Source organism: Giraffa tippelskirchi, chromosome 5, assembly GCF_054371585.1.
Source record: "Giraffa tippelskirchi isolate mGirTip1 chromosome 5, T2T-mGirTip1v1.2.pri, whole genome shotgun sequence".
Taxonomy (NCBI): Eukaryota; Metazoa; Chordata; class Mammalia; order Artiodactyla; family Giraffidae; genus Giraffa; species Giraffa tippelskirchi.
Window position 1 is genome coordinate 187,856,974 of NC_137279.1, and position 71,775 is coordinate 187,928,748.

The 71,775-nt window shown below is 47.8% G+C and overlaps 1 protein-coding gene and 1 long non-coding RNA gene across 2 annotated transcripts; both read right to left on the reverse strand.

Annotated features, from left to right (window-relative positions):
- Window positions 1–9,225: 9,225 nt before the first annotated feature.
- ARL4C (ARF like GTPase 4C) lies at window positions 9,226–13,273 on the reverse strand. Its single transcript, XM_081486192.1, has one exon. It carries the CDS (start codon window positions 12,709–12,711, stop codon window positions 12,133–12,135), a length of 579 nt encoding a protein of 192 aa, XP_081342318.1. The 5' UTR covers window positions 12,712–13,273; the 3' UTR covers window positions 9,226–12,132.
- An 8,221-nt stretch (window positions 13,274–21,494) lies between these two features.
- On the reverse strand, window positions 21,495–41,457 carry LOC145504560 (uncharacterized). Its single transcript, XR_014052299.1, has 4 exons — window positions 41,326–41,457; window positions 29,325–29,576; window positions 26,675–26,757; window positions 21,495–21,957 (listed from the first exon to the last, which is right to left on the reverse strand). It is a non-coding gene; the product is annotated as an uncharacterized LOC145504560 (long non-coding RNA).
- Between the last annotated feature and the right edge of the window lie 30,318 nt (window positions 41,458–71,775).

Below are 71,775 nucleotides of genomic sequence, written 5' to 3' on the forward strand. Positions count from 1 at the left end.
AGTCAGAAATCCACAGGACACGGGTATTTATTGACTGGGACAGTGAACCGGGAAGTCCCTGCCTGACATTCAAATATTAGAAGAGCATCAAATTCAGTCAAGAGCATATGGCTGCCTGCTCCTTCTGTTCTTTTGTAAGCATCACAGTGCCTCAGTGGCATGTCGTAGGTTTACGTAGAATTCCATTAGCAAAACTCACAATGAGACCCTGAGGTCCACTCCTTTCCGGTTTCCATGGGGAACTGAGAGTCAGCATCCCAAGGCACACAGAGTGTGGGTCCCACTTGCCTTCTGCACTTGGGGGTTTAGCTGTGTGTGTGCTCAGTCACTCAGTCGTGTCCAACTCTTTGAGACCCCCTGGACTGTGGCCTGCCAGGCTCCTCTGTCCGTGGAATTTTCCAGGCAAGAATACAGGAACAGGATTGCTGTTTCCTGCTCCAGGGGATCTTCCCAACCCGGGGATTGAACACGCGTCCCTTGCGTCTTCTGCATTGACAGGCAGGTTCTTTACCACTAGTGCCACCTGTTTGGGCAAAAAGCTTCTTAACAAAAGTCCCAGGTGTTTGACAGCTCCGAGGATCAGGGCGGCCGGCCTTCCTTCCCCCCACTTGGGAAATACATTGTCTGCCTTTCCTTCAAACAGTGGCGCTCTGTATCAGGCTCCTTTGGGCTTCCCTGATGGCTCAGCGGTAAAGAATCTGCCTGCAAAGTAGGAGATGTGGGTTTGATCCCTGGGATCCAGGAAAGATCTCCTGGAGGAGGAAATGGAAACCTACTCTAGTATTCTTGCCTGGAGAATCCCATGGACAGAGGAACCTGGCAGGCTACAGTCCACAGGGTCATAAAAGAGTCAGACTGAGAGACTGAATAACAACAGTTAGGGTCCTTTAAACACAAAGAGTCAGACCATCTCAGCCATGTGCTGGGCTGAGCATACCTCAAGACAGGTGAGGCCCTGCCAGAGACTTACAGGAGGGTGACTGAACGGAGTCAGTGTAACTTGAACAGGAGATGCTTATATGAAATGGGCAGGAGTCACCTGAAGTCCCCCCAGTGTAGGGAGCTCTGAAAGTGAAGTTGCTCAGTTGTGTCCGACTCTTTGCAACCCCATGGACTGTAGCATACCAGGCTCCTCCATCCATGAAATTCTCCGGGCAAGGGTACTGGAGTGGGTTGCCATTTCCTTCTCCAGAGGATCTTCCCAACCCAGATCGAACCCAGGTCTCTCACTCTGCAGGCAGACGCTTTACCATCTGAGCCACTAGGGAAGCCAGAGAGCTCCGAGGTCAGTCAATATTTCCCTAATTCCTCTGGGAATATGCTTCTTCTCACTGCCTCCTTTTACAGGGTCCAACGGTGACTCTCTAAAAGAAGTGTCCACCCAGGAGCTGTGACTGGGAACTTATTTCGAAAAAGGGTCTTTTGGATGTAATCACGGATCTTGAGATCATCCTGATTAGGCTAGACCTTAAGGGCAGTGACAAGTGTCCTTATTAGGGAAGCGAAGGGGAGAAGAGCCACGGAGGAGATGGAGGCAGAGCCTAGAGCGATGCACCTACGAGTCCAGGAATGCCGAGGGCGGCTGGCAACCCCAGGAGCTGGAAGAAGGCATGGAACAGATCCTTCCTCAGACCTTCCAGAAGGAACTCATGTTCACAACACCGTGATCTCAGACTTTTGGTCTCCGGAACTGTGGGAGGTAAGTTTCCATCGCTTTCAACTGCCCAGATTATGGCCACTGGCTACAGTAGCCCCAGGATCCTAAAACACCTCCCAAGACAGTTACCGCACACTGACCCCCAGCCCGCCCTTTAATCTGCTTCATTTTGCAGCCGGGGTATAATTATATACACCTTCCAGGGACACTTAAACTTTAAATAAACTTGATGCTTACCTGATGCTGACCTTGCAGAGGCATTGCTCTTGATGCCAAAAGATTAGGGCGACCACAGGCAGATGCACTCTGTGAAACAGAGTCAGAAAGAGAAGGGGCCTGAACAAGACCCCTGAGAACCAAGTCCCAAAATCTAGAGGGAATTGTGCATGTGCAGGCTCATGGTCACCAACTTTCCTGACAACCAGCTGCTTGTCATGCATTGTGGGTTCTTGTGGTGGTGGTCAGGGGGGTATTGGTGGTATTGTTGCTGTTTAGTTGCTATGTCGTGTCCCACTCTTTTGCGACCCCATGGACTGTAGCCTGCCAGGCTCCTCTGTCCATGGAATTTCTCAGGTAAGAATATTGGAATGGGTTGCCATTTCCTTCTCCGGGGGATCTTCCCAACCACGGGATGGAACCTGTGTCTCCTGCAATGGCAGGTGTATTCTTTACCACCGAGGCACCAGGGAAGCTTGAGGGATGGTATACAGGACTCATAATAGCCAGCTTTCAATCAGTAAATCAGCTCTAGAATCTCGGTGGCCCGACACAGCAGAGGTTTCCTTGTAGCTCATGTCACAGCTGGTACCAGCATGACTTTCTTGGAGGAGGTAACTCTACTGTCTCTCCAGCTGTTTGCATCTTGGAATCAGAGGGGAGCAAGGTCATGAAAAAGGGCCAGGCTCTCAGAATGGTCCCCTTTTCTCTCAAGTCACATTGGAGAGGATCTGTGGCAGGGCCCCCCTCAATCCAAGCTTGGGAGCACACAGGGAGCACCGAGGTTCTGCCCCGTGGGGATGCGAGGAAGCAGGAGGGATCACCCAGTAAGGAGTAGGCACGAGCTGTGAGCTGCCTCCTGGGACGCAGCATCACCACTGCCATGCAGGTATCCATGGACCCATCAAGTGTCTTAATATTCTGTGACTTACATGGATCCTCTTGGACATCAGGGAAGTCATGGCTACTGAAAGGTGTCCTGGAAATGTGACAGACTGAACCCCACACTTAGGTCTCAGGTACACTTGGGGTCACACTGCAACCAGCCAGTGTGGCTGTGCCCCTCCCGACACCACGTGCTGGCAGAGTACCAGCGACAGTCACTTCATGGGGCAGATGGCTGCATTTTCTGAAATGTAACAGGTGTCCTAGGTAAGCGGTGTGTGCATTACCTTTGAGAGGCACTGGTTTGGGGAGCTTTCGCCCCATCTTTCTGAGCTGCCATGGTGGGGACCCTCCAGCAATTATGAGTTCTTTGATTTCACAGATATTCTGGAACATCTACCAAGTTTGAGGCCCCAGCTCTGGACTCTGCCGGACTGCCTCGGGGTAGGCACACGGGTTCTGCAGTCAGCCTGCCCACATTCAAGTCTCATTCTTCTTCATGGCTGTTACCCTGGCCAGACACCCAGCATCTCCAGCCAGTTTCCACATCTGTGAAACGAGGATGTTGACACAAATGGTCCCTACCCCATAATATTTGTTGAGAGATGCAAATAGGACATCTGCCTAACGTGTTTAGTTCAGGACTTGGCCCTCCATTGGTGGTCACTGTTACTGTGATTATCCATCTATCCATCTGTCTGTCTGTCTACTGAAGGCAGGCAGTAGTGCTGGCAGGATGAACCTCGTAGTCTTTCAGAGATAATTAAAGGAAATGACTCTGTAAAGTGCTTAATTCATTGTCTAGCATAAAACAAACATTCCATGAATGGTAGCAATTAATATTATGCTAATCATTTCTTTTGAATGAGTGCTGGTAAAGGGCTTAATGTGTGATGATGTTCTCAGCTCTTACTCCAAATTACTTTCAAGGTGTGCCACACTCTCCTGTCTGGAATGTCCTTGGCTCCTTGGTGGTATTTGTTAAACCAGGAGCTGAGCCAAGCTGGTCATCCTTCCACTCCCCTCGCCAGGGCCAATCCAGGCAGGTTTCAATCTGCTTGCAATCTATTAGCATAAAAGTGATGAAGCAGTTTCTCTCACAGAGCAGCTCTTGTGGATAGCCCTAGATATTTTGTGCCATGAAGGGCTGGTTATGGTATCTGATGGAGCTTATCAGTTGAGGATTTGTAGCTGCAGGTAGTTGAAATCTCAAATGAAGGGTGATTTTTTGCTTATAGAACTACAAGTCCTGGGGTTGGGCAGACCCAGAGTTGGTTATCTCAACAGTTCAATGACATCATCTAAGACCCAGATTCCTTGTTTATTTCCCTTCTGCCATCTTCAGTGTATGGGCTGGCTCTCCTCATGGTGTCAAGATGGCTGCAGCCACTCCAGGCATTGCATCTTTATTCACTGATGTTCAGAAGCAGCAAAGCAGAGCTACATGGTACCTGTGTTTAACTTTAAAACATAAGGTGAAATTCCCAAAGCCCATTGATTTACTCCTCTTCAAAAAGACTTTTCTTCTAGTCTCATTGGTCAGAATCATGTCACATGACCCTTTCTAAGCAAATCATGGAGCAGAAGAATGGATAAAATGCATGGTTCAAACCAATCTTCCCTTAAACTGGGTGTAGTGTCACTTTCTCTGAGCACATAGCCATGAGGTGGAGGATGTCTCCTAAGGAAAATTGAGGTCTGCCAGCAAGAAAGAGGACAGAGGCATGAATGTGTGTGGGTAACCCAAAGTGTTGGCTTCAGAAGCCTTTACCTTAAATCAGACTCTTAAACCCTTCACCTCATCATCCTGACTACTCAAACAGATGCAGAAAAAATAGAATGACTTAAAGTGAATTTCAGAAAGAAGTGGTCATTTTCAAAACTTCTGCAGGAAATTCCAATTTTATAGGAGCAACCTGATTCCAAGACAGATCACCCATTTGTTTCTAGGTTCCTGGGGTCCACACTAGGATTCACATTTCCCCAGGATTTCTAGCCAGTTGTGGTGTCTCCTGGGAAGAACTAGAATGGAGGGGACTAGAGGGCTGAGATACCCAAGAGAGGTCAGTGTCAGACAAGGGGGATTCTGAGACTGCCCAGGGCCAGCCACTCAGTCCCCAGGCTCTCCGGTGTCCGAGTCCCTTACATATGGGAGTAGACCCTAAGGAAGCAAGCACTGAAACGTCTGTTGGACACAGAGAATGGGGCGACATGAGTAGGGTCAGCAGTCTTGGGGGCCACCATGCTGATCCTTGATTCTAGAAGGTCTGTGAAACAGACAAGAGATTGGGGCAGGAAAGGAGAAAGTGGAGGAGGCAGTGGTCATTAGCACAGGGCCCACCTTCCCCTCCGTCCCCCAGGAAATCTCAGAAAGAGCTGGAGAAGGATACTATGGAAAACTGGAGGTCTTCAAATTACGTGCATCAGAACACAGAGTAATAGGTTCTTATTTCTAGCTTTACTTCAAGGCTTGTGTAGCATGAAAAATGTGACCATGGTTGGATTGATGACTTCGGTAAGGCTGAAGGATGTTTCACATTGGAGTCAAATACCTCACTTGATAGTTTAGCCCTGATTCACCATCTAGAATATCAGTCCTCTAAGGACAGGACCCATATAACAAGTCTCCCTGGTACCCAAGAGTGGAGTGTCCGCCACACGATGGACATCACAGTTGTTGGTGGATGTTGTTTTTAACAGCATTTTTTACATGATGAGTATGGCATACGGCTCATTTCAAATTACATAGCAATGCAATATTTCATCTATGTAATAATGTATCCACACATATACTTGTGAAGTAAGCTGTTGCAATTGTCAGTACTTATCATGATGACTTTTAAATTATACACTGAAACTACTTTGGCTTTTATGAGACATGGGCATTGAAATTAATTGCACAGGGAGTTAGTGTTTCAGGAAATAAAAATAATCAGGAATGATGAGAATTCTGCCAGTGAGAGCTGTAAGGAGGCTTACGGTTCCTCAGAATCACTTAATGGAAACTTACTACAAGCTCTATGTCCGGAATCTCCCAGGGAGAGATGCTTTCCTTCTTGAAGTCGCCTTTGGTTGACTGTGTGGTGGAAGTTCTCTTATCGGTGGGAATGAAGAGGGAGTCGGTGATATTGGCCTTGTACAGAGCAGCAGGCACAGAACAACCCCTGGGAGCCAGGCTGGAGAGAAGGGGGCCCCATCCAAGCAGAAACGCAATCTTTGCAGGTGTCTCAGCTCACCTTGCCGGTTGGACAGTGCTTTCTATTATCTCATTTTATCTTTAGAATCACCCTGAGGGCTGGGCAGGGCAGATATTCCCAGCCTTGTTTGGTAGTGGAGGCGGGGGTGGAGTGAAGGGGGTGGGGAAATCTAGGTTGAGAGGTTAGCTGACTCAGACCCCAATGCTGGAACACGGACACCCCCCATCCATCCCCTGGTGTAAAGCAGGGAGTCATTGCCCCCAACACAGTTTCTTGAAAGTGATACCAGAAAGAAAGTTCTGCAACAGTTTCCAGTTTCTTGAAATAATACTGAAAAGAAAGTTCTTTAAGGATGGAGAGCCTGGTACAAGAGGGATTGCGTTTTTCTAGACAGTGGGCAGTGAAGTCTAAGATGGGAAGACGAGGCACTGAGCTTGGGGCCAGCCCTGTCACTGTGAGTTCTGGGGACTCTGGGAAGGGGGTGGGATGTGGTGGACCCCCCATGACAGGAGGATGCAGGCTGGTGATGCTGCAGGCGCTGATACAAGCCTCCACTCTCTTCTCCCCGGATGCACGGTCCCAGCTTCCTTCTGCTCCACAAGTGGCAGGCTGGGGAACTTCTGATGGCTCAGCCTCAGGGTCTCAGGGACCCTAGAACTTCAACTTGGGTTAATTTATTTGATGGATGAATTGATCTCTTAGGGCTCTTTAGAGGAAAAAAGATGAAGCTGATAAAACACTCAGCATGGGGATGGTGCCCAGGACATATTAAGTGCTCAATAAAGACTGACAGTGCCTTTTACCATGACTTACTGTTGTTTAGTTGCTCTGTTGTGTCTGGCTCTCTGTGACCCTCTAGACTATAGCCCACCAGGCTCCTCTGTCCATGGGATTTTCCAAGCAAGAATACTGAAGTGGGTTGCCATTTTCTTCTCCAGGGGATCTTCCCAATCCAGGAATCAAACCTGTGTCTCTTGCATCTCCTTCATTGGCGGGTGAATTCCTTACAACTGAGTGACCTCGGAAGCCCCTTTACCACGGTCACACAAGACTAATGGGAATAGAAACAGAGCTGTCCGTAACGTAACTATGTGAGAACAATTTTCATAAAAAATGCAAAAGGGATGCTTGCCTTCTCAAACCCATGCTATCGATGAGCTAAACAATGACTTGTTTTGGTTATTTCGTTCATGCTTTGCTGTCATACAATGAGAAGATCACGGCACAGAAGTTCAGATCATTCAAAGAAATACCACTGCATGTTCTGAAAACTCAGGTGTGGTTAAACCACACAGCTCTTTCATTCTCACTTCTCTTGGGGAAGAAGCAATATGACCGTTTCTCAGATACCCTCAGTTTGCGGTTCCCTTTTAGCAGCTGGAGCTGCTCCATTCTGAAGTTCAGAAATTGTGCAAAACAGAGGTATCAAGGGCTCTAATGTGCAAATTCCATTTAAAAAAGATTTCAACTGAGCCAGGAGAACCTGAAGGAGAAGGCTGTTTTCAAGATAAGACACACATCTGAAAACAGAAACGCCTTCAGGTTGTCTCAGGCCACGGCCAAAGCGTGGACATCAATACGCACGTGGCCGCAGAGGAGGAAAGAGGAGAGGTTAGCTGGATGGGTTGAGAGCTGGCAAATCAAAGGGGATCAAGTTTTGGGGTGTCCTGACTTTTTTGGATCATTTCAGGCCTTTCATCTTCTGCTTTTTGCACACAATTTGTACTTCTTTACTACCATACAAATGTGACAAAATGTGACATCAAAACAGCCTGTGATGTTGGTACAGAATCATTCCAAGAGCACAGGACCTGGAGACAAAAGTAAAGGCAGAAAAACAATAACTCGAGACACCCACTATCTACCCCACATACAAGTGAAGAACTGAAACTCTGGGGAAAAGTCAGATCAAGGAAAACAAGGCGGTTGCTTAGGACTAAAATTAGCCTTCTCAGGTGTTAGGGGTCAGTGTGTGTGCTTACTTTCCTGGAAAACATAAAATGAACAATATCATCTAAGCACCAAGAGTCACCTGGCTCCCCAGAGATTTCTCTTAAATCAAGTTTGCACCCATAAAAAAAAAAAAGGGTTTCAATTTTTGCTTCTTTTGACTCTAATATTTTTACTTCTATAAGTGTTTTTCAAGTTTCAGTGTTTAGAAATGGCACGTGTGCCCTCTTGGTGTAATTTGGCTCCTAAACTTTACCTTTTCTTGCAAAGTGAACAATAAAAGTCAAGCCTTGCTTAGTTACTTTACAACCATGTCACATACACTATTACCTTGTTTCATCCTCCCAACAGTCATTATAAGCCCATTTTACAGATGGGGAAAAATTGAGGCCCCAAGGCTAGGAACTTCGACAAATCATGGGGCCCTGAGCATGGGTCAGAATTTGAAACCGGATCTTTTAGGTTCCAAAACCAATTAGTTTTGTTGCTTATAGCCTGCCAATGGCCTCTATGAGCTACACTTAGAAACTGTCAGAAAGTCTACTGATTCTGGCCCAACCATTTTTTCTTTAGAAAGTGGCCCTTTTCTCGCTGGCATGTACAGAGCATGGTGGTCTCACTACACTGACGATTTAAGAGGACTCACATCTTGGAGTCTCTCTGATGGGTTCAAGGCTGATGGACTCAGCCTAGATACCAAGAGAGCACCCAAGATATTGAGCAGTGTGGTGACTGCTGCTAAGTCGCTTCAGTCGTGTCCGACTCTGTGCGACCCCATAGACGGCAGCCCACCAGGCTCCACCATCCCCGGGATTTTCCAGGCAAGAATACTGGAGTGGGTTGCCATTTCCTTCTCCAGTGCATGAAAGGGAAAAGTGAAAGTGAAGTTGCTCAGTCAAGTATGACTCTTAGCGACCCCATGGACTGTAGCCTACCAGGCTCCTCCTATGACTAATATGCCATTACAGTAGCACATATATAGTTCCAATTTCACATAATCAGAGTGTATCTTTGAAGCAATTAACAATCACAACCTTTTTTAATAACGGAGAGGCTGGGGCTGGCTGGGTGTTGAGGTCATTTTCCGAAAAGGATGTGTGAGGACCACTGACAGGCGTCGTAAGAGGGACAGGCACACAGACTCCTGCACCTAAGCCTCTAAATCCTCTACCCAGGGCAGAGCTAGACATTTAAACCAAAAAGGCAGAGATGATTCATTCAGCCCTGGACCCCGTTAGACAGCAGAGACCATCCTGTGACCATCCCTCCACTCAGGCCTAGAAAGAAACAGAGGCAACTTGAAAAACCATCCACAGACGATTTCCCCAAACATTTGATTGTATAAATAATTTATTTCTGTTCACAGCATCGTATACGCATATAAAAGGAAACGGGAACCCAAAGAGGGGGATGACCAGGACAAAGAATTACAGCAGTAGAAATGGAAACAAACCAGGAGACATAGTCCCAACACCATGACAGAGAATCTGTGAAGAGAACTGTTGTGAAACAAAGCTGGCCTCCCTGTGTCTATCAGAAAACACTTGAAAAGCTCCTGTGGGGAGGCCAAGTTCCTCTATGTGGACCCCATTCATTCTCGAAAGAGCAGGAGGCATAACAAATCACTGACAGCTATGCTGGAGGGATCTCCCAGGTGACCACTCCAAGGTAATTTAGCCTGTGCTTCCTCTCTGCGTTGGTCAGAGACGAAATGGGCTATTATTAGGGCAAACACTACAGATAGTCAACTGAGACTCTTAACTATTGGTTGATACACCACAGAGCTTTACTGCACAATTACTAACAGTTGACCGCACCCTTAAGTATTGATAATGCAAAAAAAAGTCATTTCGCATCATTGGTAAAGCATGACAGGATCTGAACAGTGATCTTGAACCAAAATATTGTCAGCACGAGAAGGTTACAGTATTTGGCATCTGCAATGTCACAAAATAAATATATTATTCTCTCAATAGTGTGGAACTACCAAAATGTCAAAGTGCTTAAGAAATTGTTGCATGTGAAGAAAATAAAGAAAGATGGATTTTTTTTTCTTTTAATAATTCTATACAGGATCTTCAGATGATGGGACCAGCCCATTTAGAAATCAGTGACTATGCTGTCGATATGTAAACTGAAACCTTGCAGGCTTTTCAACACTGCTCAGCTATGTTTTCTCTACTGAGCTTCTACAAAAAGACCAGCGTTGGAGGGGTACCAAATACACCGACAAAAGAGAAAAGGAAGATGGACTGCTAGCTTTCCTCTTTTAAAATATTTCATAGGGGAACTGGATCAAGCAGGAAGCCAGGACCACTACCTCTGGTTCTTAAATTCACTTTGAGTGCAGGGATTTATTTATAGGCATGGATTTATAATTTGACTAACTCACATGCTCACGCATGACCATGCCCAATTTCTAAAGGCCTCCTTCACACAAGAAATTTATCATTGTTCAAGGGGTGGGGGGGACATAATTCTACCTGTAAACATGGATTCAAAGAAGAAATCAAAATCGCACAGTAAGTTTCCCTTTTGATACTGTGTTTGGGGATGAATGACAGCTTCTGCAAACCAAGACTCAGTCCTGATTATAAAGGATTTTTTAAATTACATTATTAAAAATAGGTATTTCTTCTTCTTTCACTTTATTTCCAAAGCCTCTTTCAAGTAAACTGTGAGGAGCCTGAGGACAGGTGACCATTACGTCACACGTTTTCTTTCATCCCAAGCGCTCACCGTGTCTGCCTTTGCTCTGCAACCAGTTTTCACAAGCAGGAATCAGGAAGGACCTCCTTGTGCTTTTCCCTCTCCTTGAAATCCATGCAATGAGGTGGGCTTTTGCAACAAGGTGGGCTTTTGTCTGTTGGTGCGTAACATCAAATACTCTAACGAGACATTTGCAATGAAAATATTTAAACCAGATAGGCCACAACAAACCAAATTAGAAATTTGAACATGTCGCCACTTGCAGCGTAAAGGGATCTAAAAGGGCAAAGTCTTTTTTTCCTAAATTGAGTATTTCTATGGGGAGTATTCATTCGTAGCAGATTTTTTTTAAGGAGAAAAAAAAAAATGTCTGAAAACCATAACCCATCATCAAGCGGTTAGGATTACAAGAGACATCCCTTGCCAAAACCCGCTTGTCATTCAGCACACATCTGCAGCTGGTGTGCTCACACAAACCAATCAGCAGGCTAAAAAAAAAATTGAAGATTCCACACATATGGATCTAGAAATGTATGCTGATTACACAGCACTGTATCTACACACACCCTATCCAGCACTGACGTCAGGAGCCTTACCCTTTAAACACCTTTAACTATTCTGCAAAGAGTAAATGCATCATTTGCCACCACCTCCAACAGTTTCTTGTTTTTATTTTTTTTTTTTTATTGGTCTCTTTGTGTGATAATGACCTACACATGGACAGGGTCCAAACCATCTGGAAGATGTCTGATTCCAGGCTGAAAAGCAGTTCTCAACAAAACTGGTCTTCTGAAGCTACCACAAAGCACCAGGAAAGGGGTGTTCTTCGCGGCCATCCCCCAACCCAGGCCAGCGTAGCGCCCCGCGCCTTCCGGCTGCGGTACTGTTCCACGTAGTCCTCTGATGGCCCAAACCACCACCTCCTTTGGGCCCAGAGCAGGGCAAATGGATTTTCACAGGGGCCTGCCCTGTGACATAAAATTATCCAGCTTTCACAGCCCAAGGAGAGGCTGTCCCCCCAGCACCTCCCACTGCCACCGTGCTCTCAGATGAGAACTCCTGGGGTTCTGGGAACCGCATACCTCAGGTAGCTCACAGGTGCGATTCCCAGTGAGGGCGGGGAAGCCTCAACTTCTGGCCCTGCTGGGGTAGAAGGAAATCGCTTTTGTCTCTGATATCTGAGCCTTCCAACCTGGGCTAGCAGGGCGGAGGGTGGGAGCCGCACGTCCACTCCCCAGCCGGGTCCCCCACCCCCTGAGTAGCTCCGGCGTTCAGACAAAAGGACCCCTGAGCTGGGGGTGGGGAGCAGGTCGAGCGCAGGCTGGCCACCTTGCCTACATACCCAGGTTAAGTCACCAGTCCTGCATGTGGGTGCAGAGACTCCGCTTTAAATTTTCGAAGCGTCGCTTTGGTTCGCTGTCTTTGTTCGCGGGCGCGCGGGCCACCCAGCCTTTCATTCATTCATTCCGGACTCGCTCGCTCCCCGCGCCTAGCTCCGGAACGCCGCCGCCCGGCGCATTACCGCTTCTTCTTCTGCTTGAGGGACTTCCTGCGTTTCAGGATCATCTCGTAGAGCTTGTCCATGCCCTCGGTGAGGCCCTCGCCGATGATGGCGCACGCCGGCTGGACGTGGTAGGTGGTGGCCGGGATGAGCTCGTGCAGCGCCAGCTGCTTCTCGATCTCCGCCACGGGCAGCGACTTGGGCAGGTCCTGCTTGTTGGCGATGACCAGCAGCGGCGTGCCCTGGTTCTCGGCGAACTTGGTCACCTTGTGCAGCTCCGTCTTGGCCTCCTCCAGCCGGTCCACGTCCACCGAGTCCACCACGTAGATGATGCCGTCCGTGCAGCGGCTGTAGGACTTCCACAGCGGCCGAAGCTTCTCCTGGCCGCCCACGTCCCAGAAGTGGCAGCTGATGCCCTTGGCCGTGCCGTTGCTCAGCTTGATCTTCTCCGTGTTGAAGCCGATGGTGGGCACGGTGTTCACGAACTCGTTGAACTTGAGCCGGTATAGCACCGTGGTCTTGCCGGCCGAGTCCAAGCCCAGCATGACGATGTGCAGCGACTGGAAGGCCGAGATGTTGGAGGAGATGTTGCCCATGGCTCCTCGCTGCAGCGCCGGCCACTGCGGCTGCGGCGGGAGGGCGCCGCCCCCCGCCCTCCCGAGCAGTTACTGGCCCGACGCGGGCGGGTGAACCCGGGCCCCGTCTGCCGCCCTCAGCCGCCGGCACCGGCCCGGGCTCGGAGTCCCCGGGGCGCACGGCTCGGCGCGCTCAGACGCCGCGGTCCCCGCGCCCGCGCCGGCCTGGCATCGCGTCTCTCTCGAAGGGCTTTGTCTCCCGCGAAGCCTCCTCCGCTGCGGCGCCGCGGGCTGCTCGAGCCCGGCGCCCTCCCCCGCCGGCCCCGGCTCTCTGCGGCTTCCTCGGGCCGCGCCCCCGCGCTCCAGCCGCTGCCCGGGCTCTCCGCGGCTGCCGGTTCCGCGCTCCGAGCGCCCAGCGCTCGCCTCTGCCTGGGCGGCGTCGCCGCGGGGCCAATCCCACTCCCAGGGCGCACCTTGGAGGCGCAGGCGGGGCGTGGGCTTCCCCGAGCTTCGCTGCCGGCGCGACCGCCTGGCTGTCCCCGCAGTCCCCGCGCCGCCGCCGCCGCCGCCGCCAGCCTGCAGCGGCTGGAGGGCGCCCGACTCCGCCCCTCGGAGGCCCCGCCCATCTCCCCGCCCCCGACGGCCCTGGCCCTATGGTCCCGCCCCTTCGTGGTGCCTCGTCCCGCCTCGTACCGACGGTCTGCCCCTCGCCCCGCCCCGGACGGCCCCGTCCCTATGGACCCGCCCCTTCGTGGGGCCCTGGCCCCGCCCCGTATAGACGACCCCGCCCCACGACCCCGCCCCCCGCGCCCCGCCCCTGGTCGGGCGTGGACCTCCCAGCCCCGCGGGCCGCTTTCGCGCTTTCCGGAGCTTTCGAAATCGCCCTGGGAGTCTCCTCCCGCGCCGCACCCAGATAATGGGCCCCAGAGCTGTCGGCTCTTCCCGCCTTGGCTCTCTGACGCATCTTGTAAAAATAGCTCCCGGAACTCTCCGCCCCGCCACTCCAGGCCGGACCGACTGCCCGGCGGGACTGCAGCGCGGAAGGCGCTGCCAGCCTCGGGGAGCGAGGGCTGGGGGTCCAGAGTCCAGGGCAAGGCGGGCCGGGCCGGGGCAGCTCTGCCCGAGGGACTGGGGACCATCCAAAGTGGGAGTGGGGTAGGAGTGCCCCCTCTGGGGAGAGGGGGCTATGGCTGAGCACCACCCCCCCACCCCTCCACCCAGGAGAGGGAAAAGGAGGGCGTGGGCCGCAGGGAGCCAGCCCGGGCACGTGGTCTTTGCGGTGCCCAGGACCCTGACCCTCCCTGGTACCCTGGCTCGCTTCCCTGCCAGAGCTCCGGCGGGGGCGCTCCACGGGATCACCGCTGCTCTAGGGCCCAGACCTGTGCCCAGATCGCCCCGGAGGCCTGGCTTCATTGAAGGAGACTTGTCTGTCCCCAGATAGCTCCGACGACTCACCAGCCCCAGACAGCTCCTTTGCTACCTTATTTTTGTTTCCAGCGTCTGGGCGGACATCCCAGGTCAAGTGTTAGCATCTCAGGAGAGCACCCTCTACCACTCATGGTACTTAGAACTGAGAACCACCTGCCCACAGATGAACCACTCCTCCTGCAACTGGTGCTCCAGGTGCATTTGGGCCTGAAACAAAAATGTGTCAGCAGCTCAGAGTAGGTTGCACCATAGGTCACAATCACCAGTGCCCAGCCCCTGGCTGGCTTCTCCCATCACTCCAATTCAGTGCTCTCATTCTAGTTTGTAAGCACATAACCAAGGCTCATCCTCTTAGGGTGCAGAGGAAACTGAGCGAACATACGCACCTGGGGCTCTGGAGGAGGAGAAGCAAAGGCAGTATGGATAGGGGCTTCTTTCCAACTGCAGCTTATGAGACAGGAAGAGGGAAATGGGGTCTCAGTCAGTTCAGTTCAGTCGCTCAGTCGTGTCCGACTCTTTGCGACCCCATAAATTGCAGCACGCCAGGCCTCTCTGTCCATCACCAACTCCCGGGGTCTACCCAAACCCATGTCCATCGAGTCGGTGATGCCATCCAACCATCTCATCCTCTGTCATCCCCTTCTCCTCCCGCCCCCAATCCTACCCAGCATTAGGGTCTTTTCCAATGAGTCAACCCTTCGCATGAGGTGGCCAAAGTATTGGAGTTTCAGCTTCAACATGAGACCTTCCAATGAACACCCAGGATTGATCTCTTTTAGGATGGATTGATTGGATCTCCTTGCAGTCCAAGGGACTCTCAAGAGTCTTCTCCAACACCACAGTTTAAAAGCATCAATTCTTCAGCGCTCAGCTTTCTTCACTGTCCAACTCTCACATCCATACATGACCACTGGAAAAAAGGGGGATGGAAATGAGCCTGATAACCATTGATGGGTGAAAACCAAATTATTATAGAAATGCTTTCCTTTACCACCTTCCTTTCACAAGCTGTGATAAAATAGGTAATTTTGTTTGTACTGAACCATGCGAGAAGACTTTGTGTCGATGGCAGGACCAACCATCCTCCTTTGGGGCCTCCCCTGGTGGCAGCAACCACTCAGACTGGGTCCAGAGCTGGAAAAGTCCTAGTGGATCATTCTGTCCAACCTACCGGATGAGGAAACCAAGGCTTGGGCACTTGACTTGGCCAGGGTGGAACCTGCCTGCAGATGGCCTTCTCCCCACCCAGTGGTATTCATGCCAGGAGCTGAGGGCTTGCTGCTCTCTCCCACTCCCCCTTACCCACACACTAAGTTATTGGGGAAAGAAGTTGTAAGCAACCTGAATTCAGTTGTGAAAGACAGAAATTCCAGTCAAATTGCCAACATCCATTGGATCGTAGCAAAAGCAAGAGAATTCCAGAAAAACATATACTTCTGCTTCATTGACTACAAAGCCTTTGACTGTGTGGATCACAACAAACTGTGGAAAACTCTTAAAGGGGTACGAATACCAGACTACCTTACCTGTCTCCTCAGAAACCTGTATGCAGGACAAGAAGCAACAGTTAGAATGAGACGTGGAACAACACACTGGTTCAAAATTGGGAAAGGACTACGTGAAGGTTGTATATTGTCACCCTGCTTATTTAACTTATATGCAGAGTACATCATGTGGAATGCCAGGCTGGATGAATCACAAGCTGGAATCAAGATTGCCGGGAGAAATATCAATAACCTCAGATATGCAGATGGCACCACCCTTATGGCAGAAAGCGAAGAGGAACGAAGTCTCTTGATGAAAGTGAGAGAGGAGAGTGAAAAATCTGGCTTAAAACTCAACATTCAAAAAATGAAGATCATGGCACCTGGTCCCACCACTTCATGGCAAGTGATGGGGAAACAGTGAAAACAGTGGCAGATTTTATTTTCTTGGGCTCCAAAATCACTGCAGCCATGAAATTAAAAGACTCTTGCTCCTTGAAAGAAAATCTATGGCAAATCTAGATGGTGCATTAAAAAGCAGAGATATTGCTTTGCCCACAAAGGTCCGTCTAGTCAAAGCTATGGTTTTTCTAGTAGTCACGGATGGATGTGAGAGTTGGACCATAAAGAAGGCTGAGCACCAAAGAATTTTATGCTTTCAAACTGTGGTGCTGGAGAAGACTCTTGAGAGTCCCTTGGACTGCAAGGAGATCAAACCAGTCAATCTGAAAAGAAATCAACCCTGAATATTCATTGGAAGGACTGATGCTGAAGCTGAAGCTCCAATCTTTGTCCACCTGATGCAAAGAGCTGACTCATTGGAAAACACCCTGATGCTGCAAAAAGATTGAGGGCAGGAGGAAAAGGGACCACAGAGGATGAGATGGTTGGATAGCATCACTGATTCAGTGGACATTAGTTTGAGTAAACTCCGGCAGATGGTGAAGGACAGGGAAGCCTGGTGTGCTGCAGTCCATGAGATCTCAAAGAGTTGGACACGACTGAGCAACTGAACAACAACAAATTCATTGATATAATGGAAAAGTTCGTGATTACGATTCTGTTCAGGCATGTGGAGAAGCCATGGATCTCAGAAGAAGTCCTTAGGTCAGTCTCTCTGTCTCCTATTTTCCTCTGCATTGATCTGTTTCTCCTACTGGCAGGTCTGGGCTCACATCCTTGGTGTAGATCCTAGAAAGAAAAAGATGGGTCTCTTTCCCAGCAACTGAGACTAAAGCCTGGAGGACATATCTCTCTGGCCTGTCTGGCCCAGCCTGTATCAGGTACTACTGTCCAGAGGATGGAGCATGCTGATGGATGGGGCCCAGAGGCTAAACCTGTGGAGGAGTGGTTCCCAAAGAAGAATCAGGCTTCTATCTGCTCCCCAAAGGGCTAATAGGAGTGAGTAAGCAAAAATAACAGATGTCAGTGTGATTTATAATGATTTCATTTCAGTTATTGGGAACCCTGGGAAGACAGGATTTTGTTTTCCGAGTGATTTTCCTGGTTCTCTTTAAAGCCTGATTCCTAGATAGCCACCTTCTCAAGAGACTGTCTTCTCTCCTTCCTCTATGCTACAGACAGGGCCTAGGCTGGGTGCCAGCCCAAGACCAGACTTAGATTAGTAGCCTGGGACCTGGGCCTCTGGATAAAGACAGATCAGACTGGAACCCTCTCTACCTGGCTCTCACAAATGATCTTACTGTAGACTCCTTTCTCTTATTTGCATCTCTCCCTGTCATGTCTAGCATTTATTTTAAGGATAGTAGGAGGGCAGTATTTGAGTAAAACATCCAATGTGTTTTCTTGGTTTTGTGCTAATTACAGCTAGTGTGGTTTTGACTGCAGCCCCCACACTTTGCACCCCCCATTGTGGGGTTTAGTAATAAAGGGCTGTCTGTTGTCCAGTAGAAAAAGTAGATTAATAGACATTAATAGAGCCTTCCAGAACAGGGCTATTAAACAACAACAACTCACCGTAATTGAATAGCAACCGTACTACAGTCTAATTTTACTCACCAGGTGATAAGTTGAATTTATGGTGGATAATTTAACTTCTAACACATAAAAATGCCATTTAGTTGAGTCAACTTTCCTTCTGATACAAATTTCAGTGGAAAAACCTTGGAATTATGAGATGGAAAGTAATGTTTACCACAATGTCAGAAATGCAAGGCCCACTTTGAACATAGTGACATGACTATGGTCTGGGCTGTGTGGACAGATTGAGTGGGTGCTATACATGTCCCACCATGTTCCAGCCACATGGTAACACGTAGGTTACCATTTTTTGAGCTCCCCATCTCTAAAATCTACCTAACACATGTGGTGGTTGTAAAGGTGAAATGAAATAATACATGTCAAGTGTTTGGCATGGTACTTGGCACACCATGTGGGTTTCCCTTGTGACTCGGTGGTAAAGAGTCCACCTGCAATGCAGGAGACCTATGTTCAATTCCTGGATCAGGAAGATCTCCTGGAGAAGAAAATGGTAGTAGTAGTAGTGTTAGTCGCTTAGTAGTAGTGTTATGCCGATGGATGGGGCCCAGAGGCTAAACCTGTAGTAGCGTTAAGCATTAAGTAGTAGTGTTGGTCCGACTGTTTGTGACCCCAAGGACTACAGCCCTCCAGGCTTCCCTGTCCATGGAATTCTCCAGGCAAGAATCCTGAAATGGAAAGCCATTCCCTTCTCCAGGGGATCTTCCCAACCCAGGGACTGAACCTGGGTCTCCCACATCACAGACAGATTCTTTACTATCTGAGTCACCAGGGAAGTCCAAAGGAAATGGCAACCACTCCAGTATTTTTGCCTGGGAACATTCCATGGACAGAGGAGCCTGGCAGGCTATAGTCCATGGGGTTGCAAAAGAGTCGGACACGACTTAGTGACTAAGCACGCACGCGCTGGCACAGTAAGTAAGCTCTAAAAAGTTTACCTGTGGTACCTGCAAGAAAAAGAAGAAAGAAAGAAAACCAGTTTTATAACAGGCATAGCTGTTTGAATCTCAGTGGTTGCCAAAATACTGGCTGCAGTGTGCTACTTTCTTCATTTTAATTAATCACAGTAAGACGTTTCTCAAAGAATGACGTGCACTTGTGATCTTGCCTGAGATGAGTTTCACATCCAGCAGCAGCAACATTTCCTTTTCCTTTTCATCTGCATCAGAATGCTTCTACATCCAGAAAAGGACTCAGTTCCAGTAAACAGAATGTAATCACTTCACAGTGATTCTGAAATTATAAACTATTCTCTGTTTTTTTCCTTCAGGGGCTTAGAAATCAAGTGTGCCACCAATTAAAACAATTTTTGAGTGTATCCAGTGAAGAGAGCAATATATTTCATCGTTATTATTTTTGGCTTAGGAAAGTTCATGACATAAGATGCAAAGGTGAGCATCCCATCCACAGTTGAGTGTGGCTACTGTGGCTCAGGTGGTAAAAGAATCCGCCTGCAATGCAGGAGTCCCGAGTTGGATCCCTGGGTCAGGAAGATCCCCTGGAGAAGTGAATGGCAATCCACTCCAGTACTCTTGCCTGGAGAATTCCTTGGACAGAGGAGCCTGACGATCTACAGTCCATGGTATTGCAAAGAGTCGGATATGACTGAGTGATTCACACTTCCACACTTTCACAAGGATAAATATCAGAACAGGGTGTGTATGTCCACAAGCTTAGAGTGTGTGTGATTATTTGCCTTTTCTGATTGGATCCCTGGGTTCAGGTTCATGGCCTCCTATGCTTAACTATCATAATACAGGAGTGCCCTCTACTGAGCTTCTTGTATAAGAGATGAACGCCTCCAGAGGCCGATTTGCCTCTTGCCTAATAAATGTTCCATCCGTGTGTGTTGAATGAATGAATGGATACTTGAACCGGTTCTCTGGGGCTGTGGGACTAGATCTCTTAGAGCCCCATGTGTTAGACTGAGAAAGAGCTTCTCTCTGGGGCTCAGATCTTGGAGGTGTCGATTCTCAGATGCACATTCGGGTCTTGTCTCCAGGGCAGTCTAGGAGGGGTTATTATTGACCAAGACTGGGGACCAGGAGCCTGGCAGAGTCTGCAGGGATGTCACCAGGAAAGCTGTTCAAAGAATCACAAATTAATGGAAGAGAGATGAGATCAGCATGCAGGAAACCCAGCTGAGATAAGAGATTGGAAGAAATCAACTTTTGCATTTCATTCAGAGGGCAGGCAGCCATAAAGGGAGAGGGGACAAGAAGTTGAAAATAAAGGAGGCCAGTTGGGCAGAGAAAGAACAAGGCTTGAAGCAGCCAAAGCCACGTGGTCCAGGATGGAAGTTCTTTGGTGGGAGTGCTTCCTTAGCAGAGATCCCCGCTAAGGGATCACCAGCCTCAGAGTCGTGGGGTGGATTGGACCCAGAAAGGCTCATCTTTGGAGGAGTGCCTGCATCAGGGGACACATGGAAGGGACTAAGATACACTGGTTCCCAGGGGAGTTTTGAGGGAAGGGCAGTAGATTTTGGTGGAGTTAAATATGAGTCTGTGATGCTTGCAGACTTTTGTTTCATGCAAGAGGTCAGACGCCTGGAAATAAAACGGATCTACTCTTAATTTAGGGCTTCCCAGATGGCTCAGTGGTAAAGAATCTACCTGCCAATGTAGGAGACACAGGAGACTTGGGTTAAAACCCTAGGTCGGGAAGATCCTCTGGAGGAGTAAATGGCAACCCACTCCAATACTCTTGCCTGGAGAATCCCATGGCCTGAGAAGCCTGGAGGGCTACAGTCCAGTGGGTCGCAAAGAGTGGGACATGACTGAGCATGCATCTTAATATATCCCCACCCTCCTACTTTCCCCTTCGGCAACCATAAGTTTGTTTTCTACGTCTGTAACTCTGTTTCTGTTTCATAAGCAAATTCGTTGTATTATTTTTTAGATTCTACATATAAGTGATATCATATTTTTCTTTGTCTGACTTCCTTCAGACAAAGGAAGTACATATATATGTACACATATACATACACATGTGTGTACATATGTACATATATTCTATGTATGTACATATATATGTACATATATTTTAAACTGAATCACTTTGCTGTACACCTGAAACTAATGCAGCATTGTAAATTAATTATATTTCAGTTAAAAAAAAAGGATCTCTCCATTCAAGTTCATGGTTTTCATGCTGCTGCTGCTGCTAAGTCGCTTCAGTCGTGTCCAACTCTGTGTGACCCCATAGACAGCAGCCCACCAGGCTGCCCCGTCCCTGGGGTTCTCCAGGCAAGAACACTGGAGTGGGCTGCCATTTCCTTCTCCAATGCATGAAAGTGAAAAGTGAAAGTGAAGTCGTTCAGTCGTGTCCAACTCTTCACGACCCCATGGACTGCAGCCTACCAGGCTCCTCCGTCCATGGGATTTTCCAGGCAACAGTACTGGAGTGGGGTGCCGTTGCCTTCTCCGATGGTTTCATGAGAAACAAACAAACCAAAATTCCAGTTCAGGTTGCCTCATTTCTGATTTCTGTGAAGCAACAAGGCTGAAATAATTCAGGTTCTCATTTTCCCAACAGTCACTACTATGAACATTTAGTGGTTGTTTCTGTTTGGGGCAAAAAAAATAGCTAAAAGTTGTTTGTTTTTTCCTATTCCTGTCTTCATTATCAATAGTCAGTCTCTATTATATGACTGAAATAGGTATGAAAATTTAGAAGTCATTATCTTTCCTGTCAATATTATTTTCAGATAAGATTCTTATATAAAATCATTTTCAATCTCTCCTTAAATTTCATCTCTCAAGTGAACTTTTATCAAGGACATCAAGACCAGACACATTGCAACTCAGCACTTAAGGCTACTAAAATGACAGAAAATCCTCACATTAGCGCCAGTCTCTTCAGCTGAAGGGGAGGAAAAAGCTTGGTATGCAAAAGTTATTTCTGAGTCCTTTAATAATTCAATCACCATAATTAAATTTTGACTCTCATAGCCACAATGATGAAAGAGGAGGGGGAAAAAACCAGGTAACAATAACTCCCAGTGATTTGAGTTCTGCCCCATGAACTGAACAGTGTTTGATGGAAACTTGGATTCCTTCGCGTTGCCTCCCTCCTCCTCCCCAGGTGAACGGAGATGCCTATTATTTTCATTTAATTAAAACCTAGTTGGCTGGACCCAAGAGAGATGGGAACAATTGTGCTTTTGTGCCTCCATCAAGCCCTGGCGGCTCTTAGCCGCGTGGAGGAGGGCGGGGTGATGCCCGCTCTTGCTTTCTCTGCGGTGCGGTCACTCAGGAGGTCTCTTCCCTTCCAGCACGACAGCTGGCTCCGTGTGGCTCTGTCCTCTCTATGAAAATAGCTCAAGCATCGGAATGGAGTTCTTTGGCTCCTGCTGCGTCTGTTAGAGACATAACCATCAGGATGATTATTCGTCTTTATGAACTACACTGAGTTTATGCAACCTGAAGCTCTGCTCCATCAATCATAGAAAATCCCTTTCTCTTTCTTGCTCCTGCCCCCTCCAAAGTCCTAAATCCGCTCTCCTAAGGGCACTGGTGACCAAAGGAAATGCCCAAGGGCTTTGGGCTCCCTGCTTACCCGGCCTTCCACTGGATCCTGCTGATTGCTCCATCCTTCTTAAAGCATTTCTCTAAGAAAACCAGATGGCCTGGCTAACTGGCAGTACTTCCCACACACGCTGTCCTGAAAAGGCAGGACTGATTTGTGCTGATAACCATCTGGAATGGAGGTACAACCCCAATGAGGACCTCAAAACAGGAGGCTACAAAGCCATGCTTCCTCCTCTCTCCAGTCACAGTCTAGACTTGTCCTTCTTATCCGCAGAGGGCTGGTGGCCGCCAGTCATTCGTCTTGGACCTTCGCATCCTCCTGTCTCTGGGGACTTAATCACATCTCCTTCTCATGATTTCTCAGTCTCTATCACTGCCAAAAGCCAGAAGCTCCCAACATAGAGTACTGAACTCAAATCTCTGTCTATATAAGTCTCTGCCAGGCTTATCGAGCAAGTATATCCAACAAGCAGTAGATAATAGACATACTTGTCTTTCCCTTCTGTTTGTTCACTCCCTACATGGAGTCAACCAGAATCCAGATAATTCTATTTTGAAGTAGCTCTTGGAATTAAAATTATGAACCCTTTTAAATCACATGTATTGATTTTTTACTTGCATTCAGGACAATTGCGGACAAGACGCTGACGTTGGGAAAGACGGAGGACAGGAGGAGAAGGGGACAACAGAGGATGAAATGGTTGGCTGGCATTACTGACTCCATGAACGTGAGTTTGGGCAAACTCTGGGAGATGGTGAAGGACAGGGAAGCCTGGGGGGCTGCAGTACATGGGATCTCAAAGATTCGGACACAACTTAGTGACTAAACAACAACAACGGGTAGTGCAATGGATAAAGAATCTGCCTATGAATGCAGGGGACACAAGTTCAATCCTTGGCCCGGGAAGATTCCACATGCCGCAGAGCGACTTAGCCCAAGTGCCACACAACTGCAGAAGCCCATGTGCCCTAGGACCCTCGAGCAGCAACTACTAAACCTGGGACCCACAACTACTGAAGTCTCCATGCCTAGAGCCTGTGCTCTGCAACAAGAGAAGCCACTACAAATGAGAGGCCCAAGTACCACAAGGAAGAGTAGCCCCCACTCCCTGCAATTAGAGAAAGCCCAAGCAATGCTTCAAAGATCTAGCACAGCCAAGAATAAAATAAGTTAATTAAAAAAGACAATTGCCTTTATTTATGTCTATGATGAAGGTGGCATTTACTTCTGTTTTTGCACGAGCACCCTTCACCCAGGAACGTGCCTTTGTCTACCCTGCTTGCATCACTGGGGAAGGGGGTAGCTAATCTGATTGGCTGGAGACGAACACTTCACTGGGTTATATCTCATAGTGACCAGTGATGGGAAGCGCCTCCAGGAGTATATGTGCTGTCTGTTTCCACCTGTCAGGGGGTAGATAAGCTCTGTGGGATTGGCCTTCTTGTATTCAGAAGCAGAGAAGGGCAAGCCTCACTTTTACCCCTGGCCTAAGCTGCTTTCTCCTACCTAGCTTTCACCACAGAGTTCTAGCAAAAAATGAGAATTGGTCAGCAGTGTTTGCCCAGCTTCAGAAAGCAATGCTACCTGGTACATACAGGGAGGTGCTAAGCAAAGGGATTCAGGGTTCAAAACCCAATTCTCAACCCCTAACATGGCCCAGGAGGACATTCCAGGAAACTCTGTCATCCGAAGCAATGTGAGGAGACACGGCCTCCACACAACACAGAGAAACTTCCAAGGATAGAGAAGACCCAGATAAAAGGTCCCTAAGTGAGATGAAAGGGCTATCGGAGCAACAATCAAAGGCAAAGGGAAATTCAGTCCCACCTTTTCCTTTTTTGTTTTTTGATACTTTCATTCTGGTCAAAGACACCCCAATATTTATAGGGGTCCAGTCTTTATTTGTTCAAAGAAGAGCCAGGGTGTCTCTCCTGAGAAACTCACGTTCAAGAGAACTAAGATGGAAATGACTAAATGGTCATATTTTAGTTGTAGGTAAAACATACCATTTAATATTTGGAAAGTACTAAGGTGTGAAAAAGAAATGCCTCACCCCCTAGACCCCCACCTCCTGCAACTTCTCTCCTTTGAGGGGACTGCAGTTATCAATGACCTGATTCCCCTTCCAGATATTGAATTATCCTGTTTCAGAGCTACATCTTAGGGAAAATGCATTTATGCTTCTCAAAACTCCTAAGCAAAGGAAGCAAAAGAGAGAGAGAGCAGTGCTATAATTTATGTATTCTGATAGTGGGTCCGCCTGGAAGAGCTAAAATATGGCCATGGAATATCAGGGTAAAGTCCTCCAGAGAGAAACTAGGAGCTTATTGGAGAAAGGAACACGCTCTCAGATCTTTCCTACAGCCCTGTCCAGACCTAAAGCCCAGCGGGGCTTTGGATCCCAAGAGCAGCTGGATGCCCTTCGAGGACACCCACACCTTGGACCTCTGCCTTTCCACAGTGCCATTGGACACTTGACATCCAGAATACTGGGCTTCACTCCATCCATCTCTCTTGCTGTCATGACAACAGGCCAGCCATTTGGAAGCCCCTCTCCCTGTCCCCTGCACCTGGACCACAGCTGCTGACCACATCTTATTAGACCCAGGTGCAGCCCTGGTTGCCTGCTTTCTGATGGACTAGTGTGGACTAGGAGGAGGGACAAGGCTCACTGGAAACAGTAAGACCGGAAAACAAGCCAGCAGTTTTCCCGTCTGCTATGGCTTATGGTGGAAAGATAAAGCAAAACAAATGCAAAGAGAATAAATTTAATTTATGTGATGGAAGAAATTTACTATCTCTTATTGCATTCTAGCTTATTTATCTAGTATCTCTTAACTTGATTTTCAGCCTGCTGTTCATGGACCATGTCTTTGTGATGATTTTATCTAGTGCTAAGTGGGCAAAAGAACTGAATAAAAACAACCCTAGGTTTCTTCCTTGCCAAAGAGGTCATAAATTCAGATATGAAAATTAGACTTCAGGGCAGAGTGGTGATTCAAGAAAGCAGGATTAATATCATATGTAGTCATAGAGACCGAAAGTTGACTGTAGACAGAAGCCTTCCGTGAAAAATTGTTTATACTAGTCAGAAACTGGAATGCCCATCCACAGCAAAATTATTAAATAATCTAAGCTACTTCCATGTGATCAAAAACTTCAGAGCTATTAAAGGAGATGAATCTGTGCGTGTTGATGAGGTTAAGATTACCCAGATATTGATAACTAAAAGAAACATAGTCGACAAGTGCCTCCAGCTCCATGAAAATTTGTGTTTATTTATATATGTACAGGCTTCTCAGGGGGCACAGTGGTAAGGAATCCACCTGCCATTGCAGGAGACTCAAAGGATATGAGTTCAATCCCTGGGTAGGGAAGATTACCTGGAGAAGCGTGTTAGTAACTCAGTCGTGTCCGACTCTTTGCAACCCCATGGATGGTAGCCCACCAAGCTCCTCTGTCCATGGAATTTTCCTGGCAAGAATACTGGAGCGGGTTGCCATTTCCTTCTCCAGGGTATCTCCCAGACCCAGGGATTGATCCCGGGTCTCCTGCACTGCAGGCAGAAGGAAATGGCTATCCACTCCAGTACTCTTGTCTGGGAAATCCCATGGACTTCAAAAGAGTCGGACATGACTGAGGGACTGAACAACAACAAAAAATATATGTGTGTATGCATGTGTATGTTAGATAGATATAAATTCAGATATATGATACGTGTGGAGATTTTCCAAAAATATACACAACACAAGAAACTAGGACAGTGGTTATCTCTAACCATGGAGTAGAGTATGTGAGACAGGAGAGATTCACATTTCATTGTATTCTTTCTGTGATGTTTGAATCCTCTTTCCACGTGCATGAAATCACTATTTTCATCATAACAAAGTCCCCAAACCCCACTTAGCTAATGAATGCATGCACAAGAAGAAAAACTGCCTGCATATATATGCAGATTTAAAAAGCCCTAAATTCTCTGCTGTATTCTAGAAAGAATTAAAATAAATATAACAAATGTCCAGAGAGTGAGTTACCACACCAGCAAATGTCAAATATCCATAAATAAGTGATCCATGTTCGTCTGCATGAGATCCATAAAAGTCGCCTTCAAGCATGACCAAGACACTGCGCTTCGAAGCAAATTTATGGAAAGCATCATTTTCATTTAGTGTGCTATTCCACTACCTCAAGGTCAGGCTACCAAGGTTAAATGTAACATTAACATTTAGAAGTGCTCTCCTGTGGAGCGGGGGTACGAGAGACAGTTAGCGCTTCTGAAACCTTTAACCTTTTGGGAAAGGAGTCACATGGCCCACATCCCAAGTTCTTTCCAGGTTTTTAAATGATTCTGTCCAGCTCTGACTCCGAATATGAAACAATGGACAGAAACAGGCTCAAGAGGCTGGAGACATTTTGTGCTATTACTTAAAGATTTAAAAATCTTCCCTTCTGCGGTGTGTGCATGCAAATTATCTTTCTTCATGACATTTCATCTACATATCATTAACACTTCATCACATGAAAGTGATGGAGGAGTAGCTTACCAGCAGGGTTTCCGCAGGTAGCAGAGATGTTCCACAAGGTTTGTTCAGACGTTCTGAAATCGTCTGGGCCTAACGAAGTCCAGCTGCGTGAGATGAAGAGGGGACAAGGAGGCAAAGTTGGGGCTTACAGTTTGCACAAGGCTCAAGATTATGCAGGCAGTTTCCTGTGCAGAAAAGGACACCCTCATCTGTAGAGTGCTTTGTAAGTATCACTCCTGATTGCTCCAGGTGGCTCAGCGGTAAAGAACCCGCCTGCCATACAGGAGACGCGGGTTCAATCTCTGGGTCGGGAAGATCCCCCCAGAGAAAGAAATCGCTACCCACCCCAGTCTTCTTGCCTGGAGAATCCCCATGGACAGAGGAGCCTGGTGGGCTACAGTCCAGGGGGTCACAAAGAGTCGGACACAACTGAGCAACTAAACACAGCCTCCCTCTGTCTTTCCTTCCCATCCCCTCTGTGTCTTTGTCTCTGTCTGCCTGTCTCTCTCTCTGACGGCAAACTCTTTGTTTCTCTGTACCTCTTTCTTTCTGCTCTGTCTCTGTCTCTATCTCTGGCAGAATCTGTTTCTCTGTCTCTCTCTGTGTCTCTGTCTCTATCTCTGGCAGGCGGTATCTTTGTTTCTCTGTGTCTTTATTTCTGCTCTGTTTCTCTGTCTCCATCTCTGGCAGACTCTGTCTCTGTCCCTCTGCCTCGCTCTGTCTCTCTGCATGGCCCTCTAGCTCTCACCCTTGCAGTTTTACTCCTTCCCCTCCCAGAGGAGTCTCTGCTTCTCCCCACCATCCTACCCTCATTGCTCAAAATCTGTTATGCTTTCTCCTTCCCCATGTCTCTGCACCTGCCCTGGGAGAGTTCAGTTCAGTTCAGTTCAGTTCAGTTCAGTCGCTCAGTCGCGTCCGACTGTTTGCAACCCCATGAATTGCAGCACGCCAGGCCTCCCTGTCCATCACCAACTCCTGGAGTTTACCCAAACCCATGTCCATCGAGTCGGTGATGCCATCCAGCCATCTCATCCTCTGTTGTCCCCTTCTCCTCCTGCCCCCAATCCTTCCCATCATTAGGGTCTTTTCCAATGAGTCAACTCTTCACATGAGGTGGCCAAAGTATTGGAGTTTCAGCTTCAACATCAGACCTTCCAATGAACACCCAGGACTGATCTCCTTTAAGATGGACTGGTTGGATCTCCTTGCAGTCCAAGGGACTCTCAAGAGTCTTCAACACCACAGTTCAAAAGCATCAATTCTGCGGCGCTCAGCTTTCTTCACCGTCCAACTCTCACATCCATACATGACCACTGGAAAAACCATAGCCTTGACTAGACAGACTTTTGTTGGCAAAGTAATGTCTCTGCTTTTAAATATGCTGTCTAGGTTGGCCATAACCCTCCTTCCAAGGAGTAAGCGTCTTTTAATTGAAAGGGCACCTCCTACTGCCTCACGAACAGGACCTCTCTCGGTCCTTGTCTCACTTGCTCCTGCAGCGTCTGGTGCTCTTGGTCGCTTTCTTTCCCCCTCACACTCGCTGCCTCGGTTTTGATGGTTCTTCCTGAGAACCCTGGCTCCCAGCTCCTTGGCGCACCCCCCTCCCAGGTCCCTTCGCAGTGTCCTTTCCTTCCACCTACCGTGGATGGTGAGTGTTTTCTGGGCCGTCTGCTTGGCCCTCTTTCCACCCCACACCACACCAGCTTCAAGAGTCAGTCTCACTGCTCCAGAGAATTCTTTCCTCCATGTACTGAGGACTCAGATCTCATCACAGCCCAGATGTCTGCCTCTGCCTCGCTCTGCCCCGAGCTCAAACCCTGCTGGTGGTAGCCACTGGGGTGGCCCTGGGGTACCCCAACAGACCTCAGTGTCACTCCCTTCCGTGTTCCTCGTCTTTCTCTGCCATTGGCTCATCTCACAGCCAGAACCCAGCACACTGGATGCTGGCAAAGCTCTCGCACATGCTTGGATGAACCATCTCAGGACAGGCCCTACTGCATCAAGACGGAGTGACTCCTCTGAATTTTGCTTTCGGGTGAGCTTGGTGGTGCCTTGAGTGTGTGAGTAACTATGTCCTGGTGATGGGGAAGCAGCGCAAGCGAGCAGAGAGGGGGATCTTGGACTATGGTTACAGTGATGAGTCTTACATAGGAAACCCTCCTGAAAGCCTTTCCTGCCCCCAAATACTCCAGGCCCTGAGCAGGTAGAGCTCTCCAAGCGGACAACCTATGTGATGTTTTTGAGTGATGCTTCATCAAATAAAAACCTTGTTCTTGAAAAATCCAAATATTATATTTGCTGCAACTGTGTTCCAGGCATTTTTCTGGGAAGGCATAGAAGTAGGGCATACTTATGGTGACTCATGCTTTTCTGGAACGGATGTTTGGTTTAGTTTTTAATAGCACAGCTTGGGAGTCGGTGAGATCTGGGCTCCAGTTCTGTGCAGGGAGACAGTGCAGGCCAAGCTCTCTCTAGCTGTTCTTTCTTCATCCGCGAGATGAAGAGAGTAAGGACCCCCATCCCCTAAGGACCCCACAGGACCGTCGGAGGAGCCTGGGCCGTGAAGGACCCAGGGCTTGGAGAATAGTAAACCCCAAACAGTGTCAGAAGTGGTGTCTTATCTTCTATCGTAGCATGGTATATTATTCACCTTATTGCTATACATACTCACTCCGTGGTGCGCCTGAACGTCACTAAAATACCACCTAACGCATGAGGTGTAGGTTTTCCAGTCTGTAATTATTTCAGTAAATGGTTGTCTGTAGACTTAATACGAGAATGTGACTCCTCAGTGTAGATAAGAGTACGAGGCTTGGGACTTCACTAGTAGTCTAGTGGCTAAGATTCCAGGCTTCCATTGCAGGTGGTGAGGGGTTCGATCCCTGGTTGGGGAACTAAGATCCCACATGCTTCAAGGCATGGCCTAAACAAACAAAGAAACAAAAAAGAGAAAAAGTCTTTATTCTCCACTTTCGATTGGAGAGTGAGTATCCCATACATGCTGCCTCCTTCACATTCTGCACACATGTGAATAACCACATCAATGACTTTATACATTCAAGCTCCATCCTTGTCAGACCCCTGGTTCTGTCTACCACTGAAACTGGCAAAAGTCATCTACATCTGAAGTCTTGGCTATGATTAAATGATTCTAGGATGATGACTTTGTGACAGCAATTTAAACTCAGTATTTTACAATGTTAGAATGATGTTTTGTCTTTTTTCCTGCTTTTAACTTGTATGCCAATGTATGAAGTGGGGTGTGTAAAAGGTATGTGATGTGTGTGGGGTGTGTGTCTGGTGTGTGTGTGTGTGTGTGTGTGTGTGTGTGATGTATGTGGTTTGCATGTGTTTCTGTGTGTGGTGTCTGGTATGTGTGCTTGTAGCATGTGTGGGGTATGTGTTTGCGTGTATCATGTATGTGTGACATGTATGTGGTGTGTACAGGGCATGTTGTTGAATGTGGCATGGCTCTTGGCTGTACCCCTGGATCAGGGCATCCTTCTCTAAGGCTCCAGTTGGCTTGAGTAGGGTCTGTTTCCATCCCCCCAGCAAGCCCTCGGCCTTGTGGGAGGCTCAGGTGTGGGCTGCCCAGACCCTCCCTGAGGTTCTCACCAGCCCAAAGTCTTGATGAGGGACCGAGAAAGCTGTGACCATTGGGCAAACAAAACTTCCCATGCTGACCTGGCTCACGTGCTTGCCAAGCCTGCTTTTGAGAAGGCCCTTGGCTGGTCTGGGAACTTGAGTTTCAGGGGGAGGGTTCCTGCGTTCCCTAGACTGATCAGATCACCTGCACTGCTCGTGTGACCAGGATGGTTTGTGCTGAGCCCCTGCTCTCCTCTCGGAGTCTGGAGTTTGGGTCCCTGCCAGGCAGAGGGTGCAGCAGGACCAGCACCCAGTAAAAGCCCTGGGGCTAAGTTCTGGGAGTTCTAGAGCGTCATCGACTAGGGGGTGGTCTTGGAGACCCCCAACATGACCTTCCTCCTTGGGGATGTATAGGGATGAAATGAAAGTCTTGGCGGTTTTGAGAGGCTCAGGGTCCCTTGAACACCACCCCCCTCCGACACACACACTAGTATAAGGCCTCTTCAAGCAAAAAGCTCTGAGTTAGACCATTTCAGAGTCTGAGCAGATAAGAGAGGATAAAAAGATGCCCCTCCATCTTAATTTATCCTGTCCACTAGCTTCAGTTACAGCTGTGCTAGGAAAATTGTGTCGCTTTGTACGTGAAAAACCTGATTCTCTAGGAACGTGGAGAGGGTAGAGAAAGGTTCGGAATGATGACAGACAGGCTGCCAAGGGGCCATTAAAACCTCAAGGCGCTCATGTTTCCAATATTTTAATATACAGCAGTGTTTTATCATTTATCTTTTAATTTTCAAAAAACTAAAAGTTCTTGAAATGGTAACTTATTACTGTTACAATTCAAGCCCTGAAATGTGGAAAGTTGAAGCATTCACTTTTGCAGGAAAAAACAATTCAGCCTTAATGTTAGAACTCATACTATTTTGCAATTGTACAAAACCTCCTCCTGCTTCTCAAGAACTGCAATCCCACTACAAAACCAACCCGAACATTCGAGAAGAGACAGGGGCAGGTTTTTTGTTTGTTTGTTTTTAATGGATTAATCCTTTGCAGGTCAGCAAACCAGATCAATGATTGAATCCTAGAGAGCCAGAATGCTGTGATCAGCAAGCAGGGGGAAAGCATGCCTGATGAGTCCCTAGGTGCATGCTTGCAGGTCACAGGTTATTGATGACTGGAAACTGCATTGGCTTGTAGCATGGGTCTATAATTATAAATTGTATAACTTACACACACGCACACATGTCAACCCCAGGGCTGAGTGATCAGGAGCACAGACTCTGGAGACATACGTTGGAGGCGAAATCCTGGATTCTTTTCCTACCTTTTGGCTCTGTGATCATGAAGAACTTTTCCAATCACTCTCAACCTCATCTTTCTCATCTGTAAAGTGGGCACAATTAGCCCTACATCCTGGAGGTGAAGACTCAATAAACAAAGTATCCAGAAGGTGCTGTAGACACAGGATGGGGCAGGGTGCTGAGAGGCCTATGGGGGGCCTGTGAGCTTCCCAGGTAGACTCTGCTGCACGTCTGTAGGGAGGGGCTCTCTCTGCCTTGGGTGGGACTGACTTCCTTTACTTTTCTCTGCTCAGTTTCCTCCTCTGTAATGTCTCCTGCACGTGACTGCTTTGAGAATCACATGATTTATTAATAATCCCCATCCAGCACCTAGACAAGGTCATGGCCCAGGCCCAGGACTCACTCAGGTTCCTACTATCATTACTATTATCCCAAAATATCCCTGAGCCACACTCTTCTAACATCTTGCTTTACACAGTGCTTTGCACCCAATCTGTTTCCTTTATACTCAACAGATTGCAATTTTTTTTTTTGGAAAAATTAAATTAAGACAGTATAAGGGTTTAGAGAAGAAGGGAGAGTTCCGACTGGCATGCAGAAGAGAAGTGATGCTCTGGAGAAGCAAGGGGACCCAGGTGGGCAGGGAGTGTGCAGAGGCCTAGAAACCAGAAGTCAGGAAAGGCAAAAGGCTGAGAGGGGAATTGTCTGCCCAGTGTTGAGAAGCGCCATTCTGAAAAGTCTGACAGATTTTTTTTTTTTTAAGATTCCACATATAAGCAATATCATATGATATTTGTCTTTCTCTGTCTGGCTTACTTCACTAAAAAAAAAAAAAAGATACAAATGAACTTATTTACAAAACAAAAATAGACCCACAGAGGTAGATAACAAACTTATGGTGACCAAAGGGGAAGAGGTGGGAAAGGGATAAGTTAGGAGTTTGGGATTGTCACACACACACACTAATATACACAAAATAGATAACCAACAAGGACCTACTGTATAGCATGGGCTTCCCTGGTGGCTTAGTGGTAAAGAATCTGCCTGCCAATGCAGGAGATGTAGGTTCAATCCCTGGGTCAGGAAGATCCCCTGGAGAAGGAAATGGCAACCCACTCCAGTATTCTTGCCTGGAGAATCCCACCAACAGAGGAGCCTGGCGGGCTATATAGTCCATGGGGTCACAAAAGAGTCAGACACGACTTAGAGACTAAACAACAACTCTGTAGTGTAGGGAACTGTATTCAATAATTTGCAATAATCTATAAGGAAAAATACTCTGAAAAAGAATATATATAGGAATCACTGTGCTGTATACCCAAAGCTAACACAACATTGCAAATCAACTATACTTCAATAAAAAAGTAAATAAAATATAAATTGTAAAGACTGAAGGAGAGAACAGTCTTCTGTTACCATGAATACACAGCTGATATTCTTAAAGCATCTCAGGTTTCTTGTTAGCATAAGCTCACTTACCAGGCTGTAAATGCCTGGAAAATAAAGATTCTACATCATTTCACCTAGAATCCCTCCCCAGGTACTTCACAAAAGAATCACATCGAATGAGCAACTGAAAATTGTTTACCAGTATCAAAAGAATGTACAGGGGAAACATATTAGCTGCTTTCCTTTATATTAGCAAGCAGGATCCAAGGCAGAAGGACTCTTACGAATTCATCAAGCAATTTCCTGTATCACTGGAAACATATTAACGAACAGATCAGCAGCAGCCATCCTGCATTTAGCATCTACTATGCCCTGGTAAGGAAAGAGATCAACCTTTGCAGAAATTCATCATATAAGTGAAGAATGTAGCTTATCGGTGACAAAATGTTAATAGATTCCACAACTGAGTTGCTTGAGCAGTTACAATGTGAGGGAACAGACGGTGATGACTGTCCATGCTATGAATGGAATAAGTTGGATTCTGTGCCAGGAGGAACCAAAGCTTCATTGAGCACTGGCATTGTCAACGTTTCCTGCTAGATCATCTTAAAACAAATCATGTGGAACTGGAGGATAACGGAAGTCAACCACCAAATGGTTTCAAAGTGAATTCAAGTAAGCAGTGGCGCATCCGTGTTGCTATCCAACGCAAAGTGTTCACTGAGCGCTTACTATGTGTCTGGCTCAATTCTCAGTGGAGGGAGAAGGAGCAGAGTTATTGGGCTTTGTTCAGGCCAGAATTTGGATGCCAGCAAATGGTAAAGTAAATAGGTAAAAGGCAGAAATATAAAGGATATAAGGTCAGATTTCTTAAAACAGAAGTGTGCTGAGCAGTATATGAAGTCCAAATAAACGTGAAACATTTTCACAGAGAAATTTTGCTTGAAAATTTGAGAGGAAATCCATGACTTTTAATACAGATAAGTTATATTGAGTCATGCAAAAATTTCAACAATTTTTATGGTGAAATGCAATACTTGAAAGAAATTCTCCACTTGTATTGGCACATTTAGGTCTCATACCCCTTGGGTGTGTATTTATTCTCCTTTGCTATCCTTTGAAGTTCCACAGGATAAAATCTGAAGAGTCCTGCTTTTGTGTTTCCTCTGTGCATAAATATTTTGTTTAATATTTTCACTTAAAGTAAAAAATAAATAGTACTGTTTGCAGTAAAATGAGTGTGGTTTAGAAGATGATAGTATTCGATACTAACCAAGGTGTAACTGAGGTCTTCACGGCTCTGCAATCTTAATGGAATTTAATTATTAATATCATTTTTTTAACTATTGTAGCTCAAACATAAAAGCTTGCTCCAAGAAAAGCTGTCCAAATGACATTACCTTTCAAGAGCCAGAACCTCATACCTGACAGCTGACATTAAAATACACTAACATCATTGATTTGGAAAATAATGAAAATAAGAGTTTGGATGATCCAAGTTCTCCATGTATAGTAGTCAAGCTAAGGATGTATTGACTGTAAAACATGGTACTGGCCCGGAGGGACCAGTTCAGTGTAAAGTAATCTGAATAGTTTTGGAAAGAAGTAGACTAGTTCAGGGATCTGCGGGTGGATGGGATCCTAATAACGCTTCTCCAAGTTCACTGCAAGTGGAGGCCACCTGAGATGCTTATTAAACATCCAGACTTTTGGCGTCCATCCCAAAGATTCTGATCCAGGTCTGGGAATCTGTGTGTTTTCATCAGCACCTCAGGGGAGTCTGATCCGGGTCATTATCTGACTTAATGTTGAGAGAATTGGACCCATGGCCCAGAGACAGACTTCACCGCAGCTCCATGCACTCCTGAGAGGGAATAGAAACTCAGGTCTGTGTGTTGTTACTCCAGGAGAGGGGACCTAACACTTTCCTCAGACTCTCAAAGGGGTCCTGACTCCGTAGCATCTTTGGGATGTAGGAAGGAGACCCCCGGGGTGGACCCTGCAGTTGGCAAGACCCAGGAAAGGGGGGAGGAAAGAAGGAAAGCCCTAAGATGGCTATTAGCCTGACCATCTCAGCTCATGGATACAAAAAAATAAGTTTGGACCTTAAATGAAAATATCAGATAAAAAAAAAAAAGAAAAGAAGAGGCTGCTATAGATGTCTTTGGGCACAAGCAGTTTACATCTTCAGGACCTTCGGTCTATCTATCTCTTTGTCAACAGATGCACCGTTGTTATGACAGCAGGGGAGGAAGTATGAGACGGCTGCAGGAACGGTCACAGGCAAGTCAAATGTGTTCTCAGACTTGCAGATTATTTTTAACCTCCCTGGAAGACTGACCAAGAGGTCTAGAACACTGGAGTGATTTTAATTAGGGGAAGAGAGATTTGTGTTTCTGACTTCGAGGTTATTTCTTCCTCCTATGAGTGCTCTCAAGGGCTATACAGATAGATGTCAAAGAAAGGTTAAAGGATAGAAGATGAAAAAGTTTAATCAGAAAAAGAAAAGCTTCGAGAAACAAAAAGAGGAGGAAGGGGAGGGGTGAGTGCTTACATTCCTGAAAAATGGATTTCTCGAACAAAGAAATTGTTTTATCTAGGTGATCAGACCCTGTGAATTGAGCTTTCTCTCCTTGCGGCTGTGAGTCGGTGAAGGGCTGGCCGCTGATTACAGAGAAGAATCTCTGGCTGAGGAATAAAGAGACGTGCTCTCCCCGCAGCAAGTGTTGAGGGGAGCCCAGCCTCCGGGGTCTCATCCTCCACACCCAAGCCCCTTGTCCTAAGCCTTTCACCCAGGACTCTTCATCTGCTTTCCCTCTGGGCTTGACATGCTAGTGCAAGGCTGCTAGCTTGAGGGGTGCATTTCTGTACCCCTGGTTCCTCACCCACAGAGAGGGACCCTGTATTCACCCTCACCCCATCCCCAGCTCCTGAATGAGGCCTGGACCCTCCTGTGCTGAGATGTCGGTCTGGTAGGAGGGCTTTGACTTCGCCTCTATGTATCTGTCCTTAGCATCCCCCAACCTAGAGGGGGCTCTACTTGAACTTGGCAGAGAGAGTGTGCATGGGTTCCTGGGGGTGGAGATGTGAAGACAGGGTTCTGACCTTCTCGTTCTCTAAAGCCAAGCTGACAAAAACTGACCAGCTACAGCTGTGAGCGTATCAGGGGCCCCAAGAGGAAGATAAGGTCATTTGATGAGCCCCCCTAGACCCAATATCTGACGAAGTGGCCTCAGCCAGACGAAGGGAGGTCGTGAAGGGTCTATTTGCAGAAGCACGAGCAGAATGGGGGGAGGGGACACACGGCTTCTTCATTTGATCCCCCACCAGGGATCAAACCCACATCCTGCAGTGGAAGCGCAGAGTCTTAACTGCTGGACCACCAGGGACGTCCCTGGGGCTTCTATCTGACGCAGTGTTAATTAGAACCATTTCTGGTGTCCTGACAATATGGCAGATCTCTTCTGATCTACGGTCACTTTTGATGTCTTACTTTTACCTCGATTTCAGCCACTTTGGAGACGATGAGTGTCTGTTTCCTTGAGATGCTTCCCTAGTGGCTCAGACGGTAAAGTGTCTGCCTGCAATGTGGGAGAATTGGGTTTGATCCCTGGGTAGGGAAGATCCCCTGGAGAAGGAAATGGCAACCCACTCCAGTATTCTTGCCTGGAAAATATCATGGACAGGGAAGCCTGGTGGGCTACAGTCCTTGGGGTCACCAAGAATCGGACACGAATGAATGACTTCTCTTTCCTTCCTTCCTCCCTCCCTCTCTCTCTCTTTCTTTCCTTGAGGTGCTCCAGGAAACCAAGAGTAAGCCCTACATAGGTCTCATGACCAGATATTCCAATACGTCCTCCAAATTTGGTGAAGATTTTGTTTTCACAAGATGTAATGACAAAAGAAAACTATTAATTTTCCTTATAAATTCCCTATGATAAAATCCCCACCATAAATTTTATTTGGTTTGGATATGCTATTGTTTTAATGTATCACTTAATTCTTTTTGCTAGGATTTTATTTAGGACTTCTGTTTCTATACTTGGGCATGTGATGTGTATAGAGTTTCCTTTTTTATACAGTCTTGAAGCATTTGGTATTGGGATTATGCTACCTTTGTAAAATTTATTGACCTACGTGAAGAAAGTAATAAGACTTTACTGAGCGATATAAAAAAATGTTTAAAAAGATAGATGGAGATATCCTATATTGAATGGGAAGAGAAAATCTTAAAATGTTAATTATTTCTAAATTAACTTTTAGCATTAATGAAGTTCTCATCATCCCATTGCAATTATCCTTTAGAATTTGATAAAATGACTGCAAAGCTTATCAGAAAAAGAAAGAAACTGGAACAGAGTCATTTTGCTGTTAGCGTTCTCAGTGTATTTTCTAAATATGCAGTATATGGGTTTAATACTTTTAGTGGATGATCTTTTATGTTTAACCAATGTTACTGATATCACTTCATATGAGGAAATTGTTATTGTGGTCAGAAGATGTGATCTACGAGATTTCTGCTTCTGGAAATTTTAATGATATTCTCTTTGTAGCAAGCAAATGGCCATTAAAAATTTTTTTTTTAATTTTATTGGAGTATAGTTGATTTACAATGTTGTTAGTTTCAGGTGTACAGTAAAGTGATTCAGTTATACATATACATGCATCTATTCTTTTTCAAATTCTCTCTCCATTTAGGGAATTACAGAATACTGAGCAGAGTTCCCTGTGCTATAAGTAGGTACTTGCTAGTTATCTATCTTATATATTTGTTGTTGTTGTCTGACTCTTTGCAACCGCAAGGACTGCAGCACACCAGGCCTCCCTGTCCTTCACTACCTCCCTGAGTTTGCTCAAACTCATGTCCATTGAATCGGTGATACCATCCAACCATCTCATCCTCTGTCGTCCCCTTCTCCTCCCACCTTCAATCTTTCCCAGCATCAGGGGCTTTTCCAATGAGTCAGCTCTTTGCATCAGGTGGCCAAAGTATTGGAGCTTCAGCTTCAGCATCAGTCCTTCCAATGAATATTCAGGGTTGATTTCCTTTAGGATGGACTGGTTGGATCTCCTTGCTATCCAGGGGACTCTCAAAAGTCTTCTCCAGCACCACAGTTCAAAACCATCAATTCTTTGGTGCTCAGCCTTCTTTGTGGTCCAATACTCAGATCCATACATAACTAGTAGAAAAATCATAGTTTTGACTATATGGACTTTGGCGGCAAAGTAATATCTCTGCTTTTTAATATGTTGTCTAGGTTGGTCAGAGCTTTCCTTCCAAGGAGCAAACATCTTTTAATTTCATGGCTGCAGTCACCGTCCCAAGTGATTTTGGAGCCCAAGAAAATAAAGTCTGTTGCCGCTGCTTCCACTTCCCCGTCACTTCATGGCAAATAGAAGGGGAAAAAGTAGAAGCAGTGACAGCCAGGCAGGCGCCTTGGACAGTTACCCTGGAGTTTGGCATGTGCTGAACTGGGGGGCAACTAGGATGTGTGGGGTCAAGTGAGGCCTCCAGCGCAAGTGAGGTGAGGCTGAGGAAGAGGAGGTGGGATCAGGCTGGGGTCAAGAGGAAGAGCGTCGCTGGCAGCGGAAACAACAAGTGCAAAGGCCTCAGGCAGGAGGTAAGCAGGCATTTGGTGCCCTGAGTGGTGGGCAGCCAGGGTTCTTGGATGCAAACCACAAAAAACTGACTCTGGCTTCTGAAGTCAGAAAAAGAGCTTACAGGAAAGTTACTGGACAGGCTGGACAATCAAAGAAGACTGGACACCCAGGCCGAGTGAAGTTCAGGGGCCTGGAGGCTCAGACCAGGACCAAATCCTCACCACAGGAATAGCCAGGGGAGGGAGATGTTACTGTGGATGGATGACAGATGCTCTCACCAGGAACATTACCGCTGGACGCTGGAGCCCACTGATTGGACCGGATCCTATGCTGCCTCCTGGGTTGTACCTGCTCCACTGTCAAACTCCGGGGCCTGTGCTCTCTTGGCCGAGCCTGAGCCCCTGGCCTGCATCTGACCGTCTAGGGGAAGGGGCACCTTTGCCAACTTGCTCCCTGTGTGGAGGGAAGCCTGGGCTGGGGTATTGAGTTTGACCAAGTCCAGATTGTGTGCCTGACCCCAGCTTCCAGGGAGGACGGGGAGGAGCATCCAGATTTGGGGGGTCCTGCAGTGAGAGATGGATACCAGCTCCCACTCGACCCAGTGCTGCAACGTTTCCCAAAGAAAGGGAAAGAGGTAAGCAGTGGGGTGGCAGAAAACTGACCAGTGTCCCTGCAGGGAGAGGGCAGAGTGCAGAGCGTGGGGCTGCAGGAGGAGAGGGGCTGGATCACAGAGCAGACTGTCACCTCGGTTCAACGAGCCGAGCCTCGGACCCTGGAATCACCATGGGGGACGGGGATGTTCTGGACGCAGGGACTGTCCTGCTGTTCTCTGCTCGTGTGGTGGGACGTGACAAATGGTCCCCAGGCCACGTCTCTGAGGCATCAGGGTCCCTTCCAGCAGACTGTGGCAGTGGTTCCTCGGGGACTGTCCATTTGAGCGCTGACCCCGCGTGGCCTCTCCCTGTCCTGAAAGGGAGGCTGAGACCAGAGCTGACAGCTGCAGCGCCCGAGGGTTGTGTGTCTGTGGATGGCACGGGGTTTGTGGGAAGGGCTGTCACTTCCATGACTCACAGCGCACTGAACTTGCATTTATGAAATCTGTTCCTTTTGCGCGTTTTTACACAGAGAGAAGTCATAAAGGCAGCTCTCAGAGATTAAATCAAGGACAGCCAGGATGCTGTAGTTCAAAGGACATCCCTGAAGGGCAGCTCCCCGGGGCCAACCCCTCCCGCCTGGAGCCTTGCCTGCTGGCAGTGACTAGGGACCACACGGGGTTGCAGGCAGAGAGCAGGGCCCTGGCCTTGCTCCATGGGCACAGATTTCATCTTCATCTTAAGACTTCCTTCCATGGATGCCCTGTGCCCATCACACTGCGTGTTTCACATTTTTAAATAAATTCTGTGTTTACTAGGTGAATAACTTAATTGTATTTTTGTGTTGAAAGCATCAATTTGTTCCATGTAAATTTTAACAGTGTACCATGGGAGTTGCCTGGTGGTGCAGTAGATAAGAAGCCGCCTGCCAGTGCAGAGGACACGGGTTCGATCCTTGGTCTGGGAAGATCCCACGTGCTGCAGAGCAACTAAGCCCATGTGCCATCACTACTGACCTGACTCTAGAGCCTGTGCTGCACAACAAGAGAATTTACTGCAGGTGAAGAATAGCTCGCACTTGCTGCAAATAGAGGAACCTCGCATGCAGCAATAAAACCAGTGCAGCCAAAAATAAATACACACACACACACACACACACACCCCCCACAAGTGTGGTAGCCCTCTTTCAGCATCTGTCATCATCCTTCAGCATCCCTGGGGCTCACACCTGCCCCCGTCTGGACTCTGGGGAGCCCCGGCTTGGGTGGGGAGGGGCTTGGGGAGCACTCAGCCTTCCCCACAGCAGGCAGGTCACCCCGTCCCTCACGCTCAGGGACACGACCCTTCAGAGCATGCCGGGAATTCTAGGCATGAGGTTGGCAGGATTCAGGGGTCCCTGCTACCCCAGGATGGTTTTAAGTTTTGAATAGATCTGAAGGGGTCCTTGAAGAGAGGGGCACAGGGTATTTCAACAGTTAAACAGAGTTTTCCAGAATCCCTTCCCCAGGAGTTGGCAGACTGGGAGAGCTGGGAAGGGGGGAGCAAAGACATTTTGAGAACCGTAACCATGTCAGGAGTGGACTTCAGAATTCAGGCCCCCTGCCTCCCCCACACACCCATCATGCCCTTTCCCTGGGGACTCCTGTGCCGTCCCAGACAAGCAGGCTCGGCAGGACCCTTATGTCTCCCAGCCTAGCACCAGGCCGATGGGACACCTTTCCAGCCCCATTAGTCCGGGCTCAAACTCCTAAGGCTGCAACAGGGGCAACTTGTTGTTTGGGTCTGGGACACACGGGGGTGAGGAGTCTGCTGCGAAGTAAACAGCCCTCTCCCAGCTCTAATGTGTTAGTTGGCATGTGGTTGCAGGGCCATTAAAGAAAATAAAGACACCTGTGTTGTCTTGGAGCCCGTAAATCTGCAGGCACCGAGATGAATGTTAAAACACAGATGCTGTTGTTTTCTGGAGGGCTGGGGGATGCTGAGCCAGTTTTCTTCTGATGAAAGTGAAAATAAAAAGAGAGAGAGAGACAGGGATGGAGGGACAGGAGGAAGAAGAGAGGGAAGGAGGAAGGAAAGAAGGGAGGGAGGGAGGAAAGAGAAAAAAAGAAAGAAAGAAAATGGCTAAAGCAGAAGACAAAGGCAGGTTAAAAAAAAAAAAAATCCATCCACAGCCGCAGAAACATGTCGATAAAGCACAACCTACCAGGGTATAGCATTGGATCCGCCCCTGGTGGCCATATGTGTCTGAGCTGTAAAGAAAGGAGGTGTGTGTGTCTCCATGGCCCTCTACCTAACCTCTGCGTCGTTTTCATGGAGACCACTCACCCTGATTCCCAGCCTGGGCGTTGCCATGGTAACCAAACCGGCACTCTGGAGGGCAAGGAAGATGGCCACTGATTCCATGGATGCTTCGATGAGATATTTACAGCAGGGCCAGGCACGAGCTTGCCCCAGGGCTGGAGGGAGGGGGCTGAGCACGTTGGCAGCACAGGCCGCTTCCCTGAGCAGAGCAAGGCTAGTGGACAGCATCCCGGTGAGTGCGTGCTCTCTGGGCGGTTTTTCAAAGGAACTTTCCAGAAAGGAAAAATTGTCACTGTACCCTTCATCTAAGGAGACCTACACCCTGTTCATCTGTTTTCTCAATATGTCAGGATGTCATGTTTTTCTTTCATATGCAGCGAGGTAAGAACGATTTTTTAAAGGCAATTTTTATAAACACAAAGTGATGTCCTAATGTATGCTAGTTGTGGAGGAGAATTGAAAGATGATGAATACCGAGAGTGTGAACATAAAGCTTCATTGCTGCCCTGTGCACCTGAGCTGACATCTCTCTAGACCACACAGGACTACGAATAGTAGGTGGGCAGGTAGTGGAGGGGTCATCTCTCCTCTCTGCACCCTTTCTGGACCCTGCTCTGCAGTCAGAGCTCTGCAAAGCCCATTTCTGCTTTGGCAGCTGCTTCCTGGGAGACTCTGTCCGCAGGGCACTAAAGGAAGTCTGCAACACAGCCAGAGGGATGAGAGCTCACGTCACTCCATCCGCCTTTTGCGGCCGACAGCCTCGCCTCCACCTGGTTCTTTACCCCTGGAAAGAATTCTTTACCCCTGATCACCCCTGTACCTGGAAGCAGCTGTGGGCTTCAGTTTTCGGCTTCCACTGGCACAACCACATCTTGAGATGCCAGCATCAATCAGCCAACACCCACTTCAAAGGAAACTGTGTCCCAGCTCCAGGAGGCCCCCTCCCCAACCCCACGACCCCCGCCCCGACCCCCGCCCCGAGCACCTGAGGTGTAACTGCAACCTGCAGAGACTCGGGTCCCAATGTGAGGTGGGGCTGTTCCTCCATTCTGGGTTCCATTCACCCCATCTTCTTCTCTTTGTTTCTCCAGCCTGAGGGATGGTGGCTACCTTCTTCGTGAAGCAAAGGAAGAAAACTTTGCTCTACTCGCCTAGTTTCTTCTGGCTGGTCTAATAATTACATTTACATTAGACAGATTAACAGGAGAAAATCAATTAATTTCATAGTTTCAGAAATCCCATGTACGTAGAAGGGCCCGAGACCCCCATGTACCTGAAAGGGTCAGACAGAAAGGCAAAGTGAGGGCTGAATGTCCTCCTGAGCTAAGGAGTGGGATGGACACCTGAGGCTTTCAAGGACAGGAGGACCACTTACAGGACAATCCGAAGAGCAGATGTCGGGTAATTGGATGCTTGCCCTGTTGTATAGATGGGGCCGCTTAAATAAAATATTTCCCTGGTGATAAATCTTTTTCTGGGAAAAATTCCCAACTTAAATTGTTCTAGTCACTTAATGGAAGGACAATAGTTTCTCCTGAACCCACAGGGTTTTCCTCGCCTTTAGCTCAAGATAATCCTCATGCAAAATGGTATATTTGGGGAAGTTCGTTTTGAACTCTTATATCTTTTGCACTTCCCTGGTGGCTCAGACGGTAAAGAATCTGCCTGCAATGCAGGAGATCCAGGTTCAATCCCTGGGTCAGGAAGATCTCCTGGAGAAGGAAATGGCAACCTACTCCAGTATTCTTGCCTGGGAAATTCCATGGACAGAGGAGACTAGTGGGCTACAGTTCATGGGGTCACAAGGAGTTGGACACGACTAAGTGACTAATACTTTCACACTTTTATCTTTTATCTTGGTGTCTCCTTTTGCCTTCTTAGTCCTCTGATACCTCTTTCATTATTTCCCTCTATTTAATCCTCTCTGTTCAATGACTAGGGCAGCTTCTATTTTCCTAATGATACATACAATTCCATGACCCATTCTAGCCCCTGATCTAACCACCCTGACATAAAAAGGTCATTGCTACATATAATACCTATAACTATTTATTGTTCATTTTCCTGTGATAATGAAGCATAATCTTCCACCACTGATGGGCATTTGGGAAGCCTTGGGTTTTCACCACTACAAGCATTCCTGCTATAAGCAGCCTCGAATAAGATGGTCATTTCCATGTATTGATACAAGCATCTCTGCAGGAGGGTTTCTAGAAATTCCTTGTCTTTTCTCTGATTCTCTTCCCATTACCTAGCAGAGTCTATCACCCACCTGCTTTATCAGCATGTAATCTCAGAATCACTAGTTATTTTTTATGTCCTTCATCTTCTAGTTGCTTCAAATATCTATATAACCTATCACTGTTTAAAAATATTGCTCTGTATACAAAGTTTTACCATCAACAAGGGACATTGAACTTGATTTTCGACAACCTTTTGCTGTATTAACGTGTTCTCTCTACTCTTGTGTGCTCAGTCATGTCTGACTCTTTGTGACCCCTTGGTCTATCGCCTGCCAGGCTCCTCTGTCTATGGAATCTTCTAGGCAAGAATACTGAAGTGGGTTGCCATTTCCCACTCCAGGGGATCTTCCTGACCCTGGGATCGAACCCATGTGTCCTGTGTCTCCAGCATTGGCAGGAGGATTCTTTACAACTGTGCCACCTGGGAAGCCCACTATTTACTCTTAGGTAGTAGAAAGTGAAGTAGAACTAAAGAGCCTCTTGATGAAAGTGAAAGAGGAGAGTGAAAAAGTTGGCTTAAACTCAACATTCAGAAAACTAAGATCATTTCATCTGGTCCCATCACTTCATGGCAGATAGGTGGGGAAACAGTGGAAACAGTGGCTGACTTTATTTTTTGGGCTCCAAAATCACTGCAGATGGTGACTGCAGCCATGAAATTAAAAAACGCTTACTCTTTGGAAGGAAACTATGACCAACCTAGACAGCATATTAAAAAGTAGAGACATTACTTTGTCAACAAAGGTCCATCTAGTCAAGGCTATGGTTTTTCCGGTAGTCATGTATGGATGTAAGAGTTGGACTATAAAGAAAGCTGAGTGCCGAAAAATTGATGCTTTTGAACTGTGGTATTGGAGAAGACTTTTGAGAGTCCCTTGGACTGCAAGGAGATCCAACCAATCCATCCTAAAGGAGATCAGCCCTGGGTGTTCATTGGAAGGACAGATGTTGAAGCTGAAACTCCAATACTTTGGCCACCTGATGTGAAGAGCTGACTCATTGGAAAAGACCCTAATGCTGGGAAAGATTGAGGGCAAGAGGAGAAGGGGACAACAGAGGATGAGCTGGTTGGATGGCATCAACAACTCAATGGACATGGGTTTGGGTAAACTCCAGAAGTTGGTGATGGACAGGGAGGCCTGGCGTGCTGGGATTCATGGGGTCACAAAGAGTCGGACACAACTGAGCGACTGAACTGAACTGACTGAATATGAAAGTTAAAAGATTTATCAAACCCAAGTGAATTCATGATATTAACTATGAATAGCATACCAGACTGAAACTATGAAATATTCAGGTAGTTTTCTGTTTTCTACTAAGAATAAACTCACATTTTAGATTCCTTAGTCAATGTAGTTGAAATATGCCTCGGGGAAAAAAGTGCTATGACATTTTTCTTAACCCATGAAAAGAATTCTGATGCACTTCTATTGATTCCATAAATTAAATAAATATACACAAGCAAATCTTTTATCACCTTTACCTAGGAATTTTAAAGCACATATAGGTTAAGCATGAACAAAAACAAAAGATCATTCTCAGTCTCTCTAAATATTTCTGTAATTGGTCCATTTGTATCTATTTCCTTACCACCCTCTGGTTCATGTCACCGTTGCTTCTTTCTGGGATGTCTGCAGTGACTTGACTGGTCCCCCTGTCCCTGCCTTGCTCCTCGAGGACCCTTGACCCAGTCCTCACAGTACCCAAGATTCCTGCCCAGAGGGCTCTAACACAGCCTGCACCAGCCCTTCCTGAGCCGGTTTCTTAGTAGGATCTTGACAGGTCCTATCAATCTTCTCTGCCCCAGGGCATGGCCCCTGGTGTTTGGGGGCAAGTCCACACTCAGAATTCAGCAGCAGCCCCTGTCTGCTTCCCTCTCAAGGGACTCATCACCAGAGTGGAGTGGAACCCAGCCTCCTGTTGTTCCTGGGCCAGTTGGGAGCAGACTAACTTTGGCAGGCAGGCAATTCCCCTCTGAGGTCATTATGTGTAGATTTTCCACTTTGACCACAAAAGTGACCAGCAGCAAGTTTGGCTCAGAGGGGCTACCACAGCCCAATACAGCAGGTGCTTTCCTGGGAACCCCCTGGACCCTCTCTCCATGAGAAAATCTCATGCTGATGCTTTTGTCACCTTTTGGCTTTGCTCTTCAACACTTCAAAATTTCCCTTACTTTCAGTTCAGTTCAGTCGCTCAGTCGTGTCCGACTCTTTGTGACCCCATGAACCACAGCATGCTAGACCACCCTGTCCATCACCAACTCCCGCAGTCCACCCAAACCCATGTCTATTGAGTCGGTGATGCCATCCAACCATCTCATCCTCTGTCGCCCCCTTCTCCTCCTGCACTCAATCTTTCCCAGCATCCAAAAAAGTTGGCATTTGACATGACATCTCTGTGTCACTGGGCTTCACAGGTGGCACTTCTGGTAAAGAACATTCCTGCCAGTGCAGGACACGTAAGAGACACAGGTTTGATCCCTGGGTGGGGAAGATCCCCTGGAGGAGGGCATGGCAGCCCACTCCAGTATACTTGCCTGGGGAATCCTGTGAACAGAGCAGGCTGGCGGGCTACAGTCCACAGGGTCATAAAAATCTGGACACAACTGAATGACTTAGCATGCACGCATTCTTTGACACTGGGGCTGCTGAATGGCATCCACCAGTCTTATGTAATGATAGTCATTAATAACTTTACCTAAATTTATATCATGCTTTACAATTCAGATATAGAATTTAATTTTACCCACGTAACAACTCTGTGAAGTGTGCAAACAGGGCATTGTTTTTTTTTTTTTTTTTTGGTTTTGTCTTATTTCTGTTTTGTTTTGTAGAAGAGTGAATAGAGATTCAAAGCAAGTAACAATAAATTGCTTGACACCATGCTGCCAGGGAGAAGGAGAACCAGGTAATACATCTAGTTCACACAATTTCAAGTGCCACAGGGCTGTAGCCATGTGGAGCTGCCTTGTCACAGACCAGTGATGGGTGAGTAGGAAACCACAGTTAGTATCTCATCTGTATGGGACTTGCCCTCTGGCAGCCTCACCTTTCTGGAATGCATCTAAAACCAGGAAGCAGAAGACTGTCCTCAAAGGAGCAGATTGTGACATGTGCACAGCCTTCTGGGGTCACTGGAGACTGATCTAGTTGGTTTCACTGTTGACCAAGGGGTTGGGGTTGAGGAGAGTGAAGGTGGAAGTTCAATTGGAGACGAACTGGAGGCAGAGACCAAGAGGCTAACCAAGTCCTGAAGCTCAATAGAACCAAGTCCGAAGGACTCATCTGAGGGCCAAGGGCAGGAAGTGAGGGGGGTGGTGCTTGTTGCAGGGTGTTGCTGGGTGGACATGGCCACAAGAGTGCACCTAGGTGAGGCCCTAGAGAGATGGCCGTGGTTGCCCAGGGGGCTTCTGGTTTTTACGGACCCAGAGTGCATGATGTGTGGTGGGTAAGGCTGGCTGATGGGGACCTAAGAGCATGAGCAGAGAGACAGAAATGTTAGTGAGGGGTCCAGCCTCGGCTTGGGGACCGGGAGGCAGAGAACTGAGTAAGAACAGGGGTAGAACTTCAGTTCAGGGATCGGAAGAAAGTAGTGGGATTCAGGGGAAACCGTCCTGTGTCCAGGGGACTCTGAGTTTCTAGTTTCACCCTGAGACTCTAGAACGAAGACTATTTAGCTCTGGGCACTGAGCCAGCCAGGGCTTCCCTGGCTGGCTCAGTTGGTAAAGAACCCACCTGCAATGCAGGAGACCCTGGTTCAATTACTGGGTCAGAGAGATCCCCTGGAGAAGGGATAGGCTACCCACTCCAGCACTCTTGGGCTTCCCTTGTGGCTCAGCTGGTAAAGGACCCGCCTGCAATGCAGGAGACCTGGGTTCAATCCCTGGGTTGGGAAGATCCCCTGGAGAAGGGGAAGGCTACCCACTCTAGTATTCTGGCCTGGAGAATTCCATGGACTGTATAGTCCGTGGGGTCACTAAGAGTTGGAGACGACTGAGCAACTTTCACTTTCACTGAGCCAACTGATGGGTGGTGGTCTCTGGCCAGGCCTGCACATGGGCCAGGGAGCTGAGCTGGTAGGTCACACTCGGCAGGCACACAACACAGAGAGTCTGGAAAGTTCTGTCTGCCCTCCCCCACCCAGTCCTCCCTCTCCTCGGTCTCTCTGTCCTTCTCTCTCTACAACCCTCTTCCTCTATCTGAGCAATTCTTAAAGAAAAACAAAAACAACACCTAACTTTTGCTTCTCAGTCATACTTCTTCATCCAAGACCAAGCCCTTCCATGTTTCCCTTGGCTCTCGAAACATGTACAGATAAGTGTGGATAACAAAATAAAGTTGTGGCCTCCACTGGGCCTGGGATCATTTAATGGAGGGAGATTCCCCGATGGCCTACAGGATCGGCAGCCAGGGTGCAGACACCTGGGACCTTGCTCTAAATGTGGGCATTCTGAAGATGCCTATGAAGATCCCTCCCTCCTGGAAATATCCACACCACTCCTCTGGTTTCAGCTGCCTCCCCTTCAGTCTGGGACTTGACCTCTGTCTATAGTCAGGGAATGTGGGCCTCACACCTGTAGCATTTTGAGCCCTGGTTGCCCAGATGTCTTGACACGGGCTGTTTCACTAGGGCCTTCCTGTATCCACAATCGGTAGCAGAAATACTCTGCTATTGCAATATTCAAATTATATGGGTTCAACTTGATGGTTGGGGTAAAGTAAAGGCTCAACATTCTAAGCCAGTCATCCCTGAGGGTTCTCCAGAACAGATAAGAAAATAGAGAAGGACAGAGCCTGAAACTTCTGTGACGTGGTATGGCAGTCTACTGGGACATTGCTTAATCCAGAAAGAGCTTTGATTTGAGACCGCTGCCCAGAAGGCATCTCTCATGTTGGTTGGAAGGAAGCCAACTGCAACAACGTGTCTTATCAATTTTGTTTTACATCCAAGAAGCCTCCATGACCTTCAGATTAGAGTAACTGAAATGTCCATTGATCACATTTATCTTCCAGTATCACACCTCCTAGCATGTGACCACAGGCTTAATATTTCCAGGGCCATGAGTTAGGTCCACAGATAATTGACAAGAAATGCAAATTAGGCGCCAATTCACAGTGGTTAGAAAATTTCCATTTAAATTGCTAATCAAGCTGAATCCACTTCAAATGTAGAAATCAACATGTACGTAAATTATTTGGAAAACTGCAAAGCTCTGTAAGAGACATGGGGTCTACTAGTAAATAGAACAGAGAAACAGCAATGTCTTGATAGATACAGATAACCCCTACACCCCCAGATCATCCAGGCATGTTATTTTTCAGTGTTTTAGAAAACATCTGGGCCAGTTTTTTGAAAATGCCTTCTTCAGAACAAAAATCTCACACGAGATGGTTATTAAGTTGGGTGTACTGTACATGCACACATATACACACAGAGTGACATAAACAAAAGAAACAGCATCTTGTACTCCCTCTGTTGTTGTTGCTGTTCAGTCACTCAGTTATGTCCAAGTCTTTGCGACAACGTGAGCTGCAGCACACCAGGCTTTCCTGTACTTCATCATTTCCCAGAGTTTGCTCAAACTCATGTCCATTGAGTCGATGATGCCATCCAACCACCTCATCCTCTGTCATCCCCTTCTCCTCCTGCCCTCAATCTTTCCCAGCATCAGGGTCTTTTCCAATGAATAGACTCTTCACATCATGTGGCCAAAGTATTGGAGCTTCAGCTTCAGCATCAGTCCTTCCAATGAATATTCAGAGTTGATTCCATTCAGGATTGACTGGTTTGATCTCCTTGCTGTCCAAGGGACACTCAAGAGTCTTCTCCAGCACCACAGTTTGAAAACATCAATTCTTTGTCACTCAGCCTTCTTTATGATCCAATTCTCACATCCGTTCATGACTACTAGAAAAGCCATAGCAACTGTATGGACCTTTGTTGGCAAAATGATGTCTCTGCTTTTTAATATGCTATCTAGGTTTGTCATAGCTTTTTTTCCAAGGAGCAAGCATCTTTTAATTTCAGTACCCCTTTAGTAAATCTAAATACATAATGGTACAGTCCAGATTCTGAGTAGTTGGTGGGAACAGAAACCTGTTTACTTTGTTGATTTAATTCACCATTTCCAAGAGGCAAGATCAGAGAAGACTCACTTTTGGGAGAGCACCTATTCACCCCTTGGGCAGACATGTTCAGAAGTGCTGCCAACTGTGAGTTTTGCCACCACCAGTTTAATTGCTTACACTTTCATGGGAGATGACTCCCACACCAGTAAGTAGGGAAACAAACCCCAGCTGCTCCTCTTTAAGCCAACACTCATTCCAAGCAAGCACATGCTGTGTAAGTTTCCCATCTGTTCTCTCTGTTTATGTCTAAATGAACCCCCCTCCCCCATCAGATTGAGAAACGGATGATCCATGGTACACCTCTTTAATAATGGCAATGAATTGAAGTGAAATGCCATCTCTCCTCTGCTCCACAACCCACAGTGGCTCCCCATTGCCTCACAGGTGACCTCACCATTCTAGACCTCAAGACTCTTTTACCCTGGGCCCACTGGGCCTGTCCTGCTTCTTCTCCTGGCCCATGTCAGCTGCTTCTTTGCTTCAGTCTGACTGTCCTTCTCATCATTCACTCCATAGCATGTCCTCCTCCTCCACTTATCCAGAGTGGACTTTCTCCCAAAAGGCCAGCAGTGTGGATTGTATGGCCTTTGAGGCAACTTCTTAGCTCTGCCATTATAGCGTGAGTGCTGCCAGTGACAACAGGAAAACTGATGAGAGTGGTGGAGTTCTAATAAGACTTTATTTATAAAAACAGGAAGTGGGTGGGGTTTAGTCCATGAGCTATAGTTTGCTGTGCTGTGCTAAGTCACTTCAGTCATATCCGACTCTTTGTAACCCTATGGACTGTAGCCCACCAGGCTCCTCTGTCCATAGGATTCTCCAGGCAGGAATACTGGAGAATACTGGAGTGGGTTGCCGTGCCCTCCTCCAGGGGATCTTCCCAACCCAGTGATTGAACCCAAGTCTCTTATGTCTTGGCAGACCTGTCCTTTACCATTAGCACCACCTGGGAAGTCCGTAACCCTGACCTATATGACAGCCCATTTTAAAGGGAGATTTCTGGTCCTATTCTGTGAATCTTTCATCAATCATTTCAGGAAATATCCTTCATTTTATTTTCTCACTGATCATAAGTAAAAGTCAGAGTGAGTGATAGTTGCTTAGTCGTGTTCAACTCTCTGCAACCCCATGGACTGTAGCCTGCCAGGCTCCTCTGTCCATGGAATTCTCCAGGCAAGAACACTGGAGTGTGTTGCCATTTCCTTCACCAAAAGTCAGAGATTTAACATAAAGTACCAATTCGTGTCCTGTATTTTACTTACAAGTTTCACTAAATTCAGCAATGCAATGACGATTATTATTCCTGCTTCACAGATGAGCAACCCAGGCTCAGGGCATCCCACATACAGTCAAACCGCTAGTGGGAAACACACTCAGGTTTGATTCAGTTCTTCATGATTCTATCACGTTTATCTTCAATGCCCTGCACTAAGCTTGGCTTCTCTCAAGTGCATCTATAAATGCCATCTTGTCTGATATCTACAACACCCCATGGATGTAGCCACTGCCTTTGTCCTTGTTTGTGGAAGTGTAAACTGAGGATCTGACTTATCAGAGATGTACTTGTGTCACACAGTGGGTTGCTGACAAGGCTGAAACCCACACTCACTCACATCTTCAGTCTCCAAAGTCTGTTTCACTAGGTTGTGCTGATTTCAGTCAGCAAATGAGATCCCTCCTTGTGAAACTCAGAGGTCCACAGAGCCTAGTGAAGCTTGTCAAGATGTTCTGGGTAAATCAATCTGCAGCCTTACAATGGATATAAGGGGAGGCTAGGACCACCAGGAAGAGGTTCACTTGTGCTTTGACCCCTAACCTTGGAAGACCACAAAGAGAATTTTTGAAAAAATTAAATCTCGACTTTTGTTCTTTGAGAAACTATTGGAAGATGTTAATTAATTAATAAACACTCTTCTCTCCTGTTTCTGAATTGACTGAGAACAGACACAGGAGCCAGAATGCTGTGCTGATGTTACTGGTAAAACTGCAGCAGCGAATGCTTATATCACTTTTTCGATTTAGAACTTGAGAACTCATTACCCAAACCAGTTCCCCCAAGAACAGACAGAAAAGCTGGAATGAAGAGAACAGAGATCTGAATGAGCCTAACACTAACAGAGAGCAGGTCCTGTTTGTCCATTTACTGCATAAAAACTAAAGCCCATGCTGGGCATATACACAGAGAAAACCATAATTCAAAAAGACACATGCAGTCCAGTGTTCATCACAACATTATTTACCATAGCCAGGACATGGAGTAACATAAATGCCCATCAACAGAGGAATGGATAAAGAAGAGGTAGTACATGTGTACAATGGAATATTACTCAGCCGTAAAAAGGAATGAAATTGGATCATTTGTAGAGATGTGGATGAACCTAGGACTGTCATACAAAGTGAAGTAAGTTAGAAAAGAGAAAAACAAATGTCATATGTTTACACATATATGTGCAATCTAGAAAAATGGTATAGATGATCTTATTTGCAAAACGGAAAGAGAGATCCAGACATAAAAAACAAACATGGACACCAAGGGGTGTGAGAGGGGGAAGGATGAATTAGGAGATTGAGATTGACAAATATATACTATTAATACTATGTAAAAGATAGATAATGAGAATCTACTGTATAACTCAGAGAACTCAGAGCTCCATGGTGACTTAAATAGGAAGAAAACCCAAAAAAGAGGGGATATGTGCATATATATTCTTGATTCACCTTTCAGTACAGTAGAAACTAATACAACATTGTAAAGCAACTGAACTCCAATAGAAATTAATTTAAAAGAAACTAAAGCCCATGATGATGCCCTTGCTTACATGGACTACTCTGTCCCATGGCTAACATTCCCAAGGGATGTTCAGTCGCCCAAGGCTCATCAATTAGACTAGTCAGTGAGAGAGAGGGAGAGAGAGAATGACAGAGAGATATTGTATGTGTGCTCTCTCTGAACTAGTAGAGGGAGTTCCATCATAGAAAACTAGGGGAATAAATTTTCCCTTGCATTGTCTAGCTATCACCAAGTTATGCTAGGTAACAAACAATCCCTCACACTGTAGGACTTACAGCTGCAAAGACTGATTTCTTAGTTACATATTTGCTGGCTGCAGTGCTGTGGCACTAGTACATGTCTTCCTTACCCTGAGATGCCTCAGGAAGCATCCCCATGTTAGCTTCTCAGCAGAAGAAAAAAAAGAGAGAGGTCTTATGAGAAGCACGTTTTATGAGCCACTGATCAAATCAAGCCATATGGCCAAGTCTAACATCACTGGGGTAGGGATGTATATAGTCTTACAGGAAGGTAAATCCTTGGGAACAAAGCACACTCTACTCCCACTCCTTCATAGCAACAAATCCAGACCAGAGTAGAGTAGGAATGCCCTAGCCCTAAGAAACGGTAAATGGTGTTTTCCAACTTCACTTTCTCAAGTGGCCATTTCCAGACAGGTCAAGAATACAACGGAGAAGGCAATGGAATTCACTCCAGTACTCTTGCCTGGAAAATCCCATGGACGGAGGAGCCTGGTGGGCTGCAGTCCATGGGGTCACTAAGAGTCGGACACGACTGAGCGACTTCACTTTCAATTTTCACTTTCATGCATTGGAGAAGGAAATGGCAACCCACTCCAGTGTTCTGGCCTGGAGAATCCCAGGGACAGAGGAGCCTGGTGGGCTGCCGTCTATGGGGTTGCACTGAGTCGGACACGACTGAAGCGACTTAGCCACAGCAGCAGCAACAAGAATACAAATGAAATACAGTATGTGTATGATAATTTTAAGGTGACGTCTAAAATGCCCTTAAATCTCTCCACTTTAATTCATTATAATGTCCCCCATGTCACAGAACCTTTCCCTGGATTCCTTCCTTTAAGCTGGCCTCTCCAATACACTCTCAATACAGCAGTCTGTGTGAACTTTCTAGATCATAATCCAGTCTTGTCATTCTCTGCGTAAAACACTTTTATACCTACAACTTAGAGTAAAAAATAAAACTAATATTTTTACTCACTTACTGTGTTCTAGACACGTTTCTGAAATAAAGTCTGTATTATTTTATTTAATCCTCACAGAAACCACTAAATGCTGCCTTTTTACTAGTGTTTAATAGAAAAGGGCCAGGGATCCAGAAAGATTAAGTAACGTTTTCCTGTTGAGGCAAGGTTTTGACACCAAGAAGAGTGAGTCTGTGGTAGCCAAGCTCCAAAATGGCCCCCAACCATCCTACCATGCATTCCCCTCCCACACTCTATCAGGGTGGGTCTCTGTGAACAATAGAATACGGGAGAAGTGATGGTATGTGACTTCCAAGGCTGGGTCATAAAAGATACTACAACTTCTGCCTTGGTGTGTCTCTGAGATCACTCTCTCTGGAGGTGGGCAACCACCATGTTACCAAGAGACTCAAGCAGCTCTATGAAGAGGCCTACATGATGAGGAACTTAGGTCTCCTGCCAACAAGAAAACAAGGGCTGCCAAGTGGTGAGAGTGAACCACTTGGAATCAGGTCTTCAAGACTTGAGATGACCACAGCCCTCACCAAACCCTGGCTACAGCCTCAGAAGAGATGATTCCAGCCCCAGAACCATGTAGCTAAGCTGTCTCCAAAGTCTTGAGCCACAGAAATTATGAGATGATAAATGTATATTGCTTTAAGCTACAAAGTTTGGGGGGTTATTTGTTACATGGCAGTAGATAACAAATACAGTACAATCTGCACATTCAACCCAGCTCTCAAGACCACTGGACAGCATACTACGGTATCCCACTGCTACAGAGTATAGCAGACAGTGGAACTTCCTATAGGGAAAATTAAGCCAGGAGCAGGAGATAAGATGGTAAGATATTACAGTCTGAATGAGGATAGTCAAGGAAAAGACTCATAGAGAAGGTGCTAAAGAAGACTCTTGACAGTCCCTTGGACTGCAAGGAGATCAAACCAGTCCATCCTAAAGGAAATCAACCCTGAATATTCATTGGAAGGACTGATGCTGAAGCTGAAGTTCCAATACTTTGACCATCTGATGCAAAGAGCCAACTCATTGGAAAAGACCCTGATGTTGGGAAAAATTGAGGGCAGGAGGAGAAGGGGGCAACAGAGGATGAGATGGTTGGATGGCATCACTGACTCAATGGACATGAGTCTGAGCAAACTCTGGAAGATAGTGAAGGACAGAGAAGCCTGGAATGCTGTAGTCCATTGGGTCACAAAGAGTCTGACATGACTTAGCAACTGAACAACAACAAATTCACTGATAAAATGGGAAAGTTAGTGATTATGATTTTGTTCAGATGTGGCTAAAAGCCATGGTGCTCAGAAGCCCTTAGATCAGTCTCTGTCTCCTGTTTTCCTCTGCATTGATTCATTTTCCTGCTGCCAGGCCCGGGAGATAGTGAAGAAAAGGGAAGCCTGGCATGCTGCAGTCCATGGGGTCACAAAGAGTCGGACATGACTTAGTGACTGAACAACAATGATGAAAGATATGGAGGTGGTGAGGAAGCTAGCCCTTTGGTTACGTGGGGAAGAGCTTTCTAGGAAGGGAATAGCAAGTGCAAAGGCCCTGAGGTGAGTGTGTGGCTATTGTGTTCAAGGACACTAAGGACAGTCACATGGCTGGAAGGAGTCAGTGCGGGGTTATGTAGTAGGAGACGAGATCCGAGAAGGACCAGATCAGGCAGCAGCCTTAATGGTGATTCTCAGGACCTTGGCTTTCAGACTGAGTGAGATGGAAAGCCATCAGAGGGCTTTGTTGAGAGGAGTGACTCCATGTAACTCATCTTCAGTGCCTTTCTGCATCCCTAACAGCTGCTGAACAGAATTAAATAATTGTAACTAATACTTGTTAACTGATGGCCATGTGCCAGGCATTGTATAGCATAGTTTACCTGACTTAAAGGTGTCCATGGGACATCTCTGAACATCCCCATTCTATGTGTGGGGGAAGCTGAGTCTTGGAGCGGTAGTATGGCCCTTGAGTGATTACACAGCCCGTGAGTACTGGAGCTGGGTCTGAGCCCAGGCCATGTAGATTTCTTGATGAAGGTGTTCCTATTGTTAACATGAATCAATGTCTAACATGGGGCTGATGATCAACTAAGCTGAAGGACTCCTTCTTCTAATAGCACTTAGTCCTGTGAGACCAGCCCCTTCCATGAGTTCCCTGCCCAGTCCCACCATTGAATCTTTGTGCGTCATCCCCGAGGGGTCTCCTGAGCCAGGGGAGGCAGCACCACCCGGGGCCCAGATGGACTGGAATTTAACACCAGTTTCCATGGTGCCTCTCGGGCCAACAGTGAAGCTTCTATGACCTCAATTTCCACGACAGTCAGGTTTGCTGTGTGAATCACATAGCACGTGATAAACACTAAATTAATACCAATAGCTATGATTTTCTTTTCATCATCACTTGGGGTGGAAATCTAAAACCTGTGTGTACACGTCCTGCCTTTTAGATGAAGTATTCCAGTACTCCATAAGGTGAAATATATCCTATGTGTTCTACAGGGTCTGAGTAAAAGGAACCAGGTTTTAGGTTTTGCCCTACTAATCTCTCCCTGTTGGTTTTGCCCTGACCCGATGACTGTTCTAAACAATGGTAAACATCAAAGCAGGTCTTTATGAAGACAGATTCTTTCTGTCAAAACCATTAATATTTAATATACTCACCCCTCAGTGGCCAGAGAGAGATGTAATAATGGAGATTTAAAAAATGAATTTGTCACAAAGCAGACCAGTGACATTTATCTTGCTACAGAATCTCACTGTCTAATGGGATTCTCCCTGGTTGTGCTGATGAGGCTCCTTTTTAGAAGGGACTTCCTTGTCACATGTGAGCATCAGTGACTAATGCAATCTCTCAGGGCCTGATCTTGCTCCCTATTCATACCCCCATGTGGGTGCTGGGGTCCACCAGGTACCCACACCATCATTTTCAAATCAGTCAGCAGTTTCCCAGGTTATAACATGGAGCTTTCGGGCAATGATGTTCATGCAGCACAGATATTGCACTTGAAACATTCAAGGATCCTCAGCCATGAAACACAAGATGGCAAAAAACAGATGTCAGGGACTATTTAAAGACTTGTCATATAATGTTTTGCAGATTTTTTTCTTAGAAAGAATGAAAGATGTCCCTTTGTTGTCTCCTAGTGGAGAAAAATTTCTCAGAGAAGGCTAACTCAAGTAGAGCCTTTGAGGGTCAATCTTTAAAATAAAATAATAACTTTTGTGTCCTTGTGGCACATACCTGCAGCAACTCAGCTCCTTCCTGACGGCTTCATCCAGGCGAATAAAGCAGAGCTGGAGGGACAGGTGGATGCTCCCCAGTCCAGGCCTCTCTAGTCTCCTTGACCTTGTGCACTTTTCATGGTGGCCTGTGATGTCCAACAGAGAAGAACAATGATACAGAAAGGAGCTGCTACTGCTGCTAAGTCGCTTCAGTCGTGTCCGACTCTGTGCGACCCCATAGACGGCAGCCCACCAGGCTCTGCCGTCCCTGGGATTCTCCAGGCAAGAATACTGGAGTGGGTTGCCATTTCCTTCTCCAGTGCATGAAAGGGAAAAGTGAAAGTGAAGTCGCTAAGTCGTGTCCGACTCCTAGCGACCCCATGGGTCTGCAGCCTACCAGGCTCCTCCACCCATGGGATTTTCCAGGCAAGAGTACTGGAGTGGGGTGCCATTGCCTTCTCCGACAGAAAGGAGAGTCAGCCCCAAAGCTGAGGATGGAAGTTGTGAGTAGGCTGGGGGTAGTCAGAGCAGAAACCAGGGCCAAATGCTGTGCATGTGAGACCAGACATCCTCTGAAAAGGCAATGCAGGGAGAAAAGAGCAGATGGGCAAGATGAACAAGATGCCAACAAGGTCAGGTGATGGGGCTGGAAAAGTAGGGCAGACAGACTAGTGTCCACACCCAGTGTGTGGAGGATGCTGCTGTGTGGGTCACCTGGAGCTCCTGATAAAGAAGCCCTTAAATGCCCCTCACAGATCCAGTACTGCCCTGGGTCAGCACCACCTTGACCTCACCCACCTGTTCCCAATGGGTCACCACACTTTTGCAATTCCAAGGCTGTTCCTGGGCTTCCCTGGTGGCTCAGATGGTAAAGAATCCATCTGCAATGTGGGAGACCTGGGTTGGATCCCTGGGTTGAGAAGATCCCCTGGAGAAGGGCATGGCAACCCACTCCAGTATTCTTGCCTGGAGAATCCCCATGGACAGGGGAGCCTGGCGGGCTACAGCCCATAGGGTGGCAAAGAGTCAGACACAACTGAGTGACTAAGCACGGCACAGCACACAAGCTGTTCCATTCCTCTTTACCTTGATGTATCCGGACATCTTCAGGCACACACAATTAGCTTAGTCAACAGACATTTACTGAGCACTGACCATGTGCCACAGAGTATTCTAGACACTGGTAATCCAAGGGTGATGGAGTACAGTGTGGAGTTTCAGTCCTGTGAGGGTGACCACACAAACAAGGAGCCCCACAGGTAACTATACCCTTGAACCTGCATTAAGTACTAACTACCTGAGGAACAGGGAAGGCCACTGAGAGGATCCAGGAAGATGGACTTGCAAAGAGGGAGGAGCCGAGAGTGGATGAGTCAGTTCTCGGCAGAGAGACCAGCTCGCAGAAGGCAGCAGATCAAGGGTGACCTGAAACGCGTGTGGGGAACAGGAGGAAGGTGTAGGGTGAGGTTGTCTGGGGGAGGGTCTGGTGCACCAGGAAGAGGGGTATGGAACTTGTGTGAAGGTAAGGGAAAGCCCTTTCCTCCACCTGTTGGTACTCCCCTTGCTGAAGAGGGTAACTCATTTTTCATGGCTTGCTTGGGGCACATCCTAGCAAGTGGGTTCCTGAAACAGAGGATGATGCCCTGTCATTGCCATGAGCACAGGGTCTCACACGTGGCGATCTGTCGGATTCAAACAATAATGGAAGGAGTGACCAAGTAAACAAAAGATGAATCGATGGAGGAATGACAGTACTACACCCCTGGCCATGGAAAGGACTGTGTTTCTGGATATAGCTTTTTGGTATGAGATGTTTCATTGTCAGCCAAAATGATTTTTTTAAAAAAACTTGATATTCCACAAGGATTCCTTAATATGGGGGTGGAATCTCCCCTGCAAGTCCTGCAGCATCAGACACCAGAGGACTTTTATTCAGCCGGGTGCCCTGCCCCCTGGTGGGGAAGAGGGGAAGGTGAGGCGAGAGCCGGGGGACTGCCCTGCCCCCTGGTGGGGAAGATGCGGTGAGAGCCGGGGGGCGCCCTGCCCCCTGGTGGGGAAGAGGGGAAGGTGCGGTGAGAGCCGGGGGCGCCCTGCCCCTTGGTGGGGAAGAGGGGAAGGTGAGGTAAGAGCCGGGGGGGGGCGCCCCGCCCCTGGTGGGGAAGAGGGGAAGGTGAGGTGAGAGCCGGGGGACTGCCCTGCCCCCTGGTGGGGAAGAGGGGAAGGTGCGGTGAGAGCCGGGGGGCGCCCTGCCCCCTGGTGGGGAAGAGGGGAAGGTGCGGTGAGAGCCGAGGGCGCCCTGCCCCCTGGTGGGGAAGAGGGGAAGGTGAGGTAAGAGCCGGGGGGGGCGCCCTGCCCCCTGGTGGGGAAGAGGGAAGGTGAGGTGAGAGCCGGGTGGGGGCGCCCTGCCCCCTGGTGGGGAAGAGGGGAAGCTGCGGTGAGAGCCGGGGGGCGCCCTGCCCCCTGGTGGGGAAGAGGGGAAGGTGCGGTGAGAGCCGGGGGTGCCCTGCCCCCTGGTGGGGAAGAGGGGAAGGTGCAGAGAGAGCTGAGGGGCGCCCTGCCCCCTGGTGGGGAAGAGGGGAAGGTGAGGTGAGAACCGAGGGCGCCCTGCCCCCTGGTGGGGAAGAGGGGAAGGTGGGGTGAGAGTTGGGGGGCGCCCTGCCCGCAAATGGGGGAAGGGAGGAAGGTGGGGTGAGAGCTGGGGGGCGCCCTGCCCCCTGGTGGGGAAGAGGGGAAGGTGCGGAGAGAGCCGAGGGTGCCCTGCCCCCTGGTGGGGAAGAGGGGAAGGTGCGGTGAGAGTTGGGGGGTGCCCTGCCCGCAGATGGGGGAAGGGAGGAAGGTGGGTTGAGTGCTGGGGGGAGCCCTGCCCCCTGGTGGGGAAGAGGGGAAGGTGCGGAGAGAGCCGAGGGGCGCCCTGCCCCCTGGTGGGGAAGAGGGGAAGCTGCGGTGAGAGCCGATGGCGCCCTGCCCCCTGGTGGGGAAGAGGGTTCGGTGCGGTGAGAGCCAAGGGTGCCCTGCCCCCTGGTGGGGAAGAGGGGAAGGTGCGGTGAGAGGCGGGGGGTGCCCTGCCCGCAGATGGGGGAAGAGGGGAAGGTGCGGTGAGAGTTGGGGGGCGCCCTGCCCGCAGATGGGGGAAGGGAGTAAGGTGGCGTGAGAGCTGGGGGGCGCCCTGCCCCCTGGTGGGGAAGAGGGGAAGGTGCGGAGAGAGCCGAGGGTGCCCTGCCCCCTAGTGGGGAAGAGGGGAAGGTGAGGTGAGAGCCGAGAGGCGCCCTGCCCCCTGGTGGGGAAGAGGGGAAGGTGCGGTGAGAGGCGGGGGGCGCCCTGCCCGCAGATGGGGGAAGGGAGGAAGGTGGGGTGAGAGCTGGGGGGCGCCCTGCCCGCAGATGGAGGACGGGAGGAAGGTGGAGTGAGAGCTCTGGGGCTCCCTGCCCCCTGGTGGGGGAAGGGAGGAAGGTGGGGTGAGAGCTGGGGGGCACCCTGCCCGCAGATGGAGGACGGGAGGAAGGTGGGGTGAGAGCTGGGGGGCGCCCTGCCCGCCGATGGAGGACGGGAGGAAGGTGCAGTGAGAGCCGGGGGCGCCCTGCCGCCTGGTGGGGAAGAGGGGAAGGTGCAGTGAGAGCCTGGGGACCGCCCTGCCCCTGGTGGGGAAGAGGGGAAGGTGCGGAGAGAGCCGAGGGGCGCCCTGCCCCCTGGTGGGGAAGAGGGGAAGGTGGGGTGAGAGCTGGAGGGCGCCCTGCCCGCAGATGGAGGACGGGAGGAAGGTGGAGTGAGAGCTGGGGGGCGCCCTGCCCGCAGATGGAGGAAGGGGCGAAGACGTGGTGCGAGGGGAGCCCTGCCTGCAGGTTCCATGGGCCATAGTCACCAGGGCCCTTGGTTCACCCCTGACACTGTCCTTGTTGTACTGAGCCACTCATTACGGGCTGCTTTCCCAGCCGATTAGTGTGTGCAGGCAGATTGTAAACTTATTTTAACAGAGGTTAAGCAAAACTCTATTTGAGGATAAAAATGAACTGGTATTGCATACAGTGTTTTAAAACTAAATTGATTTTGGATGAAGTCTACTGTGCTTGGTGTCTCTACTGTACATCATTACACACACACTCAGTTACGCACCCTCAGAATGCCATGTGGTAATTACGACTAGAATCAGAAATTGCATTGTTAAAGCTCCTCTGAATAGGTGTGGATTTATTGGCCTGGGAGATTGTCATTGTCACAGTGTAGGCTAGAAAAAGGGTAATAGAAGGAGCTATTCTTAGGCTCCCCGATAAACAGAGTGTTTGAATGTTTGTCTGGGCAAGTGAAAGAAAACATTGTGATGGGTAATGATTAAATGCATTTTAAGTCATAATATTCAAGCAATTTTTGGTTCTTATTTATCTATGCTTTCTAACTTCTCTATGGTGTATTTCTGCATTTCTCATCCAATGTTCTTTAGTGAAGCACAGATCTACTGAGTTTCTAAATATGGCACGTTAAAAAGAAATTTTTTTAACCAGAAGAGGGGGTAACTCCTCAGATTTTCATTTTGTTTTCAAAGGATTTTTTTCTCATTCGCATCCCTCCCTGCTAACAAAGGGATCTTCAGAACATTTGAAATCCCAAGGATGAAAACATAGTGGCTGACATATTAAACTAAGATGTCCCAGGTAGTGAAACCCACCTGCAGAATCCTTAACAACTTTTTTTCCTGTTATTCGCTATCACCCATAGGCTGTAGAAATAAACATCCTTGTTGATCGGTTATATCAGACCTGTTATCATGTGCTGTCTGCATGTTTGTTCGTGTGGGGGGGCGGGGTGAGGATTGACACTATGGCTGCTTTTACATAGGATGTTTGAAATACATTTCCTTACCACTCTAAAATGTCTGTATCCTTGATTTTCAAGGTTCTTCTGAGTCATCCAGCTTCCTACATATATTTCCTAATATCAAAGACTGTACTTTAAAAGCCCTTCCTCAAACCTCTCTGAGATTCCTTCTCCAATCATTTAAGAATTACACCTCACCCCAGTATGTTTGGGCTTCCCAGGTGGCACTAGTGGTAAAACACTTGCTTGCTGATGCAGGAGATGTGGGTTTGATCCCTGGGTCGGAAAGATCCCCTGGAGAAGGAAATGGCAATCCACTCCAGTATTCTTGCCTGGAAAATTCTGTGGACAGAGGAGCCTGGTGGGCTACAGTCCATGGGGTCCCAAAGAGTCGGACATGCCTGAGCACACAAGCAGCAGTGTGTTTACAAGCACGGTCTGCAGATTAGGGGGAAAACAAAGTGTTCAGCACCATAGTTGCTTGTGTTGTTGCAAATTTCTTTTTCCTCCCTAACCCACTAACTGATGAAACATAGCCGGGAATAGTGTATTAGGAAGCCCCGTCTGTCTCACCGCGCACGGATGTGCACTCAGCCTCATCCTCTGGCTTCCTTGCTGGTGGACCTGGGTGCCCAGCTCAGACTGTGGATGCCTTCTCTGTGTCTGCAGAGCCACATCTGGTGCATTAGGGCCAGCTCTCTCCTTCTCTCTGCAAAGACTGATGGAGGGGTCCTGTGTGCCAGATGCTCAGGGGACAGCTGGGGGGTAGGGAAACCGGGACACAGGTGAGGAAGATGGAGAGCTGCCCGTGAGAGCTTACAGCCTGCGGGGAGGGAGCAGGGGACACTGCTGAGAGACGCTTGACCTTGAAGGGTCCACAGGAGGGAGCGGCTGGGATGCCCCTCATTCATCCCGAGGGACCCGGGCTTCCCTGGAGGGTGTGCTCACTGAATCAGGCTCCGGGGAAGGTGGCTGTCACCCGGGAGGGGATGGGGGGCAGTGGGGGCAGATCCTGGGGCCATCTGGAGCAGGCTGAGGGACTGGAAGGGAAGGCTGGCACACAGGACGGGAGCTCTGGGCTGGGGGTTGGAGGGGGGATCCACGGGGTGAGAGAAGTGCAGTGTGAGGAGGGTGAAAAGATCCGAAGAAGGGTTGAAGAAACAGCCCATCTGGTCTGGAGAAGAATCCTGGAAGTTGGCAAGCCGCCTTCAGATCCAGAAATGCGGGTGAGAGGGGAGGCCAATTCTGTGCCTTTCCATGTAATGCAAATAGAATTACCGACTGCAGCTGAAAAGGAGGAACATTTGGGGATGAATGTCAGCAAAAACAGTGGTCACCGAGTAGGACTTTATGCACATTACTTCATCTAATTCTCTCAGCAATGCTGGGGGGGGGGAGCCTATTGTTATTCCCATTTTACAGAAGGAGTAACTGAGGCCAGAGCGGTTAAATAAGGTACCCAGCGTGATGAGCTGCTTAATGGGGGAGCTGGGATTTGAACCCAGGAGGCAGATTCCCAAGCCTGTGCCAATGAGTCAACCAACCATGGGGTAGGCAGGCATCTTCTAATGCAGAGATTTTCATCACTGGGAATTTTCTAAATGAGGGCAATAGAAGGGGCTTTTGTGAATGCCTCCCCAGTGCTTACACCTCCTCCTTTCCCAAAAAACTCCAGTTTGCTTTTGAGCATCTCAGCGGTTCCAGGAAAGATGACTGAGCCTTGCTGTTGGGAGGAGTCTGGTTGATGTTTGCACAGCATGGTCGCCATGGTCACTGGGCTTGTTTGACCAGGGCTGGCTCAAAGCTCATCACTTTTGGGTGTTTCATGATTGCTTCTGACTTGTGTATGGGGGGTGTGTTATTGATTGGGAGGAGGAATGAAAGGAATCAAGGAATTAAGTTGTTAACTTTGGAAGGAAATCTACAGGTCAGATAGCTCTTGATGAGAGAGAGGTTAACCTGTTGAGGCGGGCGAGAGAAACCAGAAAATAACAGGGAAACCTGAATTCTGAAGACCACGAGAGGAGGTTGCTCAGGGCCCAAGGCTGCTGGCTCACACCTACCCCTCCTGGCCAGGCCACAGCCCCCACCGTATGACAAGAGCATTAGAACTGAGGAAAACACGTCCAAGTGAAGGGCTATTTATGAAGGGGCTAGAAGCCAAGCTTTTAAATATATTTTTTAGCATATTAAAAAGCAGAGACATTACTTTGCCAACAAAGGTCTGTCTAGTCAAAGCTATGGTTCTCCCAGTAGTCATGTATGGATGTGAGAGTTGGACCGTAAAGAAAGCTGAGCACCGAAGATTTGATGCTTTTGCACTGTGGTGTTGGAGAAGACTCTCGAGAGTCCCTTGGACTGCAAGAAGATCCAGCCAGTCCATCTTCAAGGAAATCAGTCCTGAATATCCATTGGAAGGACTGATCCTGAGGCTGAAACTCCAATACTTTGGCCACCTGATGCGAAAAACTGACTCATTGGAAAAGACTGTGATGCTGGGAAAGACTGAAGGCAGGCGGAGAAGGGGATGACAGAGGATGAGTTAGTTGCATGGCATCACTGACTCAATGGACATGAGTTTGAGTAAACTCCGGGAGTTGGTGATGGACAGGGAGGCCTGGCGTGCTTCAGTCCATGGCGTCGCAAAGAGTCAGACACAACTGAGCAACTGAACTGAACTGAACTGAGAAGCCAAGTTATCTGTGTCCCGGGGAACCTGAGAAGGGCCCTTGCCACAGCAAGAAGGATGCTCTGGAGGAGAAAATGGCTCAGCAGAAAAGGGCTTCCTGGCGACTCAAGCCTGAGCTTCTCTGGTTGCCTGTGGCAGGTTCTGGGTTGGTCACAAAAGAAATGAACAGTTTCACATCCATGTGTCACTTATTCGAATCATTGGCCCATGTCATGGGGGGACAGTGGGCTGGAGAGATGGGGGCGTGTGCTCCTGGGGCCCAGGGAGGGTTGGCCAGGGTCCCAGCGATGCACGCAGCTCACTGCTCAGCCAGCACCTCTGTCCAGCCCAGATGGAGGTGGGGTCATGGATGAGCAGGTCCCCCAGTGCTAGACTGATGGTTCCGTTTTGTTTTTTGGCAAACCAAAGTACACTAACTGGTCCTTGGTTGAGGTCTGTTTGCCATCTGTCAGGGATACTATCAGAGGAATAAGCCTTTTGGAAGGTGGATCTTGGGACTTTGTTTCAACTGTAAGATTCTATTATTTCCTTGGTATGATTCAGTGGAATGTAGTTTTCTTTTTATTCCAAAATGCAGATGTGAAACACCTTTAAAGATGTGGTCTTAATGATTTTATCCCCACAAACATGTCTGAGACCAAAAGATATAAAGCATTTTAACTTCAACTTCTGCACCTCTGTATCACTGGTTGAATTGCTATCCTGGGTGTGAGAGGCTCAAACTAAAAATACACTTACACACCTCAGAAAGCAGAATTCTTTTCTCTTTTTTTTGAGAATTAGTTTATTAAACACAAATTATTGCTCACTTAGAAAAATAATGGTTAAAGTAATTTGTATAATTTTTAGATTGGATAAAGATGAAAACATTGGGGATTCTGGAATAGTATTTCCTTGCCATTAATACATATTCTTATTTTTCCTATCAGAATTTTTGAGCACCCCAAAGGCTTAATTGTTGTTATCTATAAAAAGAAGTAGCCTCACATTTCAGCCCTTTTTATTTTTGCTATCACACATTTTTATTTGTGCTCTGTGACCCTGTTGAAAAGATTACACCAGGCCAATCTACTTATAATAGAAAGCAGGATTCTTAACCTGACTTGTACCACAGCTTCACACAGCAAGTTCAAGCTAACACCTTGAAATTTTAAATGGTGGTACAAAGAAACTGCTCATTTTTGGGGGGGGTTAAAACGCAGCAAGTGAACCAGGGAAGTTCTAATTGAGTCCTTAATCTTTATATGTTTGAACAAGGGATATCAATTGTGGTTATTTTTTAACAGGATTATGAAGATTAGCTAAATCATTTGAGAGTGAAAGATATCCAAGTTCAAAGCCAAGTATAATATCCTTGCGAAGATAAGTATAATTGGAGTGGAAGAGGGCAGCGAAAAATTAATTGAGTTTTAAGGTCAAATACACAGGCAGACGTACATAATCCAGAAATCCTTTCTTGGAAGACTCTGTTCTAACAACTCCCTTGGTCTTGACATTCTCCAACGTGCTTTTCATTCTTCAGGGCCTTCCAGAGTGCAGGGTGTGGACAGCATCCCTAGGTAGGGCAGAAGAAGACGTGTCAGGGAGGAGCCCACGGGGTCACACCGGAACAGCCCACAGTAGGAACCTGCTCTCAGACCGCAGAGCAGAGCGGTGCTCCGGCTCACCTCCAGAGGGAGCACTCAGTACACAGCAGGATGGTAATGGCTGGAAGGGAGGGGGCGGGGTGGGGAGACGGAGAGAGACCGGAGAGACAGACACACACAGGGAAAGAGAGACACACACAGAGAGAGAACTCACAAGACCCCGGGGACCCAGGACCCCCACAGGCTGGAAGGAAGCTCTGTCTGTTCATGAAATTTTACTGAGAAGCACAAGGCATGATGCAGGCGTCCTCCCGTCGTGTCTGACTCTTTGCAACCCATGGACTGCAGCCTGCCAGGCTCCTCTGTCCATCATTTCCTCCTCCAGGGAATCTTCTCGACCCAGGGATCAAGTATATATCCATATATATGTTAAAGATGGGAGCCCCAAAGAGAAAGTGTGACACCACACAGCAAGAAAAAGTGAAAGAGAATTGTTTGAGCTCCAAAATTTAGAAAAAAAAACAAAAAAAAAACGAGGCTTAGATTTGGGGGGAGGGGGTAATAGCAATTCCCTGCTTTTAAGAGGCACATTTAAGGTAAAGGAAGGGTGAAAGATTACAAATGAGGGTCTGAGCAAAGGTATGTCAGGCAGGAATACAGGACACCTACAAGATGGAGGAAAATCTGTTGGACACGAGTGTCCTTTCTCCTCACCTGCCATCCAGACACCCCACACTCAGGGTTTCACTCCATCTCAGGCCAGCACGTCTGCACCTGAGCAGACCTGACATCTAACGGCTTCTCCACAATGCCAGGAGGGTGCCTCCAAGGACCTCCACCTAGTTTGGACAAGACTGCACCCTCATCTCGTCCCCAGCCTTCTCTCTTCCAATCTTTTCCACTTATTCATTGAACACACACACACACACACACACACACACACACACCCCTCTCCTTCCTCACCAGTCCAGATTAGCATCCCTGCATTAGAGAAGCCATCTCCCCTGATTCCTCTTCTCAACAGTTTAAACCAGACCCCTAGAATGGGCTTTTATAACCTCCCAGATGTCTCCTTATTGGAGTTATTGCAATTCCTGATTCTGTGTGTGTGTGTATGCGTGTGTGATTGTTGTGAAAATGTTGTGAAACATTTTCCCGACAGAGCAGAGCGTGTGTACATTTTGCTCACCACTGAAATGCCAGCACTCAGTGAGGGCCAGGGGGCAGGGCTGGCATTCGGTGTTCGTGGAATTAAATAAATGACATGAACAGCCAAAACCACGACAACCATCCAAACACCCTCAAAAGAGGAAGGGAAGTAAATCGTACAGCCAGGAAATGGACATCATTTAAACGTTTCTCATGAGTTTGTTTTTTTTTTTACTTACATCAGTTTAGTTCAGTTCAGTCGCTCAGTCGTGTCCGACTCTTTGCGACCCCATGGACTGCAGCATGCCAGGCCTCCGTGTCCATCACCAATTCCCGGAGTTTACCCAAACTCATGTCCATTGAGTCAGTGATGCCATCCAACCATCTCATCCTCTGTTGTCCCCTTCTCCTCCTGCCTTCAATCTTTCCCAGCATCAGGGTCTTTTCATGGAAAAATGCTAATAAAGCAAGTAAAAATAAAATACAATTCAAACATGTGTCTACAGATACCTAAAGATATTTACTTGCCCGAGAGCTCAAAATTGACTGAGGAAATATCAGAGGATGAATAGTGTTATATTTTGAAACAAATGATTGGGAATACACCTACCAGATGACATGAATACATTTTTTGTATAAAATAAGCTATAACTAAGTAGCTAAAATCCTGATATTACCTTCTAACTCCCCCTTTGTCTAGGCATTAGGAAAGTCAATTTATTTGATGCTAAAGATCTTTGCCCACCAATCCTTTTCTTTCCTGCTCTATTATGTCTCAGCTTTAAGCAAGAAGGACATGGGAAAATGCTCAGGGCAGACTTGTTCAGTGGTGACCCTCAGCTGCCCTGAATCGCCGTAGTAACAGGAGGGCAGGTGGCCTCCAGCGCCCAGGTCCCCAGCTTGGCCAGATGTCAAGTAGGTCACAGCTTTGCTGCGTGGCCCCCACCCCACCCGGCCTCCTGTCATCCGAAGTTCCCACATGGGAGGAGGTTCTGAGCTGTTGAGGACTGTGCACTGTCACCTATATTAATAGAGTTGCTGAAAATCTGTTTGGACTGAAAAAAGAACAACAAAGTGCCTCAGTTGCAAATTCCTTGCATCAGCTGCTGCTGAGTTGGCCTCAGTCAGCGGCAGAGGTGACTGGAAGTGTCTCGAACCATCAGAGGCCTGAGTCAAAAAGGATACAGGTCCAGAGGTCACTGTGAGGGGGCAGCGAGGGGCAGTTAGGGGCAGGACATAAGAAATGTGGGTGGACGAGTGCCCGTGAGGTCAGCCTGCAGAGTGGACAGGACCGAGATTCCTCTGAACAGATCCCAGGAGCCTTCTCAGATCTCTGGACCCTGCCTCCCTTTGCTAAGTCTTTCTCCGTCTGAACACAGACTGCCCAACTGGCTTTGCAAGAGCAGGTGGGAGGGTGATCCCACCATGAAGTGGGTCGGCCTTGCAGGAAGGTTTTGGGAGGCTTCTGAGTCAGGCTGAAGGTCCTGCTAAAGGTCCCTGAATTCAGCCTGGATGGGAAGGGAGTTTGGGAAGAATGGACAGATGTATATGCGTGGCTGAGCCACTCTACTGTCCACCTAAGACTACACAACATTGTTAATAGGCTGCGTGCGTGTGTGCTAAGTTGCTTCAGTCATGTTTGACTCTTCATAAGCCCATGGACTGTAGCCTGCCAGGCTCCTCTGTCCATGGGATTCTCCAGGCAAGAATACTGGAGTGGTTTGCCATTTCTTCCTCCGAGGGATCTTCCCGACCCAGGGATCGAACCCATATCTCTTTCATCTCCCGCATTGGCAGGTGGATTCTTTACCACTAGCTCCATCTGGGAAGCCCATTAATAGGCTATATGCCAATAGAAAATAAAAAGTGAAAAAAAGTCCCCAAGTGCCACAGTTTTGTCCACACCAAGGGGAAACTTGTTTTGCTGGAATGAATTCTATTCTCAGGACTCCTGACAATGCTCAAAGAAAATTGAAAACTGTCGTACTTTGTGGGAGCAGCCGCTGGAGCTGCAGGCATGAGCCCATCCCTCAAGTTCTGGTTTTCAGAGGTTGTGATAGTGGGTTTGAGCATCACAGGGTCTCGATCTGAAGCCTGAACTCACCAGCTCTGCCACCTCAGGCCAATCACCATTCTCTCCCAAGTTTGAAGGTTCCCCCCTTTCAAGTTAGAAAGCTAGTTCCTACTTCTTAAAAGAAAAAGTGAAAGTGAAGTCGTTCAGTAGTGTCCGACTTTTTGCAACCCCATGGACTGTAGCCTACCAGGCTCCTCTGTCCCTGGGATTTCCCAGGCAAGAATACTGGATTGGGTTGCCATTTCCTTCTCCAGGGGATCTTCCCGACCCAGGGATCGAACCCGGGTATCCCGCATTGCTGGCAGACACTTTACCATCTGAGCCACCCGGGAAGCTCCTACTTCTTAGGGTTGTTTTGAGGATTAGATAGACAGTGGAAAGAAATGGTGAGGATGGCACGAGCCGCTGGGGTATTAGACCTCAGGTGTATTCGCCTAGAAGGGATCCAGTTGACACAGGGCTGTTGAAGGGCATGGGCGAATGTTGACAGCCAGACCTCTGGGATCTGAAGGCCGGGCCTTCGCCTCTTCCTCTGAGCCCATTCTTCAGGGAATGATGCCTTAGACTGGACGGGACCTCTGGGGCAGGACACGAGAGCAGCCACACTGAGCTTGGCACTCAAGCTCTCTGTTCTCACTGCAGTTAGCTAATCAGCTCTCTGATTAAGATGGCATTGGCTGGTGTTCTGGCCATGAGCGCTGGGGCTACCTTGTGCTCATCATCTTCACTTCTTGCCACTCCAGAGTGTGGAGATCCCATTATAGAACGTATAAGAAATCACCCCAAATGGGACAGATGTGTTCTAACTCCTCCCCTAGCCTAAGTTGCTGAGAAGTTTCATGCGTGAACCTTGGACCCAGGCCTCCTAATCCCCCTTCTGACGGATGCCGGTCTCTCAGACATCCTTCTCTGGGTGTGTCAATCGGCTGTGTGTGGGGGCCATGGGTTTCCAGGAAGACAGCGGCTGCAAAGCTCCTAGGGACTTTGTCCAAGGCCCTCCTGAGTCTGCTTGCTGCATGGTGATGGCGGCCTCCAGCAAGGCTGTGATCCAGCCCAGCAGCAGAGGAACAGGGTCCCGTGGGTTCCAGAGTCCGATGGGCATGTGACCAAAAGCAGAGAGTTACCTTTGGGGAGATGGCTTCCCTGGTGGCTCAGGTGGTAAAGCGTCGGCCTGCAAGGCGGGAGACCCGGGTTCGATTGCTGGGTTGGGAAGATCCCCTGGAGAAGGAAATGGCTACCCACTCCAGTATTCTTGCCTGGAAAATTCCATGGACAGAGGAGCCTGGTAGGCTACAGTCCAGGGGGTTGCAAAGAGTCGGACACGACTGAGCGGCTTCACTAGTGACCGCTGGGAAGCTCATAGACCAGCAAAGGGCAAAGACCTCATGAAACCACAGCTCAGAGCTGAGGCTGTTTCCCCAAATTACTAGAAAGAAAAGACATTTTGTACTTAGGGATGGCCAGCAGAGAGCTGACTCTTCAAGAGCAAAAGACACGCCACAGACCCTGGAGCACAGTGTTGAGAGAAGATTCCCCACAACGCAGTGTTCCATGCCCAGCTGGGAGGTATTCTAAGAGTGACAGCTACTTATAAATATTTCTAGACATGCTAATACTACAGTTGTGATGATCTAGTCAAGATGGCAGAGTGAGCAGATATCAAACAGTAGGAACATTATGGTTGAGAGAGGAGAATTTGAAGGGAAGTTAAAAAATGCTTGATATGGATCTGCGTGGTCAATTCAACATTATTCGCATTTATGTGAATAATTCTGTATGTATGCATGTTACGGTTCACAACAAAAAAATGTTTATTTCTTTAAAAAGTTGGGTACATTGTCTTGTCCAGAGAGTTTGATTGAATTTAGATTGTTAAAACACATACTTTCTTTCTTTTCTTTCTTTCTTCCTTTCTTTTGGCTGAGCCGTAGGGCATGCAGACTCTTAGTTCCCTGACCGAGGATCAAACCCATGCCCCTTGCAGTGGAAGTATGAAATCTCAACCACTAGACCACTAGGGAAGTTCTTTAATTTAGATTTTTGACTTGAGGGAAATACATGACATTGGATCACGTCCTAAGATACGAACCTTTCCATGGCAAAACAAAGCTGCTGCTTTCCAAGCTGTCTATCCTTCTTGAAATGCTTTGAACTGAACGTGTTTTTTTTTTTTTCTTTCTTTTTGGCAATGCCAAGATCTAGTCTATAATCACTTTCCTTTTGCACATGACAATAAACATTCAATTAAAGTCTCTGCCCCACCAGATCAGAATCACTGGCTGACTCACGAAGCTGACATAATCACCTACCCTGGAAGGCTGAGCTTGACGAACAGCAAATTACAGTTGTTAAATGATCCACAGGAGGGCTCTGCTGATGCTCCGAACACAAAAGGAGGCGCTTGGTTAGAAGTATGAGGAAATAATGTGAGGAAAAATGGCCTGGATCT

Excerpts from the sequence above, each read along its gene's own strand:
- ARL4C (XM_081486192.1), bottom strand. The coding sequence starts at position 12,711 with ATGGGCAACATCTCCTCCAACATCTCGGCCTTCCAGTCGCTGCACATC.